This window comes from Chiloscyllium plagiosum, unplaced genomic scaffold, assembly GCF_037043375.1.
Source record: "Chiloscyllium plagiosum isolate Xiang-an unplaced genomic scaffold, Cpla_swu_hap1 HiC_scaffold_14, whole genome shotgun sequence".
In the NCBI taxonomy this organism is placed as follows: Eukaryota; Metazoa; Chordata; class Chondrichthyes; order Orectolobiformes; family Hemiscylliidae; genus Chiloscyllium; species Chiloscyllium plagiosum.
Genome location: NW_028270152.1, coordinates 67,886,639 through 67,947,586, shown reverse-complemented (window position 1 = coordinate 67,947,586; position 60,948 = coordinate 67,886,639). Strand labels below are relative to the sequence as shown.

General features: G+C 43.4%; 1 long non-coding RNA gene across 1 annotated transcript; it reads left to right on the top strand.

The window, feature by feature from the left end:
- Positions 1 to 12,469: 12,469 nt before the first annotated feature.
- On the top strand, positions 12,470 to 46,944 carry LOC148147982 (uncharacterized). Its single transcript, XR_015759428.1, has 3 exons — positions 12,470 to 12,583; positions 14,304 to 14,525; positions 46,385 to 46,944. It is a non-coding gene; the product is annotated as an uncharacterized LOC148147982 (long non-coding RNA).
- The last annotated feature ends 14,004 nt before the right edge of the window (positions 46,945 to 60,948 follow it).

Below are 60,948 nucleotides of genomic sequence, written 5' to 3'. Positions count from 1 at the left end.
TAATCGACAGGTTAGAGAGGCCTTTTTAGAGTATAAACAGTTAGTTGTTATAAAATCTTAACTACTTGAAGATATTTAAAAGCTTTGAAGCTTTCATGAATGGATTTCATTTTCATTATTAAGCCTTTATAATGACTACTACACTAGATGTTTGGCATTTTTGGAAATAAGAAAGTAAGAGACAGAGTGTGGTGGTTGGGGGTTGTTGTTCATACTGGAGGCTTGTGACCAGCAGTGTGCCACAAGGATCAGTGTTGGGTCCACTGTTGTTGGTCATTTATATAAATGGTTTGGGTGAGAATCTAGGGGGCATTGTTTGTGGGTGATGCCAAAATTGGTGGTATAGTGGGCAGTGAATGACAGATGGGGTTAATTCAGATAAATGCAAGGTGTTGCACTTTGGTAAGACAAACCAGGGCAGGACTTACACAATTAATTAGCTTTCATTAATTAGTTAGCTTTTCTCTTGAACTCTGGGTATAAAGTTTTGGCAACATTTAATTCTCAGTTGAATGGGGTTAGACATGTAATAAGAGGTCCTAGTCAGCTTGGTATCCACCAGCTGACTAAGCCAATAGACTTCTCCATCATCTTCCCCCTTGATGTCAGGTGACAGGTTGCCTTACTGAAATTTCTCCTTAAAATGCCAGACCTGCCTCTTCTTCCCTGATCTATTTCTGAAGCACCGAGTCATCATCCTAGTTTAGGGTACCCATCTAAGGAACCTAGGTGTCACCTCTGGATTGTGGTTATGAGGACTAGCTAAACTTCAGAAATGGCCAATATCTGTATGTGGAATATCCAGCCCCACAGCTTTGACATCCCCAGCTAGCTGCAGGTAATGCCACAGTGCAGCAGATATGCAATAATAAGATTTATTATAAATTACTGTAAAAGGGGTAGACTGGTTGGAAACGTGAAGGTTAATGGTTGGTATGATTGGATCATGAATGGATTAGATAATATTGACCATGGCAAACATTTTAGCTTTGGCCAGACAGTGGATTATTGGGAAAAGTGGAGTTGAGGATTATCAGATCAGCCATGACCTCACTGAATGGTAAAGCTGAATGGATGGGCTGAATGAACTACTTCTGTTCCTTGTGGTCTTATCCAGAGCATACAGACTCCCTTTCAAGAGGATAAATTAAAACTTCCTCTATGGAAACAACTTCAATCACTGGTCTGTCGTGCAGGCTGTCTTGGAAGACAATGCAAGTGGTTAGCAGGATCCCAAAGTCAAATTCAAATCAGAATATAATGTTTGGAATACTGTCCATATGAGACCTGGCGTCTGATGCTTGTGAGGAAGAGATGACGTTGGATCTATGGTGTCCCAAACTCTCTTAAACTGGAGTTTTGTCACCTCCTGTCTGAATTTGTAGTGGCCTAATTGATGGAAATTGATTGTAATGATCAGTCACCAATTTCATTATCATATTGAATTGGATGTTTACCAGTGTGATAAAAAGTGACTAATTAGTCAATAGTTTTCTTGTATGTTCAGCAATTCCTTTAGATGTTACTCCTTTTTGCCACTGTCACTAGGTGGAAAATGTAAGCTAAATATTTGCAAGCTGTCCCTGTTGACGAGAACTACCTAGTTCCCTAATGTACTGACCTTCGCTCAGGTACTTAATGGTTAGAACACTTAAGATTAATGCGCTTGACTTGACAGTTTACGTAAATGGAATTGCAATAAAATAGAACTCGTAAAGAAGCTGAGGTTTTATCTTTTGTGTGTACTAAGTCAGACAGAACAGATGCAGAGGGGACATCTATCCATAGGGTCCTACATAGGTAAATCAAAGTCCGGTTGAAGTCATGCCCCCATTGACTTTCGCAAGCTGTATTCTCAACACTTTTGTTCCCATGATGATGAGGACACCATGACTGCAAGAATGTTTCCTGTTAAAATCCAGTGAGAGTCCTGCACTTAGGGGCCAACTGTTGCGCTCTACCTTGAGCATTCAGTAGCCACATGAGGTGAGCCTTGGAAGATTAGACACAATGGAACCCATGGATAGTACTTAGAATAAAGATGTACCAGTAAGGAACACAAAAGCATCAACATTAGACAGCTCACAAGGTGCCGTTTTTTACTTCAGTTGTGATACTGTTATAGCCTGTATGTACAGGGCTTATCATGGTAGGGACTTACCACAGCAAATATCCCCCCTTGGGCTACCATAGCTAACATCAGGTCCCAGCTTTGGGGCCTACCACAGCTAGTGTCAGAGCATCCGAGTGTACTACATCAGCACCAGATACTTGGGCCTCAAAAAGCAAGAATTATCCTAGTGCTACTCTGGTAGCTTTCCTCTCGTGCTGGTGGATGATAGTAAGATGGCAATTATCACGCAAAAATACTCATGGATCAGGAGGTTGATAGGCTAGTCTGGTGGGCCAAACATTGACAAATGAGATTTAATCCTGAAAATGCATTTTAGAAAAACTAACAAGGCAAGGGAGTGCACCTTGAATGTTGAGATTGCAGAAAGTACAGAGGATCAATGAGACCTTGATATACACAACATAAATCCTGGATAACTGCAGGATAGGTAAATAAAGTGGTTAAGGAAGCACATGGGAAACTTGCTTGTATTAGTCAAAGCATTGAATACAAAAGGAGAAAGTGAGGACTGCAGATGCTGGAGATTAGAGCTGAGAATGTGTTGCTGGAAAAGCACAGCAGGGTCAGGCAGCATCCAAGGAGCAGGAGATTCCTGAAGAAGGGCTCATGCCCGAAATGTCGATTCTCCTGCTCCTTGGATGCTGCCTGATCTGCTGCGCTTTTCCAGCAACATATTTTCAGTATTGAATACAAAAGCAAGGAAGTTCAAATGGAGCTGTATATTATGTTTGGTCACAGTTGGAGGACTGTGTGCATTTCTGGTCATTACACTATCAGACGGATTTAATTGTAATAGACAGGGTGTAGAAGATACTCACCCAGATGGTGATGAAGAGACATTGGACTTGAAATGTTAACTCTGCTTTCTTCCCACTGATGCTACCAGACCTGCTGAGTTTCGACAGCAATTTCTGTTTTTGTTTCAGATCTCAGGAAAGGCCTGAACTCCACTACCTCTGCTGTCCAACAAAGTTCTGAGCTTCTTCCATCCAATTATCTCATTGTCCATTTTGTCTATCGCCATGGCATCATTTGTTTACTTCTTTTACCAGTGGTTTCTGCTTCTGTGTCCATGCTCGTTCCTATTTCCCTATCATGGATCTTCCAATTACTATTTTACTGTCATTTATTCCCAACTGCCATTGTGCACTTCCATCCACCCTCTCCTCACCGTCACTCACTCCCTGTGGCCATCCACCCTCTCCTCATCATCACTCACTCCCTGTGGCCATCCACCCTCTCCTCATCATCACTTACTCCCTGTGGCCATCCACCCTCTCCTCATCATCACTCACGCCCTGTGGCCATCCACCCTCTCCTCACAGTCACTCGCTCCCTGTAGCTATCCACCCTCTCCTCACCGTCACTCACTCACTGTGGCCATCCACCCTCTCCTCACCGTCACTCACACCCTGTGGCCATCCACCCTCCCCTCACTGTCACACCGTTCCTGTCACTGCCATTCACTTTCCCCACACTATCTCTCACTCTCTGCCCATTTCAGTCACTCTCTGTCACTAACGTTTACTCTCACCCCACTGCCAATCACTGCTCCTTACTGTGGTCTTCCTCTCCTTACTTGAACTGTACCTGACAGAGCACAAAACCCAGGGTTGAAACTCTGCTGCAGTACTAAGGAACTGCTGCAGTGTGGGGCTGCTCCCTTTCAGGTGAGCTATTGATCCAAGACTACTTCCTCCTGTTTAGATAGAATGGAAGATTACATAAGATTACAGAAGACATATGGCATAGAAACAGGCCATTTGCTCCTTTTACTCCATTTGAGTCTCCTCCCTTCTTCCCTAAGTTTTTCATTTGTTTTGCATTATTCCCTTTTGCATCTTATAGATTTCTAATTACTCAGTAAATGAATCTATTCACTTTAATCCATTTGGTAGCAAATTTTACCTTCTCATTTTGCTCATATAAAGACATTGCGATTGAATTTTCTCACAGATTTTTTGGTGACTAATTTATATTGATGGTCTCGAATTTCCCCAGTAGAGGAACATTCTCTCTGTATTAAATCTTTTCATAATTGTAAAGACCTACTTAGAATCGTAGAATCCCTACAGTGTGGAAGCAGGCCATTTAAGGCCTACAGTGTGGAAGCAGGCCATGAAGTGTAAATTGCCTCTCTGATCCCACCCAGACACACCTCTTTCCTATCCTTGCAACCCTGCATTTCCCATGGATAATCTACGTAGTGTGATGCTGGAAAAGCACAGCAGGTCAGGCAGCATCCAAGGAGCAGGACATCGATGTTTCGAGCATAAGCTCTTTGTCAGGAATGAGCTTATGAAGAGCTTATGCCCAAAACATCGATTCTCCTGCTCCTCGGATGCTGCGTGACCAGCTGTGCTTTTCCAGCGCCACACTCTCGACTCTGACCTCCAGCATCTGCAGTCCTCACTTTCTCCCTAATCCACATAGTATGCACATCGCTGGATGCTATGGGTAATTTAACATTGCCAGTTCTCCTAACTGGCGTATCTTTGGACAGGGGGAGGAAACCGGAGCATCCAGCAGAAAACGCAGACCTGCAAAACTCCACACAGTCACCCGAGGCTGGAATTGAATGTGGCTCCCTGGTGCTGTGAGGCAGCAGTGCTAATCACTGGGCCACCATACTCATATCTCTGGCTTCATGAGAGAAGATATGCAGCCCCGTAGCATTATGTATTAGAATAGACAGTTTGATGACCAGTATAGACATGATGGACTGAAGGGTTTCTTCCCATGCTGTAAAAAAACTATTTGTCTGTATAATTTGGTGGTTTAGAGAGGTGAGGAGCAAGATAATCCTTCAACAAAACCAGTAAAATTGGTGAATACAATGTACTGATCCAACGCAACTTATACCTCAAAATGGAGGACCAGTATGAAGAATACATTCATTGCCAAATGAGAAGTTTAATTTGGATAAATGTGAAGTATTGTATTTTGGAAATACAAATGAGGACAGGACTTATACAATTGGGGCGGCACAGTGGCTCACTGGTTAGCATAGCAGCCTCTCAGCACCAGACAACTGTCTGTGTGGAGTTGGCACATTCTCCCCGTGTCTGCGTGGGTTTTCTCCGGGTGCTCTGGTTTCCTCCCACAGTCCAAAGATGTGCAGGAGAGGTGAACTGGCCATGCTAAATTGCCCACAGTGTTAGGTGCATTGGTCAGAGAAAAATGGGTCTGGGTGGGTTACTCTTCAGAGGGTTGGTGTGGACTGGTTGGTCCAAATGGCCTGTTTCCACACTGTAGGGAATCTAATCTAATCTAATTAATGGTAGGGTCCTGGTAGTGTTGTCGATCAGGGAGAACTAGGCGTTCTTTGAAATTTGCATCACAGGTAGACAGGATACTTAAGAAGGCTTTTAACATGCTTGTCTTCTTTGCTCAGAACTTTGAGCATAGGAATTGGGACGTCATATTGAGGTTGTACAGGACATTGGTGAGGCTTCTTCAAGAGTACTGTGTCCAGTACTGGTCGGTTATAGGGAGGATAGTATTAAACTGGAGAGGGTTTAGAAAAGATTTACTAGGATGTTGCTGGGAATGGAGGGTTTGAGATATAAAGAAAGGTTGATAGGCTGGGACTTTTTTTCACTGGAGTTTAAGAGGTTGAGGCATGACCAGTTGGAGTTTTATGAAATAATGAGGGGCATAGATACGGTGAATAATAAGGGTCTTTCCCCTATGGTGAAGGAGTTCAAAACTAGGGGGCAAATTGTCAAGGCGAGAGGAAAAATATTTAAAAGGTCATGGGGGAGGCAATTCTTTTACACAGAGAGTGGTTTGTGTGTGGAATGAACTTCCAGAGGAAGTGCTGGATGCAGATACAGGTGTAATATTTAGAAGATATTTGGATGAGCACTGGAAAGATTTGGAGGGATGTGGGCCAAATATAGGCAGGTGAAACTAGTTTAGTTTGTGAATATGGTTGGTGTGGCTCTAGTTGGACCAAAGGGTCTGTTTCCATGCTTTATGACTTTATGAGTCTATCTGACTTCTTTCCCTCCAGCAGCAAGATACCCTAAGGCATGCGGTAAGTTTGTCTAAGTGAGTACAGCAGGTATGGGGTATCAGTAACTAGTATGTACCATTTCCTGTGACTGAGGGGGTGGGTAGTTCATAATCCTTTCAGTGGGTCTGGAAACAACACACAAACATACAAATTAGGAGAAGAACTATGCCATTTGCCCCCTCAAACCAGGTTTGGAATTCAATAAGATCATGGCTGATCTGATTAGTACGTCAACTTTACTTTTCTGTCTATCACTACATCCCCTTGACGTTCTTATCAATGAAGAATCTATCAAACTCAGCCTTAAGTACATTCAAAGCCCTGCTGTCACTGCACTGTGGGGAAGAGAATTCCACAGACCAAAGAAATGCTCTATCATCCTACATTAGGAAGGACTCCCTTTATATTAAAACTGCTTCCCCTTTTTCATAAGAGAAATCACACTGTTAACTCCTCTCAGGTTCTTATATGTGTCATGCTCACCTCATACAGTATTGACTGAGTTATAAATAGAAATTTAAAGTCAGCTTCATATTTTTTCCAATACAATTGTTTTATGATCAGACAGACCGCTTGTCTAAATGTCACACCATCAAAGGAAGGGCAAAGAAGCTTCTGGTCTGCACTTAGCACATTGCATTAATGCTCTCTTTTTATCTATGCTGCACTATTTCTGTGTTTGAGTTTGTACAAGATAAACAAAAGATACCAATAGTATTATAACCTGGCTGCACTGACGTTTCCAACAAGAAAGTATTGGGGGAAGTTAATGTTTTGGCTGGTAGTGTAAAATAGATGAAATCAGGTGGGCAGCTCTTGACACCTGAATGTCGCAGTGAATTAGGCCACAATTGGGGCGGCACGGTGGCATAGTGGTTAGCACTGCTGCCTCACAGCGCCAGAGATCCGGCTTCAATTCCTGCCTCAGGCAACTGTCTATGTGGAGTTTGCATGTTCTCCCCATGTCTGTGTGGGTTTCCTCCAGGTGCTCCGGTTTCCTCCCACAGTCCAAAAATGTGCAGGCTAGGTGAATTGGTTTGCTGAATTGCCCATAGTGTTAGGTGAAGGGTAAATGTAGGGTAATGGGTCTGGGTGGGTTGCTGTTTGGAGGGTTGGTGTGGACTTGTTGGGCTGAAGGGCCTATTTCCACACCATAAGTAATCTAATCTAAATTGGAGGAACAACACCTCATCTTCCGCTTGGACAGCCTACAGACTGGAAGACTCAACATTGAATTCTCCAATTTCAAATAACCTTCCCCGCCATCCCCTGATCCCTTTACATTCCTGCCTCCTCCCTTTCTTTCCAGCTACCAATTGTAGTCATTCCTTCCATGGCCCAACCAGGTTGTATCGACCACCTGTATTCCCCATCACTGCGTCACACTCCACCCCACTCCCCACCCATAACCCTTGCCCTCCCTCTCTTTATCTGCAGCTCCCCCTACCCCGACCTCCAGTCTTGAAGAAGGTTTACAACTGAAACATCGACTTCTCCACCTCCAGAAGCTGCCTGGCTTGCTGTGTTCTTTCAGCCTCCTGTTTGTCTACTGAATATCAAAAGAAATCAATCCTGACTTGTATTGATGTCCAGTCTATAGTTGGATATCACATACAGACTCTGGTGAAGTGAGCTGAATGGGACCAATGATTGTTTCTTTCTATGACAAGGCAGGGCAGCCTCAGTGAGGAAAGAGCTGTCCAGTTTAGGTAGAAAGGAGTGGGATAGGGCTTGAGAAGGAACATAGGAACAGGAATAGGCCATTCAGCCCCTCAAGCCTCTTATGCCATTCAATGAGTTTATGACTGATCAGTAGCCCAACTCCATGTGATTTTGGCTCAGATCCCTTTGCTTAATAAAAATTTAGCTACCTCAGATTAAAAAATAACAACTGATCTAGTATTCACTGCCATTTCTGGAAGAGAATTTCAAACCTCTACCATCCTATGTGGTAGCACCTCTCCTGAACGGTTTGGCCCTAATTCTCAGACTGTGCCCCTGGTTCTAGAATCCCCAACCAGTGGAAATAGTTTATCTTTTTCCACATTGTTTTTCCCTGTTTATTTCTTTAAGACTTCAATCAGATCATCCATTGTATTCCCTGCAAAGCCATAATCTCCTTCCTCAGATGTGGTGTCCAGATCTGCTCAGTGTACTTCAAGTGGGGTCTAATCAGGATTTTGTTTCTCTGCAGCCTAACTTCTGCATTCTTATACTCCGGTTCTGTAGAGGTAAAGGGCAGTGGAGTAGGGTATAAAGGATGAGATAGACTCATTTGAGTTTAAATGATCTGCTGAAAATTCAATATACTTCTATGTAAACTGGAAAAGAAACTGTATTTAAAAAGCAAATTCACCAGGCAGAATTTTTTTCTTTTAGCTTTCAACAGGAGATGGACAGTTCTTATAAATGAAGTTTATGTATATACACAATTGAGTTTGCTTATGCATATTTTCTACAATGCAATCTGCATGTTAATGGCATTCAGTGAAGACAAACACAGCTGTCTCCAGCTCCCACACACCAGTTCATTTGGCATTTATCATTTGCAAGTTGCAGAACAGTGGGAGAAACTCAGTGAATCACACAACTAGAGTTGTAGACAGGGCTTTAAAATAAATGGAGGGGATGGTGGGGAGGGTTCAGTGAAGGGGGAAATTAGAACATCCGAATTAAAGGAGGAGGTAAGAGTGCAGAACTTGGGAGAGGTTATTAAAATCTCCAGCACAGACAAAAATAAGACAGACTGCATGGAAAGGGTTAGCAATTAAATTTCAGGCACATTGCACAAACAAATGACAATGAGAAGAGGGACGGTTAATGCAGGACTGAAGGTGTTATATCTGAATGCACGCAGTATAAGGAATGACGTAATTGAGCTTGTGATGCAAATTTAAACTGACAGGTATGACTTGGGGGGCAACATGGAGACGTGGCTGCTTGAGGATCAGGCTTAGGAGCTGAACCTTCAAGGATATACATCCTATCGAAAAGATAGGCAGGTGGATAGAGGGAGTGGGGTTACCTTATTTGTAAGAAATGAAATTAAATCAATAGTAAGAAACAAAGTAGGGTCAGGTGGTACAAAACCTGTGTAGATAGAATTGAGGAACTGCAAAAGTAAGAGTTGGAGTTATGTACAGGCCTCCAAACAGTAGTCTGGAGCTGGGCCACAAGATACACCAGGAGACAGAGAAGATGTGCAGGAAAGGCAAAGTTACAGTGATCACGGAGGATTTCAATATGCAAGTGGACTGAGAAAATCAGGATGGTAGGGTATAGGAAGTTCAAAGTTTGGGAGAAGATTTGTAGCTTGGGTGCTCGTCGTTGTGGTTCTGTTTGCCGAGCTGGGAATTTGTGTTGCAGATGTTTCGTCCCCTGTCTAGGTGACATCCTCAGTGCTTGGGAGCCTCATGTGAAGCACTTCTGTGATGTTTCCTCTGGCATTTATAGTGATTTGTATCTGCCGCTTCCGGTTGTCATTACCAGCTGTCTGCTGCAGTGGCATATTGGGTCCAGGTCGATGTGCTTATTGATTGAATCTGTGGATGAGTGCCATGCCTCTAGGAATTCCCTGGCTGTTCTCTGTTTGGCTTGTCCTATAATAGTAGTGTTGTCCCAGTCGAACTCATGTTGCTTGTCATCTGTGTGTGTGGCTACTAAGGTCATGTCGTTTCGTGGCTAGTTGGTGTTCATGGATGCGGATTGTTAGCTGTCTTCCTGTTTGTCCTATATAGTGTTTTGTACAGTCCTTGCATGGGGTTTTGTACACTACATTGGTTTTGCTCATGCTGGGTATCGGGTCCTTCGTCCTGGTGAGTTGTTGTCTGAGAGTGGCTGTTGGTTTGTGTGCTGTTATGAGTTCTAGTGGTCACAGTAGTCTGGCTGTCAGTTCAGAAATGTTTTTGATGTATGGTAGTGTGGCTAGTCCTTTGGGTTGTGGCATGTCCTCATTCTGTTGTCTTTCCCTTAGGCATCTCTTGATGAAATTGCGGGGGTATCCGTTTTTGGCAAATACAATGTATAGGTGTTCTTCTTCCTCTTTTTGCAGTTCTGGTGTACTGCAGTGTGTTGTGGCTCTTTTGAACAGGGTCTTGATGCAACTTCTTTTGTGTGTGTTGGGGTGGTTGCTTTCGTAATTTAGGACTTGGTCTGTGTGTGTGGCTTTCCTGTATACCTTTGTGGCAAATTCTCTGTTTGGTGTTCTCTGTACCATCACGTCTAGGAATGGGAGTTGGTTGTCCTTTCCTTCCTCTCTAGTGAATCGGATTCCTGTGAATGTGGCGTTGATGATCCGGTGTGTGTTCTCTATTTCTGTATTTTTAATGATTACAAAGGTGTCATCTACATATCTGACCCAGAGTTTGGGTTGTATTTGCGGTAAGACTGTTTGTTCTAACCGCTTCTGCTATGAGTCCAGAGATGGGTGAGCTCATGGGTGTGCCGTTGATTTGTTCATATATTTGGTTGTTGAATGTGAAGTGTGTAGTGAGGCACAGGTCTAGTAGTTTGAATATGCCGTCTTTGTTGACAGGTTCCCCATCTTGTTGTCTGTTCTGTATGTCCAGCAGGTTGGCTATTGTTCCTCTGGCTAGGGTTTTGTCGATAGAGGTGAACAGTACCGTTACATCGAATGAGACCATGGTTTCTTCCTTGTCTATGTGTATATTTCTGATGATGTCCAAGAATTCCTGTGTTGACTGTATAGAGTGTCTGGATCCGCTGATCAGGTGTTTCAGTTTCTGCTGTAGTTCTTTAGCCAGTTTGTGTGATGGTGTCCCTGGTAGTGATACTATGGGTCTGAGTGGGATGTCTGGTTTGTGCGCTTTAGGTAGTCCATAGAATCTGGGGGTGTTGTTGCTTTCAGGTTTCATTCTCTGTAGGTCAAACCTGGTTATCTGTCCGTTTTCTTTGCAGGTTCCTCAGTGTGTTGTTTATCCTATTGGTGAGCTGTGGGGTGGGGTCAAACTCCCACTTTTGGTAGGTGTTGGTATCTGCAAGTAGCTGTTGTGCTTTTTGGATGTACTCTGCTTTGTCCAGGATGACTGTCATTCTGCCTTTGTCTGCTGGTAGTATGATTAAGTTCTTTTCATTTCTTAGTGCTTTTAGTGCTTCCCTCTCCTTGGGGTTGAGGTTATGTGTTTGTCTTTTCCTTGTTATCAGGGTATAGGAAGAAAAGGAATTTGTGGATATCTATGAAATGGCTTTTTGGAGCAGCTTGTGGTGGAGTTCACTAGGAACAGGCAATACTGGATTTATTAGTGTGCAATAAGGCATACTTGTTAAGGGAGCTTAAGTGAAGGAGTCCTTAGGAGGCAGTGATCATTATATGACGGAATTTACTCTCCAATTTGAGAGGGAGAAGATAGAATCAGAGGTAATGGTATTGCACCTGAAAAGAGACATGAGGGAGGAGCTGGATAGATTGACTAGGAGAGGAGCCGAGAAGACAGTGGAACAGCAATGGTAGGAGTTTCTGGGAGTAATTCAGGCGATACTGCAGAGATTCATCCCGAGGGAAAAGCAGCATGGTACAGGGAGGATGAGGCAACTATGGCTGACCAGGGAAGTCAGGGAAAGCATAAAAGCAAAAGAGAAAGCATATAATGTAGCGAAGGGCAGTGGGAAACCAGAGGATTGGGAAGCTTACAAAGACCCACAAAGGACATCAAAAAAAGAAATAAAGAGGGAGAAGATTAAATAAGAGGGTGAGCTAACCAGTAATATACAAGAAGACTGTAAGAGCTTCTTTAGATATATAAAGGGCAAAAGAGAGGCAAAAGTGGACATTGGGCCAGTGGAAAATGATACTGGAGAGATAGTAGTGGGGAACAAAGATATGGCTGAGGGACTGAACAATTATTTTGCATCAGTCTTCACAGTGGAAGACACAAATAATGTACAAAAAAATTCAAGAGAGTGAGGGGGCAGAGCAGAGTATGGTGGCCATCAGCAAGGAGAAGGTGCTAGAAAAACTGAACAGCCTGAAGGTGGATAAATCACCGGGACCAGATAGACTACATTCCACAGTTCTAAGGGAGATAGCTGAAGAGATAGCGAAGGCATTAGTGGTGATCTTTCAGGAATTAGTAGAATCAAGGTGGGTCCCAAAGGACTGGAAAATCGCTAACTGAACACCCCTCAGGGAGTAAGACAAAAGATGGAAAATTATAGACTGATTAGCCTAACCTCACATGGGTAAGACCCTAGAATCCCTTGTGAAAAATGAGATTTCTGAATACTTGGAAATGTACGTTAAAACTGGGCAGAGTCGGCATAGTTTCATCAAGGAGAGGCCATGCCTGAAAACTCTGCTAGAATTCTTTGAGGAAGTAACAAGTAGGTTAGACCAAGGAGAGCCAATGGATGACATGTACCTAGACTTCAAGCGGGCCTTTGACAAGGTGCCGCACAGGATGCTACTGAGTAAGGTAAGAGTCCATGGTGTCAGAGGCAAAGTGCTAGCATGGATAGAAGATTTTCAGGATGGCTGCCAGTGACAAGTGATGTTCTGCAAGGCTTAGTGTTGCAACTACAACTTTTTATTTCATACTAGATGAAGGAACTGAGGGCATTCTGGCTAGGTTTGCAGATGATATAGCGATAGGCAGAGGTACAGGTAGCTTCGGGGAGGTGAGAGGCTGCAGACAGGTTAGGAGAGTGGACAAAGAAGTGGCAGATGGAGTGCAATGTGGGAAAGTGTGAGGTCATGCACTTGGGTAGAAAGAGTAGAAGCATGGACTATTTTCTAAATGGGGAGAAAATTCTGAATGCAAAATGAGTTGAGAGTTCTAGTCCAGGATTCTCTCAAGGTAAATTTGGAGGTTGAGTCAGTAGTTAGGAAGGCAAATGCAATGATGGCATTTATTTTGAGAGGACTTAATATAAAAGCAGGAATGTACTTCTGAGGCTCTATAAGGCTCTGGTCAGACCACATTTGGAGCATTATGTGCAATTTTGGGCCCCATATCTCAGGAAGATGTACTGGCTGTGAAGCATGTTCAGAGGAGGTCCCAGGAATGAAAAGCTTAACTTATGAGGAACAAATGAGGACTCTGGGTCTATACTCAATGGAGTTTAGAAGGATGAGGGTGGATCTAATTGAAACATACAGAATACTGAATGACTTGGACAGAGTAGATGTTGAGAAGATGCTTCCATTGGTAGGTGAGACTAGGCACAGGCTTAGAATAAAGGGAAAACCTTTTAGAATGGAGATAAGGAGAAACGTCTTCAGCCAGACACTGGTGAATCTATGGAATTCATTGCCACAGAAGGCTGTGGAGGCCTGGTCATTGATTATATTTAAGACTGAGATAAATAGTTTCTTGAGTATCGAGGTGATCAAGGGTTACAGGGAGAAAGTATGAGAATGGGGTTAAGAAACCTCTCAGCCATGATTGAATGGTGGAGCAGACTCGATGGGCTGAATGGCCTAATTTCTGCTCCTATGTCTTTTGGTCTTATTTTACAATCTTGGGTTGATGATGAGGTTCAGTGGAGGCGGACAAAAAGTAGACTGTGGTAGCAGGGGTGGTCACTGCATTCATCTAAATTATCTTACAATCCCAGAGCCGACCAGACCACCAGCATTATGTTATGATCCCAGATAAGATTATCAAGCTATGTTATGATCTACTTAGGGACACTTTCATGACTGCCAAATGAACAAACGATATAAATTGGTTGCAACAGGACATCAATAGACTAGCAGAATTGGCACACAAGTGAAATTGAAATGCCACACAGTGCATCTGATGATATGTGTTGGTGTAAAAGCAATGCAAAATTAATGGCACAACTCCAATTAATGTGCAGAGATGGAGGGCCTGGGTTTCAGGTGCATAGATTGTTGAAGATTGTAGAACATCTAGAGAGATAGATAGAAAGCAAAGCACATGGGATCTTGGATTTGATAAGTGTCCTTAAATTGAAAACAAATTATGCTGCTGAAGAAGGCCATTCAGTCATTTAATTTTTATTTAATTTGGTACAAAAGCAGGAACATCATTCTGAATCATTATGAAGCTTTCATTGGGCAATACCTAAAGAATTGGTGTTTCTAAAGAATTTGAAATGTTAACTCTACTTTGTTCCCACAGATGCTGCCAGACCTCTGAGTTTCACCAGCAATTTCTGTTTATGTTTCAGATTTCCAGCATTGGCAGTTCTTTGTCATGTTTAACTTTAAAGCATTGGGTCCAATTCTGGTCACCATGCTTTAGGGAAGATGTGAAAGTTCTTGAAAGGCAACAAAAGGAGTTTCACCTGCGTGGTTCCAGTGTGGATGAATTTTAGCTACAAATTTAGCTACAAGAACCTGGACTTGTATTGTTGAAACAATGGAATGGAGGGGACATTTGATAATGTGAGGTAAGGTTCATTTTCATAAATGTAACACTGTTAGCATTGAGTTTTTGTAAATTGAAGTATATTTATTAATATATAAAACATAATTTGCAAACTATGATGGATAAGTTCAGTTGAATGTTAGCCAAAAGTTATTTAGAAGTGAGAAAATGCCAAGAAGCAATATCTGATTGTAATTCATCAAGCAAATCTTCAGTTTTAAATCCTGACTGTAAAATCTTGTCAAGATATAATAATTTGGTTAGGTAAGCTTGACTGTAGACTACAAAAACAAAACAATTGTATCAGATGAATCCAAGCATTCCAGATTGATTGATAGAAAGCTAATTCAATCACCTCAGCCATGGACTCATCATAAGGGAGACAATGGTATAACCCAACTCTAATCATGTTTGTATGATAAGGCACCAGCATCCTTCAAGGTATAACACTAAGAACTGTTGCAAAGCCTGTGTACAGAAAGAAAATATAAGACAGATAAACAGCTTCATTCAAGAGGTGAGAACAAGTACCCAGTCTGCCAGAAGACAGAAGCCAGTGTTCCAAGAGGTTCAGCTTAAATCGCCGCCTTTATTAACTATCATTCTTTTGTACTTGTTTTGATACAAGTTATAAATTGCGTGAAATTTGTGAAAACATATGTATACCTGGAATAGGTCTTGTACTTATCAAGCCTAGGCTCTTTCAACTTCAGTCTATGATTGTCATTAATTTAGGTCTTACATTTAAAGTTACGTTGAACTGCAAAATCTTACCAGTGAGGTGTTCAAGATTATGGCAAGCTTAAATAAGGAGGCCAAAGAATAGTCATTCCCATTGGCTGATGTTACAGGGGAATATAGATCTCAGGTTTTGCGAAAGATACGAGGGGGATATTGGAGGGGTTGGGGGTGGAAGTATGTGTGTGAGTAATGTGACAGTATTATTGCTTTAGGAGGTATATTTTGTCCTGATTTTTGCTTTGAAGAGATTTTGAAGCAGAAGTGCCAAGTGGTCTATTCCAAACCAATAGAATAAATAGCATGTGAGGCTTTGGGTTTTTTATTTAAAGTTGGAACAATAGAAGCAGCATGCAGGATGGAGTTAGGGTCCCATAGAATCAGGGTTTTAATGTAATTTTCAGTAGTTATTGGTGTTTTGAAGCTGCCATACATCTCTCCCTCCACAGCAAAACACTTGAGTTCTCTCTCTCTCTCTGTCTCTCTCTGCCAGATATTTTCTCTTGACGTTCTTTCCTCCTGGATTGGAAAAACATTGCATGTGACATTGCATCTGTTTTACAGTCTATTTTACTGACTTTGTCTTTGCCAAGGGTGTGTTGATGGGATCTTACTATTTGAGAACAATTACTGTTTAATAGTTGAATAATCTACTATTCTGTTAAGTTTTCCAGTAGGGTTAAGTTTTTCCAATTCTTCTTTCTTTTGTTTGTATTTTAACTATATGGTAAGAATAAAGTGCGTAAAGCCGAATAGTGTAACTGATTGAATTACGTCTGCATCAAAGCACCTTATGCTTGCCTCTAAATAAAATAAAAGTTAAGGCGTATGTTATCTCTTTGATATATTTGAGGGAGATCTAATCTGGTCCATAACAGGACGGCACGGTGGCTCAGTGGTCAGCACTGGTGGTTAACAGCACCAGGGACGTGGGTTCGATTACTGCCTCGGGTGACTGTTTGTGTGGAGTTTGCACATTCCTCCCGTGTCTGCATGGGTTTCCTTCCACCATCCCAAGGATATGGATGTCAGGTGAATTGGCCATACTAAATTGCCCATAGTGTTAGGGTAGGGGAATGGGTCTGGCTGGGTTACTCTTCAGAGAGTTGGTATGGACTTGTTGGGCCAAAGGACCTGTTTCCATACTGTAGGGAATCTAATTTAATATTTTTATGCAGGGAGTGGAACTTGCTGCCTATGATAGGTGGTGGAAATGATGACTGACCATAGCATAGTGGCAGAATATGAGATGATTGATGATTTCAGAAGGAAGTTAGAAAGGCAGTGAGGGGAAGTAAACTTGCAAGTCTATGAATTTACAGCTGGGCAATGGGGCTGATTGGATAGTTCATAGGGCTGGTGATGGGCAAAATGACCTTCCTCCATGCCAGTAGTGACCCTATGATGAATCATGTTGTTACTGTAAGTGGATCAACCCTCAGCTAAAATACTCAAAAAATAAAATCGAAGACTTGATGTCAAGAAACTAAATGATGAAACGCTTCTTTCAGGCAAAAGTCCTTTTGAGAATTCTCCACTCAATCTGAATCATGAAGATCAATGTGTATAGTTGAATGCCTAAAATCTTGAAAGAAATTTCAAAATCATTTCCTTCCAATCATCAGTTCTATTCTGTTTTGACTGATGTTTCAGCCGCTTTAGCCTCATCTACCTGAAATACTGTTACCTTTGAATGCTTTATACAGCCAATTCTTTACATGTCAGGTATTGAGATGCCTTAATTCCTTAATTCCACTAGCTCAATCTTTTCTCATCAGGTGTTTGTTCAATTGCTTTTTGAATGTTTCAATTGTATCTGCCTCCATCACTCTCTCAGGCAGTGCATTCCGGATTCAAGTCATTCATTGTGTAAAAGAGATCTTCTTTATTTCACTTTTTGGTATTAAGTTAGAATCCTCTGATTCCCAACACACTGCCAATGGGAACAGTTCCTCTCTGTGTATTCTGTGTTATGGACCAGACCAAACCCACTCAAAATATTAAGGAGATAGCTTAGACCCTAACTTTTCGTATTTAAAGGCAACTGTCAGGATTGCATTCCAGATGTAATTCAATTGGTCAAACTACCAAGCAAAACACACTTTCTTTATACACTATAGTTAAAAGACAACAAAATAAAAAAGAAATTGCAATAACTCAACTCTATTGGAAAACTTAGCAGAATAATAAATTATTTAACTACTAAGCAGTAACTGTTCCGATACAGTAACATCACATAAACACACACTTGGCAAAGGCAACGTCATGAAAATAGATTGTCTCACAAGCAATTCTCCAGTCCATAAGGAAAAAACAGAGAAAACTCTGAGAGAGGGAGAGATAGTAGCAAGAAGAGAGGAACTGCAGCTTCAAGACCCCAGCAATTGTAGAAAGCTAAAACTAAAAGTCCTGCTTCTGTGGGAGCTTGACCCCACCCATTCAGGCTGCTTCTATTGTTCTGACTAAATAAAACCACAAGACCTCACAAACTGTTTAATTTATTGGCTGAGTCAGACTGATTGGCACCTCTGCCTCAACCTTTCTTCATAAAAATAAACCAGAACAGCATACGCTTCTTAAAGCCATAATATTGTCATATCTGTCTTGGAGTGTGTTGCTGGAAAAGCACAGGAAATCAGGCAGTATCTGAGGAGCAGGAGAATTGAAGTTTCGAGCAAGAGCCCTTCATTAAGAATGAGACTTGTGAGCTGAGGGGTTAGAGAGATAAATGGGATGGGGATGGGGCTGGGGGGGGGTGTAAGGTAGCTGAGAGTATGATAGGTAGATGGAGGTAGGGGTAATGGTGATAGGTCGGAGAGGAGGATAGAGCAGATAAGTGGGAAGGAAAATGGACAGGTAGAACAGGTCATGAGGGCAGTGCCAAGTTGGAAGGTTGGAACTGGGATAAGGTGGGGGGAGGGGAAATGAGGAAACTGGTGAAATCCATATAGATCCCGTGGGGTTGGAGGGTACCAAGGCGGAAGATGGGGCGTTCTTCCTCCCGATGCCTGAACAAAGAATGCTTCATCTTCTGTCTTGCGACCCTCCAACCACATGGCATCAATGTGGACTTCACCAGTATCCTCATTTCCCCTTTGCCCCACCTTATCCCAGTTCCAGTCTTCCAACTCGGCACTGCCCTTATGACTTCTCCTACCTGTCCATTTTCCTTCTCACCTATCCGCTCCACCCTCCTCTCCGACCTATCACCATTACCCCTACCTCCCTCTACCTGTTGCACTCTCAGCTACCTTTCCCCCAGCCCCCTCCCCTCCCATTTATCTCTCTACCCTCTTGGCTCACAAGCCTCATTCCTGATGAAGGGCTCTTGCCCGAAACATTGATTCTCCCGCTCCTCAGATGCTGCCTGACGTGCTGTGCTTTTCCAGCATCATACTCTCGACACTTTCTCCTATATCTTTCCAGGACCCTTATGATATTGGACATGCATCAAATTTCCTTTCAATCATCTCTCAGGAAAACAACTCACTATCTCTTTATGAAACTCAAGTCTCTCATTGCCTGGTGCCATTCTTGTAAACCTTTTCTGCACCTCCTCTAAAGCCTTCACTTCATTCTAACTTTGCAGTACCAAAATTTGGTACAATTCTCCAGTTGATGTTGCAGCTATACATTTTATAAATGTACATTTGATCTTCCTTGCTTTTACATTCTATGCATTTCTGTACACCCCTATAATTTATTTTTAATGATAGAATTGCTACAGTATGGAAAGAGACCTTTTGGCCCAGAGTCCACACTGACGTTTCGAAAAGCATCCCACCGAGACCTCCTCCCCACCGCTGCCACCCCCCTCATCCCTGTAATCCCATCTACCTAGCTTGCACATCCCCTGACACTATGCACAATTTGGCATAATCAATCCACGTAATCTGCATATGTTTGGACTGTGGAAGGAAACCGGAGCTTCCAGTGGGAATCCACACAAACACGAGAGAATTTGCAAACTCTACACAGCCACCTGAGGCTGGAATTGAACTTGGATCCCTAATGCTGTGAGGCAGCAGTGCTAACAACTGAGCCGCCGTCTTGCCCTAATTCTAACCCTCTTCCTCAACCTGCCCTGTCAGCCTCAAACATTTATGCTTTGTTAGCACTGCTGATCCCAACATCAGGAACCTGGGTTCGATTCCAATCTCAGGTGAGGGAATATTGCTGAACAAAGACACCTTGGAGTGCAGGTTCATAGCTCCTTGAAAGTGGAGTCGCAGGTAGATAGGATAGTGAAGAAGGCGTTTGATATGCTTTCCTTTATTGGTCAGAGTACAGAGTACAGGAGTTGGGAGGTCATGTTGTGGCTGTACAGGACATTAGTTAGGCCACTGTTGGAATATTGGGTGCAATTCTGGTCTCCTTCCTATTGGAAAGATGCTGTGAAACTTGAAAGGGTTCAGAAAAGATTTACAAGGATGTTGCCAGGGTTGGAGGATTTGAGCTTTAGGGCGAGGTTGAATGGGCTGGGGCTGTTTTCCCTGGATGTTGGAGGCTGAGGGGTGACTTCATAGAGCTTTATAAAATCATGAGGGGCGTGGATATGATAAATAGACAAAGTCTTTTCCCTGGGGCGGTGGAGTCCAGAATTAGAGGGCATAGGTTTAGGGTGAGAGGGGAAAGATATAAAAGAGACGTAAGGGGCAACTTTTTCACTCAGAGGGTGGTATGTGTATGGAATGAGCTGCCAGAGGAAGTGGTGGAGGCTGGTACAATTACAACATTTAAAAGACATCTGTATGGGTATATGAGTAGGAAGGGTTTGGAGGGATATGGGCCGGGTACTGGCAGGTGGGACTAGATGAGGTTGGGATATCTGGTTGGCGTGGACGAGTTGGACCGAAGGGTCTGTTTCTGTGCTGTACATCTCTATGACTCTATGACTCTGTGACTATCTGCATTGAGTTTGCATATTTTCTGCATGAGTTTCCTCTGGTTGCTCTGGCTTCCTCCGAAAGTTCAAAGATGTGCAGGCTCGGTGGATAGGCTGTGCTAAATTGCCTATAGTGCCCAGGGATGTGCAGGCTCGGTGGATTAGACATGGGAAATGCAGGGTTACAAGAATAAGGTTGGGCTTGGGTGGGATACTCTTTGGAGGGTTGGTGTGCACTCGATGGGCTAAATGGCCTGCTTCCACACTGTAGTGATTCTAAGAATAAGAGAGGACCTTCATGAACAATACAAGGTTCTTACGGAACTTGACAGGATAGATATGGACAGATAGTTGTCCCTTGTTGGAGAGGATAAGACCAGAGGGTATGGTCTTAGAATAAGGGGGTCATAAATTTAAGATAGAGATGAGGAAGAATTTCTTCTCGCATAGAACATAAAACGTAGAACAATACAGGCCCTTCGGCTCTCAATGGTGTACCAGCCTTTTATCCTACTCTAAGATTCAACTAACCTACATCCCCTTCATTTTACTACCTTCCATGTGCCTATCCAAGAGTCGCTTAAATGTCTGTAATGTATTTGACTCTACTATCACTGTTGGCAGCGCATTCCACGCACCCACCACTCTCTGTGTAAAGGCCCTACCTCTGACATCTCCCCTAAACCTTCCTCCCATCACCTTAAAATTATGCCTCCTTGTGATAGCCATTTCTGCCCTGGGAAAAAAGTTTCTGGCTGTCCACGCTAACTATGCCTCTCATCATCTTGTACACCTCTCATCCTTCTTCGCTCCAATGATAAAAGCCTGAGCTCCCTCAACCTTTCTTCATACGGAATGCCCTACAGTCCAGGCAGCATCCTGGTAAATCTCCTCTGCACCCTCTCTAAAGCTGCCACATCTTTCCTATAATGAGGTGACCAGAAATGAACACAATATTCCAAGTGTGAATAGGGTTGTGAACCTGTTCAATTCTGCATCTCAGAGGGTTGTTGAGATTGGGTCATTAAGTAAATTCATGGTTGAGATAGACAGATTTTTAATTAGCAAGGGAATCACTGTTGTGCAGAAAGGATAGGGACGTGGAATCAAGGGTTATCAGATCAGCCATCATCTTGTTGAATGGTGAAGCAGATGGGCTGAATAGCCTAATTTGGCTCCTATGTCTTATATTATGAAGCTTTATCCTTAAATATCCACAAGAACCCCGAACACATTGAAAGCTCAAAGAATAGGTTTTAACAAGCAGAATGATGAGACAATTTTAAGCTAAAGCATTTTTCAGAACTCTTGGTGAATCAGTGGATAAATACTTCCTGTGGCATAGTAACAAGATTAAAATTGGATGGCTTCACAATTAGATTTCAGAAGCTTGGATAGCATCTTTACATGTAGAAAAATGAAGACAGACACTGTGTTGCTAAATTAAGATGTTGTTTTTCACAAGGGCAAAACATTTTCACTTAAAAACATTGTAATTAGCTGTGGCCCAGATAGATCCTTCTATGTGCATTTAAGCAAGACAAGAGTGCTAAACTGTGTGACTGACTTGTAGATAAATGTCATCTCTTTCTTACAGTTTGCATTTGTTAATTTTTATCGATGTAGTGATTGTAACGAGGTCAGCTAGTCTCATAGATTGTGAGTTCCCTGATTGGGGCTGTTATTCTGAATCAATCAGGGAGCCCTGGCTGACAGATATAAACAGGAGTGTCAGAGGCTCTGTTCACTCTGATAGCAGGCTCTGAGGGAGTTGGATCAGTGTGATGAACTCTTCAGTTGAAAATAACGGGTTACTTGGTGACGGCTTCTGTGGAGTTATTTCAGTAGCAACAAGAGTGGGATGTGGTTGGTACATGCTGCCTGGATCCAAGGCTATGTCGGAGGAACCATATCTGATGCAAAAACACCCAGGAGACTGTACAAGAAAAGAACAGGCCTATGGAAACAACCTTAGAGAGGGAGGGATGCAGTGATTGTAACAATAGAGTATGAGTTCCCTGATTGGGGCTGTTAACCGGTTGAATCAGGCAGCCCTGGCTGACAGATATAAACAGGAGTGTCAGAGGTTCTGCTCACTCTGAGAGCTGGATGTGAGGAAGCTGGATCAGTGACAAGTACTATGCACGTGTCATAAAGGGTGACTTGGTGACGGGATACTGGCCTCTCTGGTGCTATTTCTATGGTGTTTGAGTCTAATTCTAGAGACTAAAGCACAACGTACAGGTTGGCCTGCCAGAATAGCACTGCAGGAGTACTACACTGTCTGAGATGTCACCTTTCGGATGATATGTTGGATTAAATGCTGGTCAGTTGTCTCAGATGAACATAAAATAAAACATAGCACTATTCTGAAGATGACAGGGAAAATTCTCCCCACTGTCATCATTATTATTTATCCCTCAATTTACATCATTAAAATAAAATGATCTGTTCAGATTGCTATTTGTGGGCACTGACTGTTCACAGGTTAGATGTCCATTTCCCTACATCATAACAGTGATGACACTTTAAAAGTACACTATTGGCTATACAGTGTTTTGGCTTTCCTGAGTTCAGGAAAGGATCTGTATCAATGTAAGAACTTTCCTTTTTACTGTAGGAGGCGGTGTTAAGAGAGCATGAACTGCACTCTCTAATGCTTGGCAGAATCTTTAATCTAATATGAACAAGCGGTTTACAGACTAATCTCTGAGGGATTCACACAGAGCAAACCAGGAAGTTAAAAATATTTTGAGATTAAATTCTCATGTTGCACAATAAATGATGATTATCATGTGACAATGAATATGTTAGTGATGATGGTGATGTGCATTGTGTGGGCACTGTATGAGCTTCTGCTCATGATGAAGGTGTCTGCCGCTATCCTTTCTAAGTGTAGGAAACTACAGGACTTGCTTAGTCTAACATGGTAGGGGAAAATCATTTTGTGGTCGAACTAAAAGAGTCTCTTGCAGTTAACAAAAGGAAGCAAGGATCTGGCACAGCTTTAGAGGATTACAGGGTAGCTAGGAAAGAACTCAAAAATGGACCGAAGAGAGCTAGGGGGGGAACGAAATAGCCTTGCCCGCAGGAACTAGGGAAAACCCAAAGGCGTTCCACACTGAGGTGAGGAATAAAGGAGTGATCAGAGAGAGGTTAGGGCCGATCAAGAGTACTGGAGGGAACTTGTGGCTGGAGCCTGAAGAGGTAGGGGAGGTCCTAAATGGGTCTTTTGCTTCAGTATTCAATAGAAAGAGGGACCTTTTAAACAGTGAAAACAGCGTGGACCCGGTTAATAGGCTTGAACAAATTGATATTAAGAAAGTGGATGTCATAGAATCATAGAGATGCACACCACAGTAACAGACCCTTCAATCCAACCCGTCCATGCCGACCATATATCCCAACCCAATCTAGTCCCACCTGCCAGCACTTGGCCCATATGCCTCCAAACCCTTCCGATTCATATACTCATCCAGATGCCTTTTAAATGTTGCAACTGTACCAGCCTCCACCACTTCCACTGGCAGCTCATTCCACACATGCACCACCCTAAACCTATGCCTTCTAGTTCTGGACGCCCCCACCCCAGGGAAAAGACTTTGTCTATTTATCCTACCCATGCCCCTCATAATTTTGTAAACCTCTATAAGGTCACCCCTCAGCCTCTGACGCTGCAGGGAAAACAGCCCCAGCCTGTTCAGCTTCTCCCTGTAGCTCAGATCCTCCAACCCTGGCAACATCCTTGTAAATCTTTTCTGAACCCTTTCAAGTTTCACAACATCTTTCTGATAGGAAGAATTGCACACAATATTCCAACAGTGGCCTAGCCAATGTCCTGTACAGCCGCAACATGATGTCTCAACTCCTGTACTCAATACTCTGACCAATAAAGGAAAGCATACCAAACGCCTTCTTCACTATCCTATCCACCTGCAACTCTACTTTCAAGGAGCTATGAATCTGCTCTGCAAGGTCTCTTTGTTCAGCAACACTCCCTAGGATCTTACCATTAAGTGTATAAGTCCTGCTACAATTAGCTTTCCCTAAATACAACACCTTGCATTTATCTAAATTAAACTCCCATTTGCCACTCCTCAGCCCAATGGCCCATCTGATGAAGATCCCATTGTAATCTGAGGTAATCGTCTTCGCTGTCCACTACACCTCTAATTTTGGTGTCAGCTGCAAACTTACTAACTATACCTCTTATGCTTACGGCCAAATCATTTATATGAATGATGAAAAGTAGAGGGCCCAGCACCGATCCTTGTGGCACTCCACTGGTCACAGGCCTCTAGTCTGAAAATCAACCCTCCACCACCACCCTCTGTCTTCTACCTTGGAGCCAGTTCTGTATCCAAATAGCTAGTTCTCCCTGTATTCCGTGAGATCCAATGTTGCTAACCAGTCTCCCATGGGGAACCTTGTCGAACACCTTACTGAAGTCCATATAGATCATATCTACTGCTCTGCCCTCATTAATCTTCTGTTACTTCTTCAAAAAACTCAATCAAGTTTGTGAGACATGATTTCCCACACACAAAACCATGTTGACTATCCCTAATCAGTCTTTGTCTTTCCAAATACAGGTATACCCTGTCCCTCAGGATTCCGTCCAACAACTTGTCCACCACTGATGTCAGGCTCACTGGTCTATAGTTCCCTGGCTTGTCCTTACCACTTTTCTTAAACAGTGGCACCACATTAGCCAGCCTCCAGTCTTCTGGCACCTCACCTGTGACTATTGTTGATACAAATATCTCAGCAAGGGCCCCAGCAATCACTTCCCTAGCTTCCCACAGAGTTCAAGGGTGCACCTTATCAGGTCCTGAGGATTTATCCACTTTTATGCATTTCAAGACATCCAGCAGTTACTTCTCTGTAATATGGACATTTTTCAAGATCTCACCATCTATTTCCCTACATTCTATATCTTCCATGTCCTTTTCCACAGGAAACATTGATGCAAGATATTTGTTTAGTATCTCCCCCATCTCCTGCTGCTCCACGCAAAGGCCACCTTGCTGATCTTTGAGGGGCCCTATCCTCTCCTTAATTATCATTTTGCCCTTAATGTATTTGTAAAAACCCTTTGAATTCTCCTTAACTCTATTTCCTGAGTTATCTCATTTCCCCTTTTTTTTCCCTCATGATTCACTAACGTGGTGCCACTGTTTAAGAAAGGTGGTAATGATAAGCCTGGGAACTATAGACCAGTGAGCCGGTCATCGGTGGCTGGAAATTCTGGGAAGCATCAAGATAGGGCCGGACCGGATATATCCAAGATTACTGCAGGAAATGAGGAATGAGATTAGAATCATGGAGATGTGTATCATGGAAACAGAACCTTCGGTCCAAATTGTCCATGCTGATCCGATATCCCAACCCAATCTAGTCCCATTTGCCATCACTTAGCCCATATCACTTGAAACCTTTCCTATTCATACACCCATCAAAATGCCTTTTAAATGTTGCAATTATACTAACCTCCACCACTTCCTCTGGCAGCTCATTCCATACATGCACCACTCTCTGTATGAAAAGGTTGTCCCTTAGGCCCCTCTTATATCTTTCCCCTCTCACCCTAAACTTATGCCCTCTCGTTCTGGACTCCTCCACCCCAGGGAAAAGATTTTGTCTATTTGTCCTATCCACACCCCTCATGGTTTTATAAACTTTTATGAAGTCACCCCTCAGCCTCTGACAGTCCAGGGAAAACAGCCCTAGCCTATGGGTGGCGTGGTGGTGCAGTGGTTAGCACTGCTACCTCACAGTGCTGGAGACCTGCATTCGATTCCCACCTCAGGCAACTGTCTGTGTGGAGTTTGCATATTCTCTCTGTGTGGGTTTCCTTCCACAGTCCAAAAATGTGCAGTTAGGTGAATTGGCCATGCTAAATTGCCCATAGTGTTAGGTGTAGGGGAATGGGTCTGGGTGGGTTGCTCTTTGAAGGGTCGGTAAAAAATCTATTCAGCCTCTCCCTATAGCTCAAATCCAGCAACACTAGCAACATCCTTGTAAATTTTTTCTGAACATTTCAACATGTGGCTCAGTGGTTAGCACTGCTGCCTCACAACACCAGGGTCCCAGGTTCAAGTCTAGCCTTAGGTCACTGTCAATGTTGAGTTTGCACTTTCTCCCAGTGTCTGCTTGGGTTACCTCCGGGTGCTCTGGTTTCCTCCCACAATCACAGAGATTGCAGGTTAGGTGAATTGGCCATGCTAAATTGCCCATAGTGTGAAATGCATTAGTAAGAGGGAGATGGGTCTGGGTGGGTTAATGTTCTGAGGGTCGGTGTGGACTGGTTGGGCTGAGGGGCTTGTTTCCACACTGTAGGGAATCTAATCTTAAAAAAAGTTTCATAACATATTTCCAATAGGATTCTGGGTAATCCAAGATGGAGGATGGGAAAATTTCTGGCTGTAATAGGCTGTTCCTATTTAGGTGTTGGAGGTGATTTCCTTGAATTCTAGAAACAGTAATTATTATTTTATATGCTGTTGCAATTGTTTTGGAACCTTGGAGAAAAACCTTGCATCTATACTCTCCACAGGAGTAGTACTGAATGACTGGAAGGAGGCGAATGTTGTTCCTCTGTTCAAGAGTATTGGAGCATTGTGTCCAGTTCCGGTTGTCCTATTATAGGAAGGATGCTGAAGCTTTAGAGAGGGTACAGACGAGATTTATCAGGATGCTGCTTGGACTGGAAGGCTTGTCTTATGAAGAAAGGTTGAGTGAGCAAGGCTTTTCAGACTGTAGAGAAGAAGGAAGAGAGGTGATTTGATAGAGGTGTACAAGGTAATGAGCAGTATAGATAGAGTAGATAGCCAGAGACCTTTACCCAGGACAGAAATGGCTGTCATGAGGGGTCATCATTTTAAGGTGACTGGAGGAAGGTATAGGGGAGATGTCAGAGGTAGGTTCTTTACACAGAGAATGGTCGGTGCGTGGAGTGCACTGCCAGCGGTGGTAGCAGAGTCAGAGACATTAGGGGCATTTAAGCAACTGCTAGACAAGCACATGGACAGCAGTACATTGAGGGGTATGTAGGTTAGGTTGATCTTATATTAAGATAAATGCTCAGCAAAACATCATGGGCTGAAGGGGCTGTACTGTGCTGTACTATGTTCCAGATTCTGAGATATAGTATGTTAAAAACTAGTTACAAGTTATATTGCTATGATAGACTCTGATGCAGCAACTTTGAGATCCTGAGCCTTTCTGATGACCAGACCACAGGACATCATCATAGCGAGTGGTGCTGATAGTACATCTTCAGTATTAATCAATTCAGACATATTCAGACCTATTAACAACATTTCCTTCTGAGCTTTTTATCTCATTACTAATATCATGTATTTGTGTAAAAATCACATTTACCAATAACCTCACCACCCCAAATCTCTGGCTTGACAAATTCGATGTTGGCCTCGATGTTTCAGTTTCTCCTGCAGTGCACACTCTTTGGATTTTGAAGACTGATAGTTGATTAAGTAGAAGACCATTGCACTGCATTATCATCCTCACAGTCTGACAGTTGTAGGCCCCTTTAAACTTGAGGGCTTTTAATGTATTGGATTTCCTTCATTTCCTGAAACAGGCAATTTCTTCTTTGGAGTATGATGTGGAGGTGCCAGTATTACCTGATAAAGGAGCAGCACTCCGAAAGCTAGTGCTTCCAAATAAACCTGTTGGACTATAACCTGGTGTTGTGTGATTTTTAACTTCTTTGCGGTAGGTTGAATCCTTGGACATTGTTCATCCTTCTCAGTGGTGGTTGTACACATCCCACAACTGAAAGCTATGTCAGCAGATCTTTATTCTTAACCCATCGATAGATGTGTGCTGAAAAGCCTTTCACTTCAATGTATTGATTGGTTTGGATTTTATTTTGCCCTGCATTGGTGGTGAAATCAACATGCTCACTTAATCAATTTGCCACTTGCAGATTGTTTATGGCTTGGCGTGATCTTTGTCACAATTACAAAGGATTATTCTTAGGGCGATAATGAAATCATCCTTTGCCTCTACTGAGGTATCAGTCTTGAGACACTCATAGCTATTTGTTCACCAAGCTGTGTGAGTTTCATCAGTTATACAATTATCCACAGTCTCAATTAGGCTGTTTTTTTTTTGGTCATCTCATTGCTTGTTCTCCCTCACAAACCATGCTGGCCCTTGCAGACTGAAGGCCACTCAGTATATTCTTGGATTTGAAAGAAATAGTGAAAATGCCCCTGTGAATCCAGAAGTTCAGACTCAAATTAATACGATCTGGCTACTTGACAGTCCATTATGTAAGGAAGGAACAAATTACAGCCAATTCACAGTGTTAGTGCATAAGACTGAATTAGGAGGTATGGTTCCTCATCGAAGAAAGAAAGCCATTTTTTACCATAATAACTAATTCCAGTCATCAGGTTTGGAGAAGTAGTTGCAAAAAATTCATGACACACAGAATGCAGATGAAGAATGCGCCAAAATCAGAACATTTATCTAGATGGTTGAAGTGCAGTCCAACAGTCTAGCTTGTAAGAATATGTCATGAACAGAAGCAACACTTGACTGCATAGATGATTTGCTCATGTTTGATCACTGGCTGATAATGTAGAACCCATGAAGAGAAAAATTCAAAAATGAATTCATGAAGGCCATTTATAAATCACCACAGACATGGTAGGAGTGTGACAGTCTATATGGTGACCAAAGCTTTCAAAAGAGATAGAGAATTTTAGATTGTCTTGCCAACCATTTGCGATCAGTGGTCAGGTATCAATAGACCCATAATATCTTCCAGTCCACTGCATTGGTTTTAGCACAGGCTTGATTGGATTTATTCAACTTTCAACTGAAAGCACATTGATTCTGGCAGATTACTATCCCAGAAGGACCAAAGTTTCCACAGCTAATACAACTGGAGCTGAGTCAGTGATTAAGGTACTGAAGAGAACCTTTTATTCGCATGGGTTCCCAGATGAGATTGTTTTAGACAGCAGTTTGTACGTCATGAATGAATCATATTGGAAGTTCACAACAGAAGGCAGGAATCAAGCAGGTCAAAGTTCTCCATTACATCCCCAGTTAGATGGAGAGGCAGACAGATTGATAAACCCATGACGTTGTTAAAAGCCAAAAACACAGATTGGGATTTAGCCTTATTAAATCACTTGGAGTAAATGGATATTCACTGGCAGCGTAACTCATAGGCAGAAGATTGAAAGCAAACATTGCCCTGCTGTATCAAAACCAAATATAATGTCTCAGAATCATGGGAAGGTCAGGGAGATTGAAAATAACCACAAATGGAAGTAGTAGAAGTGTTATGATCCCAAGTACAATGTGAAGACATGATCGGCTTTGGTATCATGTCCATGTTCATCATGAACTTAACCTCTTTATTCAAATGAACTAATTTCTCTAGACATTGTTTCATAGATAACATATCCCCACATTTATGGGAATGACCTGGCAAGTTCAAGAATACTGGCCTCATCAGGGATGGTGGAAGAACCAGTGGAGATAAAAGAAACTGAAATGTTACAGGAGGAACATCTGAATTGTTACTCAACTGTATCGTGACTAGATCTCAGGCCCATAGAATTAGACAGAAGTGAAGAGTCTAAAAATCAGGGGGGTGATTTGAAAATTCACTTATTAGATACAATTTTTGAAAATTGATCTAAGAAGGTAACAAAATGATGCTGATATGATCAGCCCATTTTCTTTAATAGAATTGTAACAAACAAATTCCGACATGCTGTTCAGAAGGGCTTTCAGCGTTGCTGCTGTGTAGATTGTAGGCACTGCACTGGGGAGAGATAGAGACAGTGTAAGCTTAAGGTGGTGGAAAAGATGCTAATCGAGCAATAAGCTCTGTTCTGAAAGGTTCAGATGGTCAGATATTCCTTGTACATGTGAGTGAAAGTGTAATTCTGAGTGCTTTTATAATCTCAGGATGTCCCAAAGCATTAATACAGCTAATTAAGTTCTGATCACTAGAGGAGTTTAGGAAATGTGGTGACAAGAAGGGCCTGTTTCCACACTGTAGGGAATCTAATCTAATCTTAATATAAACTTGCACACAGCAAAATCACACAAACATCACCATGATAACAACCAGATTATCTGCTTTACTGATGCTGGTTGAAGGATAAATGTTGACCAAGCAAACCACACTGCTTTTTTTTCTGAAATAGTGGAATCTTTTAAATCCATGCGAGAGGACAACACCTCAACTGTGATGCTTGAAACCAGAATCTTCAGACTGAGAGGTGAGAGTGCTCCCATTGAGCCAGGGCATGGCCTGAGGAAACCATCCTGACATATCTTTTCATAGAATAAAATCCCTACAGTGTGGAAGCTGGCCATTTGGCCCATCGAGTCCACACCAACCCTCTGAAGAGCATCTCACCCAGACCCACGCCCTACCCTATTCTGGCAACCCTGCATTTCCCATGGCTAATCCACATAACCGGCACATTGCTGGACTGTGGGAGGAAGCTAGAACAGTTGGAGGAAACCCACACAGACATGGGGAGAATGTACAATCACCACACAGTCGCCCGAAGGTGGAATCAAACCTGGATCCCTGGTACTTTGAGGCAGCAGTGCTAACCACTGAGCCACCGTGAGGGGGATCATGACAGGATGATGTGACTCATCTTCAAATGGGGTAATAAAAGAAATCCAGTGAGCTCTCTTCTCATGAAAGTCTTTGCTCAAGTTTAAGCCACCCACCTGCTCTGTGGATCTCCAGTTTGTTATTGATCCGTGAGTTTGCATCAGCAACAGATTGCGTCAGCAACAGATTTCTCCCTGGCATCTGTACTAATTGAACTCCTTTTCCATCTGAGCTGGGGCTTGTGAGAGATCTGAGGCTGTTAAACTGAGCACACTCTAGGCTATTCTGCATACGTAGACAGTCCCTGTTCACAATTAATACATACTGATCTGCTCCCCAGTCACCTCTGATTGAAGAGTTATTTCTAAGTGGTGCAGCTTGGAGATATTTCCATTCTATAGCTTCGCCTTTGATAAATCTGTCAGGGCTGTGCTCTGACTGCTGATGAGATCCAAACATCCCAACAGTATTCAGACAACACGGAGTTGCTGTTTAATACTGTCTCTTCCTGCTTCTTTGTTCCCTTGGAGCGTTTTGCTGACTGCCACTGCGTCAGATATCTTGTTGATTTCTGGCGGGCAGTTTTGTGAAAGGTTATTTTGTGACCAAGTGTTTCCAAAAAGGAGTGAACTGCTAAATGTCTACTGCCCTGTTCCCTGAAGATAGCAATTGCTGAAGAGTAAGGGAAATCTGCTTGATAGGATTCTGATCTGTGGGGAACTTGCAAAGAGGTGGGACCAACTGGATAGTGTTATATTAGACAGTTGGCCTGAAAGGGTTAATGTGAAAGCTCTGGAATAGCTTTACCCATTGACTACTTCTGAGAGGAACTTGTCAGTTCTCATTTGTTAGAATTTGTTGGTCAGTTCTACAGTCTTCAGCCATGTAATGTAGATCTAGTTATTATCTCCCAGAGATAGCACTGTATTTTAGCTAGTAGTTAATGTAGTGAAGCTAATGTAATGAGCTACTACTTGTTACTTGAGAATGTGCCTCCTCTGCCAAAGACTTATTCATGGTTAATCCATCACCACTTAATGCTAGTAAACTGTGTTGTCTGAAATAACTCCACGAAGGCTAGTATCCTGTCACCAATTCACCCTTTATTTACACGTATATAGTATATGACACTGACCCAGCTGGCTTTAGTAAGCAGAACCCCTGACATTCCTGTTTATGTCTGTCAGCCAGGATTCCCGATTTGACTAGGTTAAAGATCCCAATTAGGGAACTCATCTTGTTCCAATCACTATAGACTAGCATCAGAAGAAGGGGTGGTGGCAGAAAGCGTAGCCAAAGAGGATTCTAGCAGAACCATGTGGCAGCTCCAGGCACCTCCAACAATAGCTATATTCATGAAAGGGGTACACACAGGCTGGAGATGCAGTGGCTCAAAATTAAAATGTGTTTACTGGCAAGGAGCCTCAGGATGCCCGGCAAGTACTCAAGCTTTGCTGATCTGATGAACACCACCGTGGGTGGCACGGTGGCACAGTGGTTAGCACTGCTGCCTCACAGCGCCAGAGACCCGGGTTCAATTCCCGCCTCAGGCGACTGACTGTTTGGAGTTTGCACGTTCTCCCCGTGTCTGCATGGGTTTCCTCCGGGTGCTCCGGTTTCCTCCCACAGTCCTAAAGATGTGCAGGTCAGGTGAATTGGCCATGCTAAATTGCCCGTAGTGTTAGGTAAGGGGTAAATGTAGGGGTATGGGTGAGTTACGCTTCGGTGGGTCGGTGTGGACTTGTTGGGCCGAAGGGCCTGTTTCCACACTGTAATGTAATCTAATCTAATCTAACCTCCTGCAAGGTTTTCTCTCACTAATCAGTCTGTATGTTGCCATTCCTTCATCACCTTTGAGTCAGCATCTTCATCATAACAGACTGCACTAATTGAAAAAAGGCTGACCATCATCATTTTATTAAGGGCAACTAGGGATGGGTGACACCCATGCAACACGAATTAATTACCTTTTTTTTAAAAAAAGGAATCATTTTGAAAAATGTCGACTGACATCAGCCAAAACTTTGAATCGGAACAAAAGTGGTCATTATTCTCATAACCCCAACTGGATTCAGCACTAACAGTGCAATCTGCAATGCCCCCCTCTCATGTGATGTTGCATTTTGTAACATGTTGTTCCACTGGGCACTGACCAAATTCATAAATGAAGTGTGACGCTCCACTCTATGGGAGTGTGGGCTGAAGATAATCTTACATCATTGCACCACTGATACCTCTGATCCATACTTCCTTTGACTGAACTGAATCATTAATTTATCCTGACATTAACGAAGCTAACTTCATCCATGCACAAGGTTTAATGGCCATATTGTTTACCCACTGTATAAAATTAATAGGCTCTTTATGAGATAAAGCTGATACAAGGAACATTTTATATCTCTTTATTTCTATCCGTGACTTTATGAATGTCTGCAACAACATGGCTCTATGTCTGCTTGCTTAATGAAAACATTAAGCCCTCTGCTAGGAACATTCAATTGTCATTTTCACAGTACACTTCACAATACAAGAAAGGCACTAGTTTGTCTAATATGACATTTACCAGATCCTTTTGTTATAACACGCATTTCATTAACATTAATTGGCTGTAACACGGTTGATGAGTTGGGGACGCTGTTTGGATAACGTGAACTTTCCACTAAATGGATATAGTAATATTCCATAATGATTTTCTACAGCACGATTTTTCTAACGTGGTTTTACATAGCTTGACTTTTTATAGTCCAAGGTTGCAGAGGGACACAACTGTTGCATTATAGCAGAACGACCTGTGTTGGAAATTACATGCGATAGCACAGGCAGCTGGGCTAAATTCTTTGAGCCTCTTCAGCCAACCTATCTCAATAGAAGAGATCACAACTCTTCTATTAAGTTATAAACCTTAATTTCTGGCATCATCCTTGTAAAATTTTCTCTATACGTGACTTTTATAGGAGGAATGCTTTTGCATTGAACAGTAAGAATGTGGAGCTCATTCCTACAGAGTAGTCAAAGTAGCTAACATTGATTCATTAACTGGGGAGCTTACAGTGTTCCAGAGGGAGAAGGGAATAGAGGGATATAAGACCAAACATGGCACTAACTGAAGCACTGTAAGACAAAGACCTCCAGAGTTTCCTACATTACAGGTGGCAGTCTTCAGCCAATTTGATTCACTCCACATGACATCATGAAACAGCTGTAGGCATTGGATATTGCAAACACTTTGGGCTCTGACAACATTCCTGCAATAATACCTAAGACTCTGGAACTTGCAGTGCCCTTAGCCAATACAGCTACATCTACCCAACCATGTGGACAATTGCCCAGGTGTATCCTGTACACAAAAAATCCAGCCCGGGCAATTACTGCCCCATTAGTCCATTTTCAATGATCAGTGAGATGCTCGAAGATTGTCACCAACAGTGTAGTAAGTTCAGAAACTACCCTGGGATTTTTAGATGTAGACATGGGTAATTCCAAGATGGCAGCCACAGGGTAAGCAGCGTCCGAGCTCAGCCCACAGCTCATCCTTCCTGTCCACTTCTTTTCCCTTTACTCGTTCTCCTCTTTTTTTAGAATTTTGTAACTTACCTTGCGGACAGAGTGGCAGTGATGGCATCAGAGTGTTGTAGCAGCTGAAGGCTCAGAGCGGGATAATTGGTGGGCCGGAGTGGAGGAGGATGGCCAGTAGTTGGCAGACCTGGAGCAGAGTGGAGCAGCCAGCAGGCTGGGTGCCCAGAGCTGGGTAGCTGGCGGTCAGTGGGCTTGGGCCTAGGTGAGTCCAGTTGGGGTCGGCCCAATGTGGGGGAGAGCGAGACCCATGAGTGGAATCACCAGTGTGGAGTGACTACAGTCTGTAGAAGGATTGTAATGTATATCTTTTAACATGAGTACACGTGACAACAAAACCTAATTTTTCTAATTCTAATGAAGTAGGAATAATAAGAGATCTTGTATTTAAGGATATTTTAGGGGTTAAAAATCACAAAACAATAGAATTTCGAATTCAGTTTGAGAGAGATGAACTTGGGTCTGAAACCAGTGTCCTCAACTTAAACAGGGCAAATGGCAGGTGTATGAAGGAAGAGTTATCTAAAAGCAGGCTGAGATAATGGCTTTGGATAAATAGTAGCAAACATTTAAGCAGATATTTTAAAACACTCAGCAAAATTTATTCTGGTTGAAATGAAGGAATTGATAAGAAGATTGGACTACCGTGGTTAATAAAGGCAGTCAAGAAAAGTATCCAATCAAAAGTCAAAGCTAGCAAGGTGGCAAAAACTAATGATATCCCTCAGGATTGGGATTCTTTTCAGGAACTAACTGTGGATAAAAAGCTAATAAAGAGGGAGAAAAATGATTATGGAAGTAAAAATTAATATGAAAACAACCAGCAAGCACTTCTATGAGTATATATTTTAAAAAAAGAGTAGCTAAAGAAAGTGTGGAGAATGTAACTGGGGAATTGACAACAGGAAACAGAAAATGACAGATCATTTAAACCAGTCTTCTCGTGCAGGACAGAATCAACATCCTAAAAATAACAGATAAGCAAGATGCTCGTGAGAAAAAAGCTTTTGTAAACACCTCCGGCATGAGTGCATTTGGCAAACCAATGGGACTAAGGGCAAACAAGTCATAGGGCCTGACGGCCTGTATCCAAGGAAGTGGCTGCAGAGATAGTGGAGACATTGGCTGAAATAGTTCAGAACTCACTGGATCCTGGGAGAGTACCAATGGATTGAAAACTGCTGATGTGACTCCCCTGTTTGAGAAGGGAGGAAGATGGAAAGCAGGACTAAAGGGGTAAGTAATGGATTGCAGATTGGTTAATACACAGAAAACAAAGCAGCATGGCGTCTTTGTCAGGATGGAAAGACTTAGCAAGTAGAGTTCTACAAGGGTCAGTCCGAGGGCCTCAATTAGTCATTATCTAGCTTGGAGGAGGAGGCAGCATGTATGTATCCAAATTTAGAGATGAAATGAAGCTATATGGGAAGGCATGTTGTAATGATGACATAAGGAATCTGTGAACATCTACAGATAGGGTGAGTGAATGGGCAAAAAGTTGGTTAATGGTTTTTTTTTTAACTATGTCGGAAAGTGTGAGGTCATCCACTTTGGTAGGAATAATCAGAAGCCAGACTGTTTTTAAATGGGAGGAGAGACTTCAAAAATATGCAGCAAAAAGGGATCTGGGTGTTGCCATGAAATATGAAAAGTTAGCATGCGGATGCAGAAAGTAAGTAAGAAAGCAAATGGAATTTTGCCCTTTGTTGCTTGCGACTGGAGTTTAAAAACAGGGAAGTCTTGTTACAACTGTGCAGGGTGTTGTTTGTAGTCGCACCTGGAACACTGTCTGCAGTTTTGATTCCCTGTATTTAAAAAAAAAGAATGTATTAGCATGGAGGCTGTTCAAAAGAGATCCCTGGGCTGATTGCTGTCGGGATGATTTATCAAAAGTGTCTAAACAGGATAAGTCTTTATTCATTAGAGCTTTAAAAAGTGAGGGGTGATCTTATTGACACATACACGATTCTGAGGAGTCCTTGGCAGGATAGGTGTTGAGAGAATGTTTCTACTAGTGGGAGAATCTCAAACAAAGAGTCATAGAGTCATAGAGATGTTCAGCTTGGAAACAGATCCTTCGTCATTGTTAAAGAAAAAAGGGAAACTCATTTAAGACTGAGATACAACGGAATTTCTTCTCCCAGGGGGCACGGGATGCCTGGCATTCTCTATGTAAAGAGGATATTGGTGGATTTTTGATATAGCAGGGAGTTGTCAGCTATGCTGAGCTAGCATGAATGAAGAATTGACGCTTGGGGCAGATAAGCCATAATCTTGTTAAATGCAAGGGCACGCTTGAGGGGCTGAATGGCTTTCCCTTAATCCTATTTCTGACATTTTTGTGTTTTGATGGCGGCACGGTGGCTCAGTGGTTAGCGCTGCTGCCTCACAGCACCAGGGTCCCAGGTTCGATTCCAGCCTCGGACGACTGTCTGTGTGGAGTTTGCACATTCTCCCCGTGTCTGCGTGGGTTTCCTCCATGTGCTCCGGTTTCCTCGCACAATCCAAAGATGTGCAGGTTAGGTGAATTGGCTAAGTTGCCCATAGTGTTCATTGATATGTGGATTAGGTGCATTAATCAGGGGTAAATGTAGAGTTATAGGGTAGGGGGATGGGTCTGGGTGGGATACTCTTTGAAATGTTGATGTGATCTTGTTGGGCCAAATGGCCTGTTTCTACTCTGTAAGGATTCTATGACGTCAATGAGACCGACTGCCCTTGACATCAAGGCCACATTTGACAAGGTGTGGCATTAAGGAGACCTAACAAAAGTCAAGTCAATGGGAATCGGGGGGAAAACTCTTCACTGGTTGGCATCATATCTAGCACAAAGGAAGATGGTGAAGGTCACATCTCAGCTCCAGGATAAATCGGCAGGAGTTCCTCAAGTACTGTCCGAGATGCAACCATGTTCAACTACTTCATAAATGGCTTCCCTCCAACAAAAGGTCAAAAGTGGAGATGTTCGCTGATGATTGCACAGTGCTCAACTCCAGTTAGTCATAGAGTCATTGAGATGTACAGCATGGAAACAGACCCTTTAATCCAACATGCCCATGTCCCGATATCCTAAATTAATCTACTCCCATTTGCCAGCATTTGGCCCATATCCTTCTAAACCCTTCCTATTCATATGCCCATCCAAATGCCTGTTAAATGCTATAATTGTACCAGCCTCCACCACTTCCTCTGGTAGCTCATTCCACATATGTATCGCCCTCCATGTGAAAAATGTTGTCCCTGAGGTCCCTTTTAAGTCTTTCCCTCTCACCCTAAGTCTATGCCCTCTAGTTCTGGTCTTCCCCACCCAGGGAAAATTCCTTGTCTATTTACCCTATCTAGGCCCCTCATGGTTTTATAAACCTCTATAAGGTCACCCCTCAGCCTCCGACACTCCACGGAAAACAGCCCCAGCCTATTCAGCCTCTCCCTATAGCTCAAATCCTCCAATCCTGGCAGCATCCTTGCAAGTATTTTCTGAACCCTTTCAAGTGTCACAACATATTTCTTATAGGATGGACACCAGAATTGCATACAATATTCCAAAAGTGGCCTAACCAATGTCCTGTACAGCCGCAACATGACCTCCCAATCCCTATACTCGATACACTATCCAATAAAGGAAAGCATACCAAATGCCAACTTCACTATCCTATCTACCTGCAACTCCACTTTCAAGGAACTATGAACATGCACTCCAAGGTCTCTTTGTTCAGCAACACTACCCATAACCCTACCATTTAGAGTATAAGCCTTGTCCTGATTTCCCTTTCCAAAATGCAGCACCTCACGTTTATCTAAATTAAACTCCATCTGCCACTCTACGGCCCATCAGCCCATCTGTTCAAGATCCCATTGTACTCTGAGATAACCTTCTTGGCTGTCCACTACACCTCCATTTTTGGTGTCATCTGCAAGCTTACTAACAATACCTCCTATGTTCACATCCAAGTCATTTGTATAAATGACAAAAGCAGTGGACCCAGCACTGATCCTTGTAATACACCATTGGTCACAGGCCTCCAGTCTGAAAAGCAAGCCTGAACAGATATTGAAGCCATTCATGTCTAAATGCACCAAGACCTGGACAATATTCAGGTTTTAGCTCATAAGTGCCAATTGTCATTTATATGACACCTTTGTTAGGTCTCCTTCATGCCGCACTCTCTCAAATGTGGCCTTGATGTCAAGGGCAGTCAGTCTCATAAGAACATAAACACATAGGTAATAGGAGCAAGAGAAAGCTGTTCAGCGCCTCAAGCCTGCCCTTGCATTTAACAAGATTATGGCTCTTTTGCCCAAGGTCTCAATTCCCCTTTCATGCTAACTCAGCATAGCTGAGAATTCCGGGCATTTTTCTAAGATTACAAAGGGATCTTGATCAAATGGGTCAATGGACTGAGAAATGGCAGATGGAGTTCAACTTGGATAAATGTGAGGTGTTGCATTTTGGTACAACAAACAAGGGTAGGGCTTATACAGTTAATGGTTTGGCTTTGGGTAGCGTTGTAGAACAGAGGGACTTAGGGGTTCGGATACATCATTCTTTGACGTTTTCATAACACAAAGAACATGGGTGGTTAAAAAGGAGTTTGGCATGCTTGCCTTCATTGCTCAGACCTTTGAGTATAGGAGTTGGGGCATCTTGTTGAGGTTGTACAGGATGTTGGTCAGGCCTCTTCTGGAGAACTGTGTCTAGTTTGGTCGCCCAGTTATATGAAGGATACTATTAAGCTGGAGAGGGTTCAAAAGAGATTTACCAGCATGTTGCCAGGAGGGAAGGTTTGAGGTATAAAGAAAGGCTGGATAGGCTGGGATTTTTTTCACTGGAGTGTAGCAGGTTGAGAGGCAACTGTATACAAGTTTATAAAATAATGAAAGGTATAGATAGAGTTAATGGTACTTGTCTTTTCCTCAAGATGGGGGATTTCGAGACTAGCTCTAAGGTGAGAAAAGAATGATTTAAAAGGAACATGAGGGGAAAATTTCTTACACAGACTGTGGTTCACCTGTGCAATAAACCTCTTGAGGAAGTGGTGGTTGTTGATACAATTACAATTATAATGTTTAAAACACATTTCGATAACTACATGAGTAGGAAATGTTTGGAGGGATATGGATCAGGAGCAGGCGGGTGGAACTAGTTTAGATTAGGATTATGTTTGACATGGACTGGTTGGACTAAAGGTCTGTTTCTGTACTGTAAGACTTATTGACTCTATGACTAAGTACTAGACAGTGACCATCTTCAACAAGTGAGAATGTAACCATTGCTCTTTGACATTCAATAGCACTGAAATATCAGTCGATTACCACATCATCCATCTACTCCCAATCATCAGTAAAGTGATGGAAGGTGTTATCAACAAAGTTATTAAGCAGCACCTGCTCAGCAATAATCTACTCAGTGACGCCCAGTTTGGGTTCCGCTCAGCTCCTAATGTTATTATAGACTTGGCTCAAACATGGACAAAAGAGCTGAATTCCAGAAGTAAGGTGAGAGTGACAGCCCTTGATATCAAGGCTGTATTTGACCAAGTGTGGCATCATGGAGCCCTAGCAAAACTAGAATCAATGGGAATTGGAGGCAAACACTCCATTTGTTGGAGTCATATCTGGCACGTAGGAAGATGATTGTGGTTGTTGGGGGTCAGTCATCTCAGTTCCAAGACATCTCTGCAGGAGCTCCTCAGGGTAGTGTCCTAGGCTCAACCATCTTCAGCTGCTTCATCAATGACCTTCCCTCCACCATAAGGTCAGAAGTGGGGGTATTAGCCGATGATTGAACAATGTTCAGCACCTTTTGTGACTCCTCAGATATTGAAGCAGTCCATGTCCAAATGCAACAAGATCTGGGCAATATCCAGGCTTGGGCTGACAAGTGGCAAGTAACATTTACACCACACAAATGCGAGGCTTTGACCATCTCCAATAAGAGACAATCTAACTACCACCCCTTGACATTCAATGGTGTTTCCATCACTGAAACCCTCACTGTCAACATGCTTGGGGTTACCATAGACCCGAAACTCAACTGGACTCACCATATAAACCCTGTGACTATAAGAATCGGTCAGAGGCTAGGATACTGCTGTGAGTAATGCACCTCTTGACTCCCCAGAGCCTGTCACCATCCACAAGACACAAGTCAGGAGTGTGGTGGAATACTCCTCAATTATCTGGATGAGTGCGGTTAGGGCTGCCCACACTCAAGAAGCTTGATGCCATCCAGGTCAAAGCAGCCCACTTAATTGACACCACATCCACATGCATCCATTCCTTCCCATCAACAAAATCCAGTAGCAGCAGCGTGTGCTATCTACAAGATTCACTACAGAAATTCACTACAGCGCCTTCTAAACCCAAAGTCACTTCCGTTTGGAAAGACACAGGCAGCGATACATGGGAACACCACCACCTTCAAGTTCTCCTCCGCGCTACTCACCTCCCTGACTTGGAAATATATCGCCTTTCCTTCACTGTCGCTGGGTCAAAATCCTGGAAATCCCTCCCCTTAATGGCATTGTGCGTCAATCCAAAGCAGGGTCAAGAAGGTAACTCACGACACATTCTCAAGGGCAACTAGCAAGCGATGGCACACACACACTTACGCACACACACGCGCACATACACACACACAGTCTGGAAGTTATCATTGACTGGAAACTAAATACTGTGGCTGCAACTGCATGCCTAAGAATCCCATGGTGACTAACTCACTACCTGAATCACTAAATGCTGTCCAAATAGCACAAATGAGAAGTGTGATCGAACACTCCCCAGTTGCTTGGATGTGATTGTTCCATTCTCTCAACAATCTCATTTTACACACTCAGAATGCATTATGTTCTCTTCTGGAAGAAGAGAACTCTAAATACCCAAGACAGCAGGAGGACTGAGGGTCTGGCTTTGATGACAGTGGAGGAAGAGGTAATGAAGATACCCCTTAAAGGTCAAAGAGGTTATTTTTGTATTGAAACTCAGGAGATGGAAGAGATATTAAATGAATATTTTTTTTGTCCATTTTACTTGTGGAAAAAGAAACGAAGGCTAGAGAACTCAGGGAATAAATACTGATGTTTTGAAAACAGCTCACATTACAGAAGAGGAGGTCTTAGAAAATAAAATGGTGGATAAATTTCTGGGACCTGACCTAGTGTATCTCAGGACATTGTGGGAAGTTAGAAAGGGAATTGTGGGTTCCAATGCAGAAATATTTATATCATCTATTCACCCAATTTGTCAACAACATAAAAGCAATTATTTTCCAACCCACTTCAGTTCTGACGAAGAATCATTGACTCAGAATGTTAACTCTGTTTGTCTCTCCACAAAAGCTGTCTGATCAGCTGAGTTTCTTTTGCCATTTCTGCTTTTATTTCAGATTAACTACCGCGCCCACAGAATTTTGATTTTATTTTATGAAATGGCTTAGCATTCTACATACTCATATATCAAATATGCGAGATTTACATTGTCAAATTGGATTAGATTAGATTAGATTAGATTACTTACAGTGTGGAAACAGGCCCTTCGGCCCAACAAGTCCACACCGCCCCGCCGAAGCGCAACCCACCCATGCCCCTACATTTACCCCTTACCTAAGTCTGTCCACCATCTGCAAAGTATAAGTCAGGAGTGTGATGGAATGCCATTCACTTGCCCAGTGAATGCAGCTCAAGAAGCTTAATAACATTCAGCTCAAAACAGTGTGCTTAAATTTCACCAGTGTGTACTACTACAAGATGCACTACACCAAAGCTCCTTTGCAGTCTCCAAATTCACAATCTCTATCACCCAAGACAAGAGCAACAGATACATGTTAACACCACCACCTGCAAATTCCACTCCAAGCCACTCACCATCCTGACTTTGGAAATATATTACTGTGCCTTCGCTGTCACTGGGTCAAGATCCTGGGACACCATCCTAACAGCACTATGTGTGTATGGACTACAGTAAGCAAAGAAGCTAGCTGTTCTCCACCTTAGATTAGATTAGATTACCTACAGTCTGGAAACAGGCCCTTCGGCCCAACAAGTCCACACCAACCCACCGAAGCACAACCCACCCATACCCCTACACCTAACACTATGGGAAATTTAGCATAGCCAATTCACCTGACCTGCACATCTTTGGACTGTGGGAGGAAACCGGAGCACCCGGAGGAAACCCACGCAGACACGGGGAGAATGTGCAAACTCCACACAGTCAGTCGCCTGAGGCGGGAATTGAACCCGGGTCTCTGGCGCTGCGAGGCAGCAGTGCTAACCACTGTGCCACCGTGCCGCCCAATTGCTTTCAATACTCTAAGGTAGTCTCCTTGGCTGTCTACTACACCTCCAATGTTGGTGTCATCTGCAAATTTACGAATCATATTGCCTATGTTCACACCCAAATCATTTATATAACCGATGAAAAGCAGTGGACCCAGCACTGATCCTTATGGCACACCTCTGGTCACAACCCTCTAGTCTGAAAAGCAACCCTCCACCACCACCCTCTGTCTTCTAGCTTCAAGCCAGTTCTGTATGCAAAAGGCTAGTTCCCCACGTATTCCCCGTAATCAACCTTGCTAACCTGTCTACCATGCGGACCATATAACACTATTTAATACAGCGACCCAAAACTGAAATTACTTTATTGGAGGATAACCAATTTCAATGAGTAATGACAGATATGTCGTAGGTCAGTTGGAATGAAGGTTGGTCAGAATTGTAAATTAGCAATGGATTATGTTCAAAGAGGAGATGGTTTGGATGCAGAAAATCAGAGAGAGGTAAAGGAAGAGTTTGAGAAGTGACTGGTATCATAGAATCTCTGCAATGTGGAAACAGGCCCTTCGGCCCAACACGTCCACACTGACCCTCTGAAGAGTAGCAAACCCAACCCATTCCCTCTACCCTCTATTTAACCATGACTAGTACATCTAACCAACACCTCCCAGAACACTCTGGGCAATTTAGCACAGCCAATTCGTCGCACCTGTACATCTTTGGACTGTGGGAGGAAACTGAAGCACCCAGCAGAAACCTACACAGACACAGGGAGAGTGTGCAAATTCCACACAGACAGTAGCCCAAGGCTGGAATCAAACCCAAGTCCCTGGAGCTGTGAGGCAGCAGTGCTAACCACTGAGCCACTGTGCTGCCCCAAATATAGGTAATGCATTGAGGAATTCAAATATCTTTTTATAGGCAACTAAATAGCAAAAGTGGAAGAATAGGGGTCAAAAGGAAGACAGTGAAGAAGATTATGTAAGATTACAAAGAGATCTTGATTAATTGGCTCGATGTGCTGAGGAGTGGTAAACAGAGTTTAATTTGGATCTCCTTCCTATCGGAAAGATGTTGTGAAACTTGAAAAGGTTCAGAAAAGATTTACAAGGGGATGTTGCCAGGGTTGGAGGATCTGAGCTCCAGGGAGAGGCTGAACAGGCTGGGGCTGTTTTCCCTGGAGCGTTGGAGGCTGAGGGGTGACCTTATAGAGGTTTAAAAATTATGAGGGGCATGTATAGGATAAATAGGCAAAGTCTTTTCCCTGAGGTCAGGGTGTCCAGAACTAGAGGGCATAGGTTTAGGGTGAGAGGAGAAAGATATGAAAGAGACCTAAGGGGCAACTTTTTCACGCAGAGAGTGGTACGTGTATGGAATGAGCTGCCAGGGGATATGATGGAGCCTGGTACAATTGCAACATTTAAGAGGCATTTGGATGGGTATATGAATAGGAAGGGTTTGGAGGGTGCTGGCAGGTGGGACTAGATTGGGTTGGGATATCTGGTCGGCATGGACGGGTTGGACCAAAGAGTCTGTTTCCTTGCTGTACATCTCTATGACTCTAAATGTGAGGCATTGCATTTTGGTAAAACAAGCAATGGCTGGAATTATACAATTAATGGTAGGGCTCTGGATAGTGTTACAGAACAGAGAGACCAAGCGGTTCAGGTACATAATTCTTTAAAATTTGTGTCGTGTAGACAGGTGCTTAAGAAGACGTTTAGCATGCTTGTTTTCAATATTCAGGCCTTTGAGTATAGGAGTTGAAATGTCACGGGAGGTTGTACAGGATGTTGTTAAGGACTTTTCTATACTACTGTTTCCAGTTCTGACTGCCCTGTTATAGGAAGGATATTATTAGATTACTTTACAGTGTGGAAACAGGCCCTTTGGCCTAACAGGTGCACACCGACCCTCTGAAGAGCAACCCACCCATACCCCTACACCTAACAATACAGGCAATTTAGCATGGCCGATTCACCTAACCTGCACATTTTTGGACTGTGGGAGGAAACCGGAGCACCCGGATGAAACCCACACAGACATGGTGAGAATGTGCAAACTTCACACAGACAGTTGCCTGAGGTGGGAATTGAACCCCGGTCTCTGGCGCTGTGAGGCAGCAGTGCTAACCACAGTGTCACCATGCCGCCTATAAATCAAACTGGAGAGGGTTCAGAAGAGATTTACCATGGTGTTGCCAGGAGTGGAAGGTTTGACAGATAAGAATAGGCTGACTAGGCTGGGACTTTCTTTCACTGGAGAGTAGAAGGTTCAGCTGTGACCTTATAAAGATTTATAAAATCATGAGGGGCATAGATGAGGTCAATAGCAAGGGTCTTTTCCCTCAGGTGTGGGAGTTCAAAACTAGGGGGTGTATTTTTAAGGTGAGAGGATAAAGACTGAAAAAGGAGACAAGAAAGAATGTTTTTATACAGAGTGTGGTTTATGTATGGAATGAACTGCTGGAGGAAGTGATGGATGCAGGTATAGTCACAACACTTAAATGATATTTGGAGGTGTGTGAAGAGGAGAGGTTTGAGGGGGCATGAGCCAAATGCAGGCAGGTGGGATTAGTTAGGTTTGGCAAAATGGTTGGTATGGACTAGTTGGACTGAAGGGTCTGTATGACTCTATGACATTGAGGCACACAGCATGGTGAGATGCTACATTAATAATTTTGTATTTGTTGTTTTCGTTGGAAAAAGATGCTGCCAAAGTGATAATGGAAGAGAAGGCCATCGAGACATTGGGTGGGCTAAAATTTCATGAAATGTAGGTATTAGAAAGTTAATTAAAGCTGATAAGTAACCAGGACTGGAGAGGGTACATCAGAGGTTACTGACAGAAATGCAGAAGCACTGATTGTAATCTTCCAATTGTTTGTGGATGGTGCCAGTGGACTGGAGAATTGTAAATGTTGCACATTTGTTCAAAAAAAAGAGTGTGAGGATAACCACAGCAACTACAGACCTGACAGTTTAACTGGAGAGAAAGCAAAACAAAAAGATAGTCACTTCGACAAATATGAATTAATTAATTAAGGAAAGTCAGCACAGATTCATTCACATGTCGGGCTTGGTTAGTTGATATGTATATCATCATTGGCAATTTGGAGCATTAAGTCACTAGCATTTACATGATCTTCCAAATGGCATCAGGAACGCATTGATAACTTGCACTTCTATCATGCCTTTAAGTGTCATAAAACATTCCAAGGTACTTCACAGGAACATAGTCGGTCAAAACTCCAACATCAAACAGTCAGTACCAAACACAATTGCTGTATTCTGGCTTGGATAGTTCACTGCCAACCATCTTCCCTTTCTCCTGTGGAGTAGGTCACCTATCTAGTCGGAGCTCCTCCACTCTGGACAATTTTCTTCTTTTTCCTTTTTTTGAATCTCCCTCTCTCCTCCCTTCTCTCCCTCGTCTTTGCCTTGGACACCTGGCCCCGGCCTCAGAAGCCGGGTCGACATTCGGCAACTCGATGTAGAGACATCAGTGACCAATGCCTGAAGCGGGGATGGCAGTGACCAGTGTTCGAAGCAAGGATGTCAGTTATTAATGCCAGTAGTCAAACCATATGGAACCCCCCACCCCACCGACCCAGAGAGCCTATGGAAAGAAACTGTGATGTTTGTTAATTTTGCTTTGCTACCTGTTTTCCTCACCTATAGCTGGACTGTGTATACCTGTCATTTACGTTTTTTTGCCTCATGTCTCTATTTTTTATGCACAAAAAAGCTTTCTTCATAAAAATCTATCTTTATGTCCATGTACAGTTGATGAAGCCATCCAGATCAATACTTTCTTCACCTACAGAGAACAAATTAAGCTTTGATGTTCACCATTCTTTATATTTACAATCAACCTCTTGGCATTTTGCTGAGGGCTCAATTACTGAATGGACCCCTGTTTCTCTTTGGCAGGAAGACCTTACATGGTGGTCTTTCCTCATTGCGCCTTGGCGGCAGCTGCCCCAAGCTTTGCTGCATCCCTCAGCACGTAGTCCTGGACCTTGGAATGTGCCAGTCCGCAACACTTGGTTGGGGTCAACTCCTTCAACTGGAAGACCAGCAAGTTTCGAGCAGACCAAACAGCATCTTTCACCGAGTTGATGGTCCTCCAGATGCAACGGATGTTTGTCTCTGCGTGTGTCCCAGGGAACAGACCGTAAGCACAGAGGCCGTGTCATGGGGCTATTTGGGACAGCCGTCAACAAATATCACTACATTCCTCATTTTCTCATTTCCTTGCTTCTCTATTCTGTAACTAAGCATTGTACCTACATACTCTGGACGTAAGATGGTGCTGAGAGTGGCAACTTATAAACTTTTCACTGTATTCATTTGAGTACATGTGACAATAAAGCTAATTCAATTCTCTAGTTGAGTATTGATTCTGTCTAATTATTGGTAATAGAGGATAGACCATTGATAAGTCTAAACGGGAGAGGCACTTATTTTGCATAATACGTAGTTTATTGAATGATAGCAATTGGTCTCATATAAATTAACCTGCTGGGCATAATTACTTAGCACTCACAGAAGCTGTGCAGAACACATATTCTCCTCTCGGGACTTTGTGTTGACCTCCATTGTTGCCATCAAACAGTGTATGGCATTATCAGCATGGGTGAAGCTTAATGCAACATTGACTCCTCCTGAACCATCGCCTTACACAACAATGATCCTGAGTCCAGCCTACTCCATTTAATAAGGCTAATTACTGACATTGGGAAAACAGACTGACAGTCGTGGGTCAGTAAGTAGCACACTTGCCCCAAATCAGAAAGTTGTGGGTACAAAGTCCTGCTTTAGAGCCTGAGGACAAAAACATTTAGTCCAAATCTTCAGTGCAATACATGGGGGAGAGCTGCACTGCTGGAAATGCTGTCCCATGGTTGAGATTTCAGCTCAAAGTCTTGTTTTTCCTATTGCATAGACATTGTGCAATTTCAAGGAGCCAGGGAATCCTTCCAGTGCACAGGCCAACATTTATCCCTCATCCATGATCACCAAAAACAGATTATCTTGCAAGCATCACATTACCTTCTGTAAATATTTGCTGCCGCACTTTCTACCTTACAGCAGTACCTGTATTTCAAAAGTGCTTCACTGGCGATAACGTGCTTTGGGGTAGTTAGGTTTGTTAAACACACTATGTAAGTGTAAATCCCTCTCTTTTTCAGTTTAGTCTTGCAACTAGTTAGTACAGAGCTGTAAAAGATTGCCTGCTGGTTCTATGTTAAGGTTTGGAAAATAAAGTTTGGGAATGGATGATGACTCATCCTCATCTATGATCCTTTTGTTGTTACAGCGCCAGTGCAAATGTTTCACCACCAATAAATAATAGACCACTATGGACCATTGGCTGTATACAAACTATGTTTAAATGTATTTTAGTTAAGCCTTTAGCTCACATGTATGCAACCTAAGTGCAAAATCAATACCAGATCTTTACCCTTTGTGCTTCACAATATCACCTACATTCTCAATTTTCAATGCACGTTCTAATATATAATTGCAGCCATTAATAAACTGCACAGAACACAGCTTAGTGTTAGCCTTGGCTCAGAGTTAAGCAGCATTGCCTTTGAGTCAGATGACCTTGCATTCATTATCCTACTCCAAGGATTTAATGGCATAATCCTGGCTAACATTTCAGTTCAGTAGAGAACTGAGGGAGTACTTGCATTCAGTTGAGCTATTAAACTGAGGCACTTGATTCTACATCACCCCATGATGCTGTTTGTAAAATGACAAGGGAGGGCTCCCCAGTGTTGAGGCCAATCACTATTGCAAAAACAGATTCTTTCAGCTGGGAAGCTTGTTGTTTTGGCTGTTGCATTTTCCTATGTTGCAACAGTGAAAGAACATCATTGGCAGCCAATTGTAACCTCCTGAGGTGATAGGATTTGCTATATAAATGGAAGTTTGTCTTTGTTTACAGAACTGCAGCTAAGAACGGCTGCATGGTGGGTCTGTGGTTAGCACTGCAGCCTCATAGCACCAGGGACCTAGGTTCGATCCTTGGGTGACTCTTTGCATAGAGTTTCCTCCCACAATCCAAAGATTTGTGGGTCAAGTGGATGGGTCATGCCCATAGTGCTAGGTGCATTAGTCAGAAGGAATTGGGTCTGAGTGGGTTACTCTTTGGAGGGTCGGTTTGGGCCAAATGGCCTGTATCCCCACAGTAGGTAATCTAAGAAGCCACCTTTTGCTGAGTTTTCAGAGTGCAGAAACATTTAATGAGGCGGGCTGGCAGGACTCAATGAACAAGCAGCGACTTTAGTGTCAATTAATTTGGGTCTGCAGAATGACACAGATACCTCAACCAACGTGTTGCTAAATACTTTTGGATAGCATGCATGGGATCATTTGAAACAGGATGAGTAGAGGATTGTTTGGGAGGAATGGGTTCCTTAGGAATGGGTCCCAATGATACTCAAAGCTCTCCATCACTGAAAGGTTTCCTCGAGTTGCTTAAAGGGATTGATTACCTAATTAGTAGCAACTTAATTATCATACTATTTGACTGCCAGGATGACGGAAAATAAAATAGGTGAGCCAACATCTACTTTTGTCTGGTTTTCTCTATTAGGGGTTGGAAGCAGGGACAATTAATGATTTGAAACAAAATTTAGTTGGGGCACTTGAGGGAAATAATTTTACAGAGTTACGGGAAAACAGTGGGAGAATGGGGCAGACTGAATTGCTCTACAGAGACGATGAACTGATCTCTTGGGTTGAATTACTTTCTTCTGTGCTATAATTGTTTTTAAACGTTCCAATGACAATCCAATTTCCAGCCCAGTTTCAAATAAGCTGGCTCTCTGGCAAATCAGGAGGAGGTTGAAGAGGAAGGCAGGGTTTGAACCAATTTAGCTGACCCAACAATCTGACCCGGTCTTCACTGCCAAACACTCAGTGAGTGTTGTCATCTCCCATGAACCTCTAGCCACAGTACGGGCATTCAAATCAACACATATTAATTTTCCCAGGGTTGATTGTCTTTGCCAGATTTCGAAATTTTGGAATTTCAAGAGGAAGTTAACACTCCATTCATGTAAATAGAGTCAAAGAGATGTACAGCACGGAAACAGACCCTTCGGTCCAACTCGTCCATGCTGACCAAATATCCCAACCTAATCTAGTCCCATCTGCTAGCACCCAGCCCATATCCCTCCAAACCTTTCCTATTCATAGACCTATCCAGATGCCGTTTAAATGTTGCAATTGTACCAGCCTCCACCACTTCCTCTGGAGGCTCATTACATACATGTACCGCCCTCTGCGTGAAAAAAGTTGCCCCTTAGGTCTCTTTTATATCTTTCCTCTCTCATGATAAAACTTAAGTGCAAAATTGAACTTTGAGAGGAATTGTTAGCTCCAGTAGATGGAGTTGGTGACTAGCATGTCCTCTGACCATAGGCAGAGGACATGACTAGACCAGTGCCATCCACTGTCTGACTGATGTGTGATTCAGTGGACTTCAGACAAAGAGGAGCCAATGAATGTGATCAATTTGGATTCCCAGAAGGCTTTTGACAAGGTGCTTCACAGGAGACTGCTAAATAAAATAAGAGCCCATGGTGTTCAGGCATAAGATACTTGCATGGATAGGCGATTGGCTGACTGGCAGAAGACAGAGAGTAGGGACAAAGGAGTCTTTTTCAGGATGGTAGCTGGTGGCGTTCCACAGGGATCAGTGTTGGGACCACAACTACTCTCCTTACACATTAACGATCTGGATGAAGGAACTGAGGGCACTCAGTTTGCAGATGACACAAAGCTAGGTGGAGAGATGCTGAGGAAGCAGGGAGGCTGCAGAAGGACTTGGACCTGCGACATGAGTGGTCAAAGAAGTGGCAGATGGAAGACAATGTGGGAAAGTCTGAGGTTATGCACTTTGGTAGGAAGGAAAGAGGTGTAGACTGGTTTTAAAATGGGGAAAGGCTTCAAACATCTGAAGCCCAAAGGCCCTCAGGAATTCTAGTTCAGGATTCTCTTCAGGTTAATATGCACGTTCAGTTGGCAGTTAGGAGGACAAATATAATTTACTTTGGCCCAGCAAGTCCGCACCGACCCTCCAACGAGCAACCCACCCAGACCCATTCCCCTACACCTAACACTACGGGCAATTTAGCATGGCCAATTCACCTAACCTGCACATTTTTAGACTGTGGGAGGGAACCAGAGCAAACCCACTCAGACACGGGGAGAATGTGCAAACTCCACACAGACAGTTGCCTGAGGTGGGAATTGAACCCTGGTCTCTAGCGCTGTGAGGCAGCAGTGCTAACCACTGTGCCACCGTGCCACCCAATAGCATCCGTGTCAAGAAGGCCAGAGTACAAGAGCAGAGGCTGTATGAGGCTGTAGTCAGACTGCATTTAGAATATTGTGAGAAGTTTTGGGCCCTGTATCTAAGGAAAGATGTATGAAGGGCTTGTAAAAAGGAAAGAGGCCGAGGACTACAGCTCTGTATTTGAAGGAGTTTAAAAGGATGAGGGGGTTTACATTGAAATCTACAGAATACTGAGAGACCTGGATAGAGTGGACATGGAGAAGATGTTTCCACTAGTAGGAGAGACTAGGACTCGAGGGCACAGCCCCAGAGTGAAGGATGACTCTATAGAACTGAGAGGAGGAGAAATTTCTTTAGCCAAGGAGTGGTGAATCTGTGGGACTCATTGCCACAGAGGGCTGTGGAGGCCAAGTCATTGAGTGTATTTAAGACAGAGATAGATATGTTCTTGATTGGTAAGGGGATCAAGGGTTATGGGAAGAAGGCAGGAGAATGGGGTTGAGAAACATATCAGCCATGATCAAATGGTGGAGCAGTATGATGAGCCAAATGGCCTAATCCTGCTCCTATATTGTATGGTCTTACCTGGAAGAGGCAGTATGAGTCTCTCACTGGCTCTGAAACTGACAGACAGTTGCCCTGACATCTCAACAAGCTTCTGCCCATAAATCCAAGCCAAATGCGAAAGATGGACAGTTTAGATGCATTGGACAACATAAACTAAAAGCAGAAAAATGCTGGAAATAATCAGGAAGTCAGGAAGCATATGTGGAGAAGGAATCAAAGTTACAGTTTCAGGTCAATGTCCTGTCACACAACTTAGATGTATTGCATCTGGCCTTATAACAAGTCAGCTTTAGACACAGAAGCTAAACAATCCTTGAGGTGGAATCAAAAACAGAAGTTGCTGGAGAAGCTCAGCAGGTCTGGCAGCATCTGTGGAGAGAAATCACAGTTAATGTTTCCGGCCGAATGATCCTTCCTCAGAGCTGAATCCTTGAGTTGAAATGGTTTGAGCTAACTGATGCCCGACATTGAACTTTGGGGCCTGGTTAATGAGTCTGAAGAGCTGTAGACAGATGTTAACTCGACCTAGGCAGCCCACCAGTAAATTGACACTGAATTTTGGACCATTATCAGATTAGATTGCCTACAGTGTGGAAACAAGCCATTCGGCCCAACAAGTCCACACCGACCCTCTGCAGAGTAACCCACCCAGACCCATTCACCTACTCCCTACTAATGCACCTAACACTCTGGGCAATTTAGCATGGCCAATTCACCTGACCCACACATTTTTGACCCATGCAGACACAGGGAGAATGTGCAAACTCCACGCAGAAAGGCACCCAAGGCTGGAATTGAACCCAGGTCCCTGGTGCTGCGAGGCAGCAGTGCTAGCCACTGTGCCACCCTACATGATGCATGATGGTATAGGCATTTCCATTCTGTGAAAGACAGGCAATTTGGAGAAGGGACTTGGTGAGAGAGGGGGAGTGTAATTGACTAGTAAATGTTGGAAGCAGTCATGAGGCTGGCAGACAATCTGAAAAGGTGGGGGCAGGTTTCCAGGGTATTTAAGACGGAGAGGAATGAAATGATCAAGAGAGGTCCAGATCTAAGCTACCAATAGTCTTCAGTGCTTCAGGGACTGTGGTGCCTCCCCTCCCAGTTGCTCATTCAATATTCTAAAGAAAATGTATATTGCTGGTGACCTTTTTGTGGTCCCTTCACAGGCAGAGACCTGATTATTCTGTTAGTCCAGTGCCGATGGAATTTAGGCCAGGCCAGCTTTGCAAAGGCAGTGCATTAAACCAGAATTAGACCTTTAATTTTTGTATGAAAGCATCTCACAGTTGTTTCAAGCATGGCCCTATAAACTCTAATTTTCTAACTTCAGTGGACAGCGCACCTCTAAGATGGATTGCATGCTTCTCTTATTCCCACCATTTTGGACATTCCTATATCCACTTTACACTCAGAGTGGACCACTTCCATCAAGTTGAGAACTTTTAAGTCAGATTAAAGAATCTCTTCCAAAATGCCCAAGATTAGGGCAGCGTGGTAGCACCGGGGACCCAGATTTGATTCCAGCCTTGGGTGACTGTCTGGAGTTTGCATGCTCTCCCTGTACCTGCATGGGATTCTGCCAGATGCTCTGGTTTCCTCCAAAGATATGCGGGTCAGGTGGATTAGCCATGGGAAATGCAAGGGTAGGATGGATGCTCTTTGGAGGGTCAGTGCACACTCAATGGGCTGAATGGCCCCTTTCTGCACTGAAGGAACTCCATGATTCTATGTACCCAATGTAAAGCAGTCAATGATTATGGTCCAACAGCTAAATCACCTGAAGTGTGGTCAATACTTTCAATGTGGGTGTTTGGACACACCTTTCATTTAATCTTACTTACAGTTGGAGCAGGTGCACAGAAAGGTACACCTTTAAACTGTGAACCATTTATTTCCTTTATTTTAGCTTGTTATCATGTCCTCCCCTCCCCCCTTTCCCATTTACTATCAAGTCTGGTAGTAGACGCACCATTGTTCTGCCATTCTCACTTTTCAATCAGTTAATCTGAACCACCAGTATCTGTTTTCACTGGGACCCTACACCCACTAGTCCCAGTGCACCCTCACAGCTCTGCCTCAAACTGTATCACAAGTGCTGTCCCTCCACACTTTATTTTCAGCTCTGATGAAGACTCATCTAGACCCTAAACGTTAGCTTGCCCTCTCTCCATGGATGCTATGTGACTCTGTGATCTCCAGCATTTGTTATTTTCAATACAGATTCCAGCATCTGCAGTAATTTATTCCTACGCACAGCATAGGATGTAATAGCAAAATTAAAATCGCACTTGGATATCGCTGGACATTTTGCTGAAACACTTCCTCTCGCACTCATCAGGACAAATGCAAGACTGCCACATGTCAAATAATCGCAAGACATTATATGGCAGGAGAAAAGGGTGCTGACTGGGATGTAAGTGAACACTGATTGACCACGATGTTGTCAGGGGGAAGCAATGTGAAGCTGAACTATCCCCAAACACCTGAAAAATTCAAAAAATACACATGGCCTGAGCATAGTGTTTTTGTTTACAGGGAAAGCATCACTACAGATGAATGCAGGTTATTTCTAGCAAGTGGAAATGAGCCACATTGTGATCTCAACTAATTATCTTAGTGCGGTAATAAGTGCACCCAGCTTTATTTGGCAAGTGCTGCCCAATTATGTAACATTGGAGTTCCTGTTTTGGGTTTTGCGCTGGTTGAGGTAAGCCTCCTGAAGTTGAAATTTTGGTGTCTGGGCCCCAGCATCCTGTGTGGGACCTTGCAGTACAGCTCAGAAAGAATGTCCTGCATCATTGTAGCATGCTTGCACCCTGCAACCAGAATAGCTGAAGAGGGAGGGTTCTCCTGGATGTGGAGAAAACAGGGGATCCTTGGAGGATGAGGCAATAAAAACATTAACCAGGAGGGTCTTCCAACACATCATGACAGAGTAATGCATTTCACACCCTAAGAGACAGCCTTATAGTCTGATCATACCAATTCCAGGATGAATGAGTTGAGTTTGGACTTTCTTTAGTTGGTGTATGAAACTATTGCTTATCTGGCGAGCAACCCTTTCTTAGCACAGAGGACATGTGAACCTTGTTATTTTGGCATTCCTTCACCTTTCATGTTACTGAATGAAAGCTTCATTATCGATGTGATTGCATGCGTGATATTTTCAAGTGGTTCCACTTTAAAGTATTCAAACATAACCTGCCCTACGTGACTGTGACAACAGCAGTGAGAAAGTGCATCAACATCGCATGGCGCTAGCATTAGTAGTTCTTAAAGCATTTGTCAGGGTATATATCTGAATGATCATACTCAACTTCTTTTAAAATAACTCCAAATTCAACGTCACTTCACCTGACAAAGGAACAGTGCTCCGAAAGCTTGTGATTTTAACTAAATCTGTTGGACTATACCCTGATGTCATGTGACTTTTGACTTTGTCCACCCGAGTCTAACACCATCTTCTCCACATCCAAATTCAAAACTCACAATAGACTCAAAAGTTTCTTTCATGTATAGCCTCAGCAGTGCTGTTGGGCTGACAATTTTTATTCATGGAGAAAGTGAGGACTACAGATGCTGGAGATTAGAGTCAAGAGTGTGGGTGCTGGAAAAGCGCAGCAGGTCAGGCAGCATCCAAGGAGCAGGAGAATCAACGTTTCGCTTCATTCATGGTCAACTAATTTCATCCCAACAATGTATTCTATTTCATTCTAATTCAAATTAAAACCACCTAGATTGTTTCTATTGACTCTAGCTTTAAATTAAAATTTAACAAATGAAATGTATTTGCCCTTTAAAATCCAGTTGATTTTCCTATTCCTGGCTTGAACTAACAACTTGTATCAAGTAATTGTATCTATCCCAATTTCAGAAATAATTATGCCTGAGTTCGGTTTTATATTGGATATTCGAGTGATTGCAGTCAATTCGGGGTTATAGAGTCATAGAGTCATAGAGATGTACAGCATGGAAACAGACCCTTCAGTCCAACCCGTCCATGCCGACCAGATATCCCAACCCAATCTAGTCCCACCTGCCAGCACTCAACCCATATCCCTCCAAACCCTTCCTATTCAGATACCCATCCAATTGCCTCTTAAATGTTGCAATTGTACCAGCCTCCACCACATCCTCTGGCAGCTCATTCCACACATACCACACTCTGCATGAAAAAGTTGCCTCTTAGGTCTCTTTTATATCTTTCCCCTCTCACCCTAAACCAATGCCCTCTAGTTCTGGACTGCCCGACCCCAGGGAAAAGACTTTGCCTATTTATCCTATCCATGCCCGTTATAATTTTGTAAACCTCTATTAGGTCACCCCTCAGCCTCTTCTCCTGTTTCCAAGGACCATCTCCACAAAACTTCCCGCTCCCTTGCTGAGTTCTTGAGACTTGCTCAAATATGAAGAAAAATTCCAAAATCCACTGTGGCTTGGGAAGAATCCCAGTTGGTTAATAATGTCCAGAATTTAGTCCTGTCCAAAATCACACATTTCCTCACCCAGGATGTGCGTGAAAAGATTTTAAATTGTTAGCAGAATGAGTTAAATGTTGGTCTCAGAATAAGCAGAGTCCTGGTTGTATTTTCACGTATTCAGTTTTTAAAAACCGTCAAAATCTTCAGATAATCCCAAACTGGCATTTTGAATTTCTATTGTCTGAAAGAAATCCTTTCCTAACTCTTTCTCACCTACTCACAGAAACAATACGAGTATGTGGCCAAACCATTTCTCATCCCAAATTTGAGTGTCTTCCAAAAAGGTTTATCAATGTTTTTAAGTACAGGTAAACCATTTTGTTTTCTCACAGCGTCTTTCTACAGCAGTTTGAAAAAAGAAATAACTTTTTAAACTTTGCAATGCACGAAGATTTGAAAGTCTTGAACCTATGATGCTTTTGGACTACTCTTTGTTTCAGTGTTGATTTGAGTCGAGTGGTAGAGATGCTGTCCTCACTGACATGGGAACTCTCTGTGACTGCCATCCAGTTTTCACGGGGTACATCTTTAACTGCACTGAAGGAAGGGGACCTGTTGATCTCTACTGTAACTGTATCCAATCATCCTCAATATCCAATTTGTCCAGTGGCAGTGTTGGGTCTATCTGCAATATTTTCCTTGTATGGGTACAATACTTCCCTGTTGGTAATCATTTTTACCCGGCAGCTTTCTATTTTCTTGATCTGACTGTAAAGCACACAAATGGGCACAGTGAGCTAACTAATTCCCGTGAGATTTGAACTCAGTTGTTTCTTTCATAGCATAAAAATGTGTTGCTGGAAAAGCACAGCAGGTCAGGCAGCATCAAAGGAGAAGGAGAATCGACGTTTCGGACATAAGCCAGAAGGGTGTTGATTCTCCTTCTCCTTTGATGCTGCCTGACCTACTGCGCTTTTCCAGCAACACATTTTTATGCTCTGATCCCCAGCATCTGCAGTCCTCACTTTCTCCTTGTTTCTTTCTTAACCTATTTTGCAAGTCTATGAAGCGCACACTCATAATACTATTTCATTTCGTACAATCTTAGTGCAAATTCACTGCTGATGATCTTAATGTTTCCATTAAATTATCTATAAATTGGATTTTCAAATATGCCATGACATGATAACTTCAATGAAAGACTGCTGCTTCTCCAACTTAAGGCTAATTAAACCATTATCACTGTGACACATTAGTTAGTTAGATAAAGAAATAAACAACAGTAACGCTTGGGGATGGTTAAGTAAAGAGCTGAAAATGTGGTGCTGGAAAAGCGCAGCAGATCAGGCAGCATCCAAAGAGCAGGAGAATCGATGTTTGGGGCATGAGCCCTTCTTCAGGAATGAGGAGGGTGTGCCAAGCAGGCTAAGATAAAAGGTAGGGAGGAGGGACTTGGGGGAGGGGCGTTGGAAATGCGATAGGCGGAAGGAGGTTAAGGTGAGGGTGATAGGCCGGAGTGGGGGTGGGGGCAGAGAGGTCAGGAAGAAGATTGCAGGTTAGGAAGGTGGTGCTGAGTTCAAGGGTCGGGACTGAGACAAGGTGGGGGGAGGGGAAATGAGGAAACTGGAGAAGTCTGAGTTCATCCCTTGTGGTTGGAGGGTTCCTAGGCAGAAGATGAGGTGCTCTTCCTCCAGGCGTCGTGTTGCTATGGTCTGGCGATGGAGGAGTCCAAGGACCTGCATGTCATTGGTGGAGTGGGAGGGGGAGTTGAAGTGTTGAGCCACGGGGTGGTTGGGTTGGTTGGTGCGGGTGTCCCAGAGGTGTTCTCTGAAACGTTCCGCAAGTAGGCGGCCTGTTCGGGCCACATCGGGTGCAGCGGATGCAGTAAATAATATGTGTGGAGGTGCAGGTGAATTTGTGGCGGATATGGAAGGATCCCTTGGGGCCTTGGAGGGAAGTAAGGAGGGAGGTGTGGGTGCAAGTTTTGCATTTCTTGCAGTTGCAGGGGAGGGTGCCGGGAGTGGAGGTTGGGTAGGGGGGGCGTGTGGACCTGACGAGGGAGTCACGTAGGGAGTGGTCTTTTTGGAACGCTGATGAGGAGGGGAGGGAGGGGAGGGACCCTGGTGGTGGGGTCCGTTTGGAGGTGGTGGAAATGACGACAGATGATATGATGTATATGGAGGTTGTTGCGCTTTTCCAACAACACATTTTCAGCTCTGATCTCCAGCATCTGCAGTCCTCACTTTCTCCAAGATGGTTAAGTAAAGCCTACAGGACAGTTAGGCTGTTGGCAAGGAACGGGTCTTACTAAAGTGGTGGGGGCATCCTGCTCTCCATCCAAGGTGTTAGGATTCTCATCCCATGGTTTTCCTCCTCCCCTGTTTCCTTTTTGAACATTTTACTCAAACCCTGCTCTCACCGCTAAGTGTATTGTTTGGCTGAAAATGCCTAAAATGTTATTTAAGGTCTGATCAAAAAGAATATACAAATATAGGTATGCTTTGGTATAAAGCAAATTTATTAGCTTATACCCACAAACTGATGAGTGAATCTATTAACTTAAACTACTTTATACATATGCAAATTATGAGCCTGACAATGGGGACATGCTAACAATTGGCACTTGGAGGTCGATCTCAGTTTCCATGGCACCGACCCCACGACTCCCAGTCTGATGGTGAAAGTAGCCCACAGAGCTGGGAAACTCCCCAGATTAATGCTACTTGGAATCTGATGTCTTGTGCTGTATTTCCATTCCTGAGTACTTTCCCAAGAATTCCTCCCTGTCTGACAGCTGTAGACAAATCCGGCTGTTGCTGCAAAACACCCTATTCGCAAATCAAAGCAAGGGCATTGCACTTACCTTCAAGCCAAAACTGGAAGCTTTTACACTAAGCCTTTCACGTTTTTTTTCCTTCAGTTGCTTATTGCCATGATAGACTAGCCCTTAATGATCTGGCTTGGAGATATCATTTTTCCGCCTGACATTGCAGGAGGCTCGTATGTGACTCTTCCTTCCAGGTACCTGCTGGCACCACCCTGAGAAGCGAAGGTACCTGGAGTGAGGTCAAGGTCACTCATCCTTCTCTTGAATTGCCACTGGTGCCGAGGTCCTATTAGTAAAGTGACAGAGTACAGGCCAACACGCACATATCACGTAGACACAGAGAGTGCTGCTAGTTCAAGGTGGTCACCAACTTGTCCATGAAGGCAGCTGCGCTCCCACGTGCCAGAACCAGTACTGAGAACATTGGTGAACTCCTCCATCCTTCATTCGAGTTCACTGACTGCCTCTGAAAAAGCTGCCTGGAATTACTGTCCCTGACAAGCAGATCGGTCAAGGCACAGTGGCCGAGGAGCCTGGGTAGGTGCCAGAGACCGGGGCATTTTCTCATTGACTGGCTGCAGGTATACCCAGCAAATCTAGTCTAGACAGGATATCCACCAAGGCAAAAGTGAGGACTGCAGATGCTAGAGATCAGAGTCTGATGAAGAGCTTTTGCCCGAAACATCGATTTTCCTGCTCCTTGAATGCTGCCTGACCTGCTGTGCTTTTCCAGCACCACTCTAACCTAGAATATCCACCAAGGTAATGACCACTGTGGTGGATTGTGCAGGTAAACAACTTGCAGTTGCATGCATTGAGGGTATGCTAGCTTCCTCCTCAGAAATGGAGGAAGAGCTGACAGGCTCCCATCCTGGCCTCTTTGCAGATACTGTTAGTGCTTGCATAGCTGAAGAAAGGGAATTTCTTCAGTTAGTGTTGGCAATAGTGTTGGCAAAGACAAAACAGCTAGTGTTGGCAGTAATGGGAGAATAGTGATAGGGTTAGGGCTCCTTCACAATGAAGTGTTTTGGTTAGTTGTTCATGTCTCCCCTGCCCACATGAATGGTCATGCTCTGCTCTGGCTAACTTGACAACTTTCACCTCAAAGAGAGTCGCATCTGCCATGTCCCACCACAAACGCACACACACACACACACACCCCTCCTCCCACCCTCACCCCTCCCCCTCTCCCCCACCCCCCCCCTGACAAATCTTGGTCCTCAACCCAGCTGTGGGATGGTTTTTCATGCAATGAGACAAAAGAAGGGATTGAGTGTGATAGAAGTGTATACAATCAAGTTTAGTAACTTTGCATAGCTGGAAAGATGGTGAGGTGTCCCCAGCAAGTGAGCAAAGGGCGGGTGAGAAGATTAGTGGTTTGGAAGGTTATGGTGAGCTACAATCCTGGAGTGGACACAATGAATATGATACTAAGGTCTGTAGTCCATCAACCTTGGTGAGACGTGTATCCAATGGCACAGTTAGAGCAAGTGGGAGGTAGCAGAGAGAAACTGGTTGATGCTTACTCTTGCGGTGCACAGGAGATCATTGACCTTCTTCTGGCACTGCTAGGCATCTGTTTTCATGCTCCAGCACCAACCTGTTCTGGTGTTTCCATCCAGGCTGGCTGTACCTGCTGGTGTGGGCTCCTTTAGCAGTCTCCAAGAAAGAAAAGTGACATCTCCTTCACCACTAACCATCATCGCCTCCAGATCTTTTTTTAGATTAGATTAGATTACAGTGTGGAAACAGGCCCTTCGGCCCAACAAGTCCACACCGACCCGCCGAAGCGAAACCCACCCATACCCCTACATTTACCCCTTACCTAACACTACGGGCAATTTAGTATGGCCAATTCACCTAACCTGCACATCTTTGGACTGTGGGAGGAAACCGGAGCACCCGGAGGAAACCCACGCAGACACGGGGAGAACGTGCAAACTCCACACAGTCAGTCGCCTGAGTCGGGAATTGAACCCGGGTCTCTGGCGCTGCGAGGCAGCAGTGCTAACCACTGTGCCACCGTGCCGCCCACCAATGACTTGAAACCAGGGAACATGCTTTACTTTCTGTTTGAACATCTCCTCAGTGATGAGGCTCAAACACGACAGACTGAAGGTTGTCCCTGGTTTGTAGCATATGAAGTTGTGAGAAATTTCGATGTTGTGGCTATTACGGAGACATGGGTAGAACAGGGACAGGATTGGCTGTTGCAGGT